At 46.6% G+C, this 72089-nt stretch overlaps 1 protein-coding gene across 1 annotated transcript; it reads left to right on the forward strand.

The window, feature by feature from the left end:
- Positions 1-9537: 9537 nt before the first annotated feature.
- LOC120963433 (uncharacterized) lies at positions 9538-25694 on the forward strand. The gene is made up of 4 exons (XM_073497717.1): positions 9538-9694; positions 11122-11234; positions 14135-14971; positions 25257-25694. The coding sequence occupies exons 1-4, from the start codon at positions 9538-9540 to the stop codon at positions 25692-25694; spliced, it is 1545 nt and encodes a 514-aa protein (XP_073353818.1).
- The last annotated feature ends 46395 nt before the right edge of the window (positions 25695-72089 follow it).

The following is a 72089-nucleotide window of genomic DNA, read 5'->3' on the forward strand; positions in this document are numbered from 1 at the left end:
TCTCTCAAATACCTGTGTCAAAATAGGACCAAGAAAAGACCACGTTTACTTGCCCTTTCGATACTTTTTCCTATAGAAGTATGCCTTTTGGTTTATGCAATGCACCTGCTACCTTTCAAATATGTGTGACTGCTATATTCTCTGAATTTTGTGATTCATGGATGATTTCTCCGTTTACGGAACTTCTTTTGATGATTTCTTAAGCAACCTTGATCGAGTTTTAGAGAGATGTGAAGAAACTAATCTTGCTTGAATTGGGAAAAGTGCCACTTTATGGTTAATGAAGGTATTGTCTTGGGGCATAAAATTTCTGAAAGAGGTATTGAAGTTGATAAAGCTAAAGTAGATGCTATTGAAAAGATGACGTGCCCTAAAGATATCAAAGGTATAAGAAGTTTCCTTGGTCATGTTGGTTTCCATAAGAGGTTTATTAAGGACTTCTCTAAAATTTCTAGGCCTCTCACTAATCTCTTGCAAAAAGATGTTCCTTTTGTTTTTGATGATGATTGTGTAGAAGCATTTGAAATACTTAAGAAAGCCTTGATTTCTGCACCTATTGTTCAACCGCCTGATTGGACTTTACCCTTTGAAATTATGTGTGATGCTAGTGATTATGATGTTGGTGTTGTTCTTGGGCAAAGAGTTGATAAGAAATTAAATGTTATTCATTATGCTAGTAAAACTCTAGATAGTGCCCAGAGAAATTATGCTACTACTGAAAAGGAATTTTGAGCAGTTGTTTTTGCTTGTGATAAGTTCAGATCTTGTATTGTTGACTCCAAAGTAACTGTTCACACTGATCATGCTGCTATTAAATATCTTATGGAAAATAAAGATGCTAAACCTAGACTTATTAGATGGGTTCTCTTGTTACAAGAATTTGATTTGCATATTATTGATAGAAAGGGAGCTGAGAACCCCATTGCAGACAACTTGTCTAGGTTGGAGAATGTTCTTTATGACCCACTGCCTATTGATGATAGCTTTCCTAATGAATAATTAGCTGTCGTAAATGCTTCCCGTAATACTCCATGGTATGCTGATTATGCTAATTACATTGTTGCTAATTTATACCACCTAGTTTCACATACCAGCAAAAGAAAAAGTTTTTTATGATTTGAGACATTACTTTTGGGATGATGCACACCTTTATAAAGGAGTAGATGGTGTTATTAGACGTTGTGTACCTGAGCATGAATAGGAACAGATCCTACGCAAGTGCCACCCCGAGGCCTACAGAGGACACCACGCTGGACATAGAACTGCACATAAGGTATTGCAATCTGGTTTTTATTAGCCTACTCTCTTCAAGGATGCTCGTAAGTTTGTCTTGTCTTGTGATGAATGCCAGAGAATTGGCAATATTAGTATACGTCAGGAAATGCCTATGAATTATTCACTTGTTATTGAACCATTTGATGTTTGGGGCTTTGATTATATGGGACCTTTTCCTTCCTCTAATGGGTATACACATATTTTAGTTGCTATTAATTACGTTACTAAGTGGGTAGAAGCTATTCCAACTAGTAGTGCTAATCATAACACTTCTATTAAGATGCTTAAAGAAGTTGTTTTTCCGAGGTTTGGAGTCCCTAGATATTTAATGACTAATGGTGGTTCACATTTTATTCATGGTGCTTTCTGTAAAATGCTTGCTAAATATGATGTTAACCATAGAGTTGCATCTCCATATCACCCTCAGTCCAGTGGTCAAGTAGAATTGAGCAATAGAGAGATTAAATTGATTTTGCAAAAGACTATTAATAGATCTAGAAAGAATTGGTCTAAGAAACTTGATGATGCACTATGGGCTTACAGAACTTCTTATAAGAACCCTATGGGTATGTCTCCGTATAAAATGGTTTATGGAAAGGCATGTCACTTACCTCTCTAACTAGAACATAAAGCTTATTGGGCTATTAAAGAGCTCAATTATGATTTCAAACTTGCCGGTGAGAAGAGGTTTTTGACATAAGCTCGCTTGATGAATGGAGAACCCAAGCCTATGAAAATGCCAAGTTGTTTAAATAAAAGGTTAAAAGATGGCATGATAAAAGGATACAAAAGTGTGAGTTTAATGTAGGTGATCATGTTTTGCTATACAACTATCATTTAAGATTTTTTGCAGGAAAGCTTCTCTCTAAATGGGAAGGTCCTTACATTATCGAGGAGGTCTATCATTCTGGTGCCATCAAAATCAACAATGTCCAAGGATCATCAAAATCAACGGGGGCTAAGTTCATAACTTTCCCACATTTCACACAAGTGCGTCCCAAAGTTTGAGATCCCCCCTCCCCCTCCATTTCCTTATTCATACACCATCGGTGCCACAACAACCCCCCACTCCGGCCAGCCTCCTCCGTCCGCCACCCCAACCTCCACCTTGCCAGAACTGCTACCCCTACCCCGTCGTCCACTGCAAGAGATGGACGTCTCTCATCCACGGCGCCGGACCAGGATCCTTTCATCGCGTCCTCACGCTTCATCGGCGCCATCGTCCACCTTGTCGTTGCCGCTCCTACTACTGCCTCGTCCACGACAGCAGGACTTATCCCCCAACCCGCGTCTGCCGTCTAAAGTCTTCGTCCGCGCCGCCAACAGCCATTGCACCCACAGCACCCTCAGCGTATCAGCAGGGGCCTACACGGCATCGCAAGAGAGGTGGTACTCTTTCATATTTGCTTAAGTTATCGATCTCAACCAGAAAATAGATCATAACTTGTTTACTGTACTTTTCTTCTCCATACCAAATTGTAGTGGCTAGTTGAAAGCAAACATTGGTTGAGAAGTAGCCTTTATCCGGTTTGCACCTTCAGATCAGCCATGGCACAGTCAATATACTCGCAAAAATTATGGTTTTCCCCCTTTATATTCACTACCATCATCGTAGGTGCTTCGTGTCGTGCTAGCACTAAGACCTCAACCCATCAAGCGGAACAACATGCCACTCATAATTCCAAAGCTTAGTTGAAATACGAATCTGATATGATGCTCATATTACTAAAACAGAGAATGTTTAATTTGTCAGCTAATGTTCCTATATTCGTTTCGAAATCATGTGCACCACATATAGAGAGACAACAGGGATTTGCATTTCTCTGTGCGCTCTGGTTCATCATGGGTGGGCAAACACACATTGTATTATCTAATTAGCAAGATGCCATGCGTTGCCCGGAACATCAAGATGCATTAGTATGAGTAGTTTATCTTGTGGGAGAAAAGGATGAACATGGGAAGACCTTATTTGCAAATTACAGGATGGCAGGCACACCATCATCACCAACTCTGTCTTTTATAAGAGTGCTAGCAAGATGCCCATGTGTTGCACGTAACATCAAGATGCATTTGTATGAGTAGTTTATCTTATGAGAGAAAAGGATGAATGAGTGAAGGCCTTATTTGCAAATGTGTGGAGAGGGGTGTGGGTATCTTTTTGCAAAATTGCCATAGTTTCCTTCCTATCCGTCAAATATAAATTAGACGGCCTATATTGTAGGATGGCAGGCACACCATCATCACCAACTCTGTTTTTTATAAGATTAGAGATAGATATAATATGTATATATAATGTATATAAAAGATAAGAGTAGAGAAAAAAGTAGAGAAATATGCTTTCTCTTTGTTATCATGTTCCTCTTCTGTTCTTCTTAATAAGCATATTACTTCCTCCGTTCCTAAACTGCCTTGGGTGCGTGCGTGTGTTGTGGTGGCGTGCATTTGTACCGGGTGTTTTTCATCGTTGCTTTATTCATAAAGCGGGGTGAAATCCTTTTTGGTAAAACATAAGTCTTTTTAGATATTCCAGTAAGAACTACATATGGATGTATATAGACATATTTTAGAGTGTACATTCACTCATTTTGCTCCGTATGTAGTCTGCATTCGAATCCCTAAGAGATTTATATTTAAGAATGGAGGGAGTAGTACAGTATGTTCCTTGTCGGGAAGTGGAGCAGGGACATTTGCAGTCAACAGGTCTATTGGGTTGCTTCAGATGGATGCTTCCAATGATTCTAGATGGTCTGCCATAATATCCGGCAAATGCTGGGAGCTATGTCGTCTTTGATAGTCTAGACTGATAGTAACAGTATTGTGCCTTCAGTTGAATGGAGATGCCCCTTTTGGGGCCGAAGCCTTTCCGAACCCTTTCTTGTCGTACCGGCAATACAAGCCCATATGGTCCACCTAGTTCCACTTTCCTGATTTTACTCTTGATGCTTAGGGTTTTCCCCTTTTATCTACCCTACTATGATCTGCGTAGGTGCTTTCTGTCGTACTAGCAATACTCCACCCTTCAAGCTAAACAACACCGCACTCATAATTCCAAAGCTTAGTTTTCAAATATGATTGTGATATGATAGTGATATTAGTTAACAGACACATTTAGTTGGTTAGCTAAAGGTCCCACTTGAGTTTCCAAATGCATGTCGCAACATATAGAGAGACAGCAAAATTGCATTTCTTTGTCACTTGTTGACTGTACTTTCTTGTATATACCAAATCTTAGTTGTTATTTCAAAGCAAACATCGGTTGCTAACTACCCTTTGCGTGGTTTGCAGCTTCAGATCTGTCATCCCACTGCCCCGGTCAACACTATACTCACCATGCTTACGGTTTTCCCATTTTATGATGACCACGATCAGCCTACATGGTTTGTGTCGTAATAGCACTGCTCCACCCATCAAGTAAACAAGCTTAGTTGTACAAATTCGAATATGATATTATGTTGATATTAGTAAAACTGAGACATGTTTAATTGGTCAGCTAAATGTTCCTACTTTATTTTTGAAATGCATGTGAGCCACATATGAAGAGACTGGAAGGAATAGTATTTCTCTGTGCGCTCTGGTTCATCATGGGTGGGCAACAAACATTGTATAGAAAGACTTGTAATATCTTCAATCTGCTTGCTCTTCTGCTCTTCTTTAACATGATCCTCTTCTCTTCTTTAATAAGTATGTTCCTTGTTGGTAAGAGTAGCAGAGACATTAGCGGTCAACTGGTCAGGTCGAGTTGTTCTCCCTTAGTATATTTTGAATTTGTCAGGTCAGGTCGACTTGTTCTTCTTTACTATATGTTGACGATGTCATCTGTGAAGTATCATCACTTCTGGAACTCTCATATTTTGAGTAGTAGGCCACATTATATTAATGCACACACACCAAATTACATCATGCATGGCATCTCTTAGAAGAATTGCAGAGATAGCACAAAGGGGTTTACAGAGAGCCAGTATTGGATTAGAATCACTTCTGCATTACAAAGATAATCTCACTTGTTTTTATGTTTTCATGCATGTCGGGTATTGAACATGATCAAAATGAATATGAGAATGGGCGCACGAGAGGAATATTGCGGAACAATCCACTGGCTAACAAACTTGGCATGGTGGAGGATGGCCTATCTTATTCACCCATCAAGGTGCTTGCTCTAACTTGGCAAGGCTATATTGGTCGCACATATTTTGCATATGACCTCTTGAATTACTTCTACTTTGTTACACCACCATCTGCTTAGTTTAAGCATCATATATGAGTCTATGCCATACCTATCCATTTTCTGTACCTATTTCATGTGTCATCATACTATGTTTTTCCAGTCAAATGTTGTTCTTTCGTAATAGATGTCCAAAAGGAAGAGGGTGAGTGTAGATCCTCAAGGAGTACAAACTAGGTATTTGGAAAAGGTAGTGATACCTGTTAAATCAGATAGATCAGCAGCCATAGAAAACACAGGCCCAACTGTACCACACTTTACCCCTACTCCACTGGCAAAACCCCTATTAGAACTGCAGAGAGCCCAGCATCAGGTATTGTCTATGATATCAATTCAAAATTTGAACTCCTAAATTTCTGCATGTGCCTTACCTTCTCTCGTGTATGAAAACTAATTTCAGATGAATCTCCTTTCTCAAAGGATCATAGGATCTCACAACAATACTGGGCACTGCATTGCTCTTGTCAGTACCTCTTGCCCTTTGTCAGCATACTTGCACTCATTGCTGTTTAATTATGTAGCATCACTATAAATGTTCGCTTCTTTATCCTCCCTTTGCTCGAAATTATAAGATCTATATTTACTCTTAGATACATGTAGAATTAACACAACGGTTATGAAGTTCTGGATTGCTCATGTAAGTACATGTTGTCATGTACTCCCTTTGTATTGAATTAATTGTTGCTCAATTGGATGTATTTAGAACTTAATAGTGCTAGATACATCCATTTGAGCGACAAGTAATAACGAGCGATGGTAGTATTACTGTACTTGCATTACGAGATAGTTGGTTGTCTAGCATTACTCTGCATCTTATCTGCCCTGCCCTCCACTTTCTCCAAATTATCGGATCTACATTTACTCTTACCAAAATGTTGAATAAAGCCAATGCCACTGCACACGTTGATGTCTGCATTCCTCTTGTCAGTACATTTTGCCTTGTAACGATGTACTTAATTACTTGCTATTTGATTATGTATCATCACTCTACACCTGAGATTCATTATCCTCTATTTTATCCAATATTATTTGATATATATGTATTTTTTACAAATGTTGAATAAAGGCACCGCTTATAAAGAAGTTTCTTTGGAGAATTTATTGAATGATCCTTCCATCGACATGGAGAAGGGCTTTGTCCAGCCCGTGTTAACATGTAATGTAAGTTCATCCTTCTCAAGCCTTCAAATTTTGTTCTAGTATAGATTTGGATAGGCATCATTTCCTCCACTGTTGTTTACTTTGGTGTTTACATCTGATTCGATGTTTGCAACAACTACCAGTTTTAAATTGTAGTTGTAAAAACATGTTCCTTATGCAGAACAGATCCATTTATTTGCTTATATAATTGTGAAACCTGTTATGTGCCTCCTTGTTTCTCTTTCAGAGTCGTGTCTCTTATGCCAGGCAGAACTTTAGGGAAGATAGTGAGCCAAACCATCTTGAAGAGAGCGAGATGACCCCAAGGTCATGTCTTGATAAAGACAGTGAGTTGAAGCTACTCAGCAGCAGCTGTGAGACAACCTCTGTGTAGTTGCTGCCTCAATCAGTTCGACTTGTCCAGTCTCAACTTAAAGTGGAAAGGCTAGCTTCAGCTCAGCTCCAACTTGATGTCAATGATGTAACCGCAGAGGACACCCATGCGTGCTTTCTTGCTACGCAGCTACGGTTAGAGCATCTATCGTTGACACAACTCAGGTCTCATCAGCTTGTTCTGCTGCTTTTGGTGTACCGCCAGGGCATGCCTAATACCTTCTGAAGTGCTCTCAGTTTTGTATATTCTTTTGTCGGCGCATTTATATGCACTGGTGGCGACCTTTGATGCCCAGTGTATGTAATCTATGGTCACGTTGCACTTTATTATCACCGGTGGCGAACTTTGATGCCTAGTGGATGTAATATGTTGTAATTTCTTTATTGTATAGTCTAGGTTTATTCTTGGTCGGCATGCTGTAATTTAGGTTGGAAGATTCAATGGATCTCAATGTTGTCGGTCTTCAGGCCGGCCCGTAACTCGCTGTATATGGGCCAAAATGTGGGCCTATAATCATCTTGGGCCATTAGCAGGTCTAAACATATAGTAGTTTTCTGCCTTTAACAGGCCGAATAAAGTTCTGGACGGCTGGGCCAGAGAATACCATTGGCTTTTAACAGGATACAAACTAGATTGGGCTAGCATTGAGCCAAAAAATTGACGGGCCAATACAGGATGAAACTGCCTTAGGCCCATGTTTGGCCCAAATAGAATGAGCCTATAACAGGCCAAAATATATCTCGGGCCCTGTTTGGCCTAATAAAATTATGGGTCTTTTACATCTGTATACCTAACTTGAACCCACTACTCACATTTGCCTCTAATTCGAAAGCCAGCTCAGAAATGCCCCTCCGCCGTCATGTTCCCTTATAGAATTGTCGTTCCGTGCCGTTTTCATCCAGTCAAGGTTGTTTGACTGGTAAGTGGCCGTTTCTTTGACATTTTTGCCCCTTCGTCCTTACACGTGGGCCCGGGTCACCAGTTCACTCTCTCTCCCTCTCATTCTCTCGCCCGAGCTGCACGCTCTCTCTTTCTCCCCCAAATCACCTCTGGCCGTAACCCTAACCCTAGCTCACTCGATCCCAACTCCTATGGCTCGATCTACTGATGGCAGCCATGATGGAGCTTCGGATTTGACTCTGTTTCGCACTCTGCTACGGCGTGAAGGAGACGCAGGCGATGGGATGGATGGGGACAGCGGTTGCGGCGGCGGCGAACGAGGGAGCACACTGCAGCCACAGAAGAATGCTTCGGCCGGGTAAGTTTCTCTTCTAATCTGGTGCAGTCTCATGTCGTTTGTAGTTTGATTTGTTCTTGTAGTTCAATTTGTTTACCTAGTTCATAGTGCTCATGGCGTTGGGATCTGTCTCTGTTTTCCATGGTCATCGTAGGATGGACCTCGATAGAGCAGTTGGGATGGAATGTAGAATGGAAACCACACTTCTAGCTAGTGCTGGCACAAAAGCATCCAATACAGGATTCTCTTTTCCTTTTGTTGCTGACAATCAATGGACTTTTAATCAGTTTAGATCTACCATGTGTGCTCAATATCCATGGGGTCCATATGATGTAGTGGAATTCAGGTACTGGGACATTGACAAATCAGCATGGGTCCCTGTCCAGTGTGATGATGAGCTTGGTATCATGTTTGCAATACATGATTCTTTCCCTGCTAAACTAGAAATCAGTGTCATACAAAGGCAGAGGGGAGAGATGGAGAGCAGAGGAACAAGATCTCAGTCTAGGTCTAGAGGTAAAGGTAGAACTAGCCAATCAAGGGGCAGAAAAACAACAGCTCATAGTAGAGGCAGCAGTTCCATGCAGGCACCAGGAACACCTAGTGTAGAAGTTCCTAGGCATGCAGGTCCCTCTCATAGTAGAGATTCAGGTGACCCCTACACTGAAGAGGGACCACCAGATGATTGGCCAAGTGATGATGAGGATGAAAGGTTGTTTCCACAGTTTGTAACAAGGAAGAAGGGCAAGGATAAAGATGATGAGGGGGAAGATTATGTTCCACCCCCTGAAGGCATGTTTGGTGAGGCAGGTGAAGATGAGAAGGAGGAGGACAGGGACATGGGATACTCTGAAACATCTGATGAGGAAAGACTAGATGTGCAATACAATAGAGATGATCCTTCTTTGAAAGAGGGAACAATATTTTCCAGTGCTTTAGACTGTAGAAATGCTCTTGCAACCTTCTCAATAAAGACTCAAAGTGAATTTGTGATAGACAAGAGTGACATACTAGGTTGACAGTACATTGTGCTTATAAGAGGTTTCAATGGAGGATGCATGCCTCCTTAATGAGACATAGCACACTGTTTCAAGTACTAAATATAGCAAGTAACAGTGCATTTGTAGTTAGCAGCATTGATACTGTAGTTTGTTTGTTGCAGCACATAGGTTCTGACATGTGTCTGAACTATCATGAATGCAAGTTAAAGTGAACAAAACTGCTCATACATGTCCCAGTGTGGACAGGAGGAAAAGATTGAGGTCAGCTATGAGTAGATGGGTTGCTGATGCTGTGAAGGCCTGGATTTTAGAGGATTCAGAAGTGGGACCAACAAAACTGCAGAAAAATTTGAAGAAGTATGGCCTGGCAGTTCCATATATGAGAGTATTCTATGGGAAGCAAATGGCACTTGACAATATCTATGGTAAGTGGGTTGACTCTTTCCAGTTATTGTATACCTTCAAGGCATAAGTGGAGAAAGCATCTCCTGGTAGTGTAGTTAGCATTGATAAACACATTGTATAGTACAAACTGAATGAGAAGAGTAGACAGAAAGAGTGCTTTAGAAGAGTATTTGTTTCTTTCAAAGCAAGTTGGCAAGGTTTTTTGAATGGATGTAGGCCTTATCTTGCAGTAGATGCCACTTCATTAAATGGCAGATTTAGAGGGTAGCTAGTTAGTGCATGTGCTGTGGATGCTTGCAACTGGATCTTCCTAGTTGCATATGGAGTTGTAGAGGGTGAAAATATAGAGAGTTGGACTTGGTTTTTCCAGAATTTAAGAGATCTTATAGGACACCGAGCAGGTCTTGTTATCCACACTGATGCATGCAAAGGCCCGGAGACTGCAGTGGAAGCTGTGTTCCTAGGTGTGGAGCACAGAGAATGCATGAGGCATTTGGCTGCAAATTTCACAAAAAAGTTTAGAGGAAAATTCTTTGATGAAAATTTATGGCCCTGCTTATTGACATATAGCATAAAGAAGCACAACTACCATCTTAGGCAATTGCACAGTAAGGCTGGTGTGAAATAGTACTTAGAGGAGCATCACACCAAGCTATGGGCAAGGTCACTGTTCAATGAAGTGTGCAAAATAGATTTTTGTTAATAACAATCTAGCTAAGTCCTTTAATTCAAAGATTAGAAATTGGAAGGGTGTACACATTGTGGACTTGCTAGACAAAATAAGACAGTTTATAATGGAAAAGTTTGATCTTAGACAGCAGATTGCAGCTGCTACATTCCTTGGCCAAATCATAATCCCCAAAGTCATGAAAATGCTTCATGCAAAATCTAAGGACCTTGATATGGAGAGAGTGAAGAGAAGCACTACGAGGCAGAGATCACAACAGTTGACAAGGAAAAGAGAGAGTGGAGATATCCAGTAAATTCGGAAACTAGGACCTGCAGTTGTAGAAAGTGGCAGTTAACTAGACAGCCTTGCATACATGCTTTGTATTTTACTACTTCAATGAGAGGCCCAGTAAGTGAGATTGGTCGGTATGTACATGAGTACTTTTCTGTTGCTAGGTTCAATGCTACTTATGCTGAAAATTTGCCTACAATGGAGGGCAAACAACAGTGGGATGTGGTGGACCCTGGGTTTAAATTGTCTGCTCCATTGCAAAACAGGGCCCCTGGTAGACCTAGGAAGACAAGAATTAGGGAAAAATCTGAGGTAAAAGGACTTGGAGGAAGGAGAAAGAAATGTAGCAGGTGTGGAAGGCTTGGCCATCGTGGCACTCACTGCAAGGAATCCATTGAGCCAGCTTTTGGGGAAGAAGAGCACTGGGGGCTGAAAATGCAACAGATGATCATTTAGATGCTGAAACTGATGCTAAAAATGCTACAGAGGTTGAAACTGATGCTGAAAATGCTACAGAGGTTGAACCTGATGCTAAAAATGCTACAGAGGTTGAACCTGATGCTGCAATTGCTACAGATGCACAAACAGTGTCATCGATTGTAAGGTGCAATTGCTACAGATGTTCTCATTTCAATTTTTGCATCATTTAATGTTCTCATTTCCTTTTTTGCTTCAGGTGGCAGCCCGAAGAGCGGCCCGCTCCCAAGAAGAAGGGTGGCAGGCCGGCTTGGCAGCCGGCTTTCTCTTACGAGCAGACTCTTGACGCCCCCTGCAAGTTCCACAGCGGCGCGAAGCCGTCCAACCACACGACCCGAAAATGCCACTGGCTCACGCGGATCTCTAAGGGCGAAGGGCTGGTGCCGCCTCCGCCTCCCGGCCCGCCGCCTCCAGCCCCTCAGCAGCCGACGGCTCGGCCGGCAGTCGAAGCCATTCAAGATGAATTCCCTGAAGAGCACGCCGCCTATGTCGTCTTCACCAGCCAAGCCGATGACAAGCGTAGCCGGCGCCGACAGCATCAAGAGGTCAATGCAGTCGCCTCTAGCGCTCCCGAGTTCATGCACTGGTCAGAGAAGCCAATCAGCTGGAGCCAGGCTGACCACCCAGAGGTGATGCCATCCCCTGGCTCCTATGCACTGGTCTTGGATGTTACCCTCGCGACGGAGACACGAGCTGCCCGATTCTCCCGCGTCCTGATAGATGGCGGAAGCAGTATCAATATACTGTACCGCGATACCATGGAGAAGCTGAACATCAAGGCGAAGCAGCTTATGCCAAGCCGTACCGTGTTCCATGGTACCGTCCCTGGCTTGTCTTGCTCCCCAATCGGCAAGATTAAAATGGATGTTCTCTTCGGAGACAAAGATCATTTTCGCCGAGAAGCGATCTGGTTCGAGGTAGTGGATCTGGAGAGCCCCTATCATGCCTTGCTTGGCCGACCTGCTCTGGCCAAGTTCATGGCCGTGCCCCACTACGCCTAGCTGAAGATGAAGATGTCGAGCTCGAAGGGGATCATCACAGTAGCCGGCGATTACAAGATGTCCATCGAGTGTGCCATGGCCAGTAGCCGGCTGGCCGAGTCCCTCGTGGTGGCAGAAGAGAAGAAGATGCTGGAGCGGGTTGTGGCCATGGCCGGCAAGCAGCCGGCCCTGTCCCCCAACCCAAAAGACTATGATGCGCAGGGCTCCTTCTAGCCTGCCAAAGAGACGAAGAAGATACCTCTGGACCCGGAGAATCCGGAGAGGTTCGCTGTCATTGGGGCGAACTTGGACAGTAAATAGGAAGGCGAGCTCGTCGACTTCCTCCGTGAGAATCGAGACATCTTTGCGTGGTCCCCAAAGGACATGCTGGGTGTCCCGAAGGATTTCGCCGAGCACAAACTACATGTCCGAGCCGACGCGAAGCCGGTCAAGCAACCCCTCCGCCGACTGTCAGAAGAGAAGCGAAGAATCGTGGGAGAAGAGATAGCCCGGCTCCTTGCCGCTGGCTTTATCATGGAAGTGTTCTTTCCAGAATGGCTTGCCAACCCAGTTCTGGTCCTGAAGAAGAATAACAAGTGGCGCATGTGCATAGACTACACTAGCCTCAACAAGGCCTGCCCAAAGGATCCATTTGCTTTGCCACGGATTGATCAAGTGATAGACTCCACAGCCGGATGCGAGTTGTTGAGTTTTTTGGATGCCTACTCTAGGTACCATCAGATCAAGTTGGACCTAGCAGACCGCCTGAAAACTGCCTTCATCACACCATTGGGAGCTTTCTGCTACCTGACTATGACATTCGGCTTGAGGAATGCCGGTGCCACCTTTCAGCGTTGCATGCAGAAATGCCTCTTGAAACAACTCGGCAGAAATGCCCACGTCTATGTAGACGACATTGTGGTGAAGACAGAGAAGCGCGGCACCCTGCTGGAAGACCTGAAAGAAACATTTGCCAACTTGCACCGATTCCAAATCAAGCTCAACCCTGAGAAGTGCGTGTTCAGAGTACCAGTCGGCCAGCTATTAGGCTTCCTGGTCTCCGAACGCGGCATCGAGTGCAACCCTGTAAAAATCAAGGCCATGGAGAGGATGGAGATTCCCACAAAACTGCGGGATGTGCAGAAGTTCACTGGGTGCTTGGCCTCCCTAAATCGCTTCATCAGCCGGCTAGGAGAGAAGGCTCTCCCCCTGTACCGACTGATGAAAAAGTCCACTCACTTCGAGTGGAATGACCAAGCCGACCAAGCATTCCATGAGCTGAAGAAAATGTTGACCACCCCACCTGTCCTGGCGGCGCCGACTGAGAAGGAGCCCATGCTCATCTACATTGCCGCGACCAGCCGAGTGGTCGTACAGTTGTTGTGGTCCAGCGCCAAGAAGAAGGCCGAGCCCAGCTAGTCCAGAGGCCGGTGTACTATCTCAGCGAAGTGCTATCCAGCTCAAAGCAAAACTACCCGCACTACCAGAAGATGTGCTATGGGGTGTACTTCGCTGCCAAGAAACTGAAGCCCTACTTCCAAGAGCACCCCATCACGGTCGTGTGCACCGCCCCGCTCGCCGAGATCATAGGCAGCCGGGATGCATCCGGCCGGGTGGCTAAATGGGCCATTGCATTGGCGCCCTACATGATCTTCTACCAACCCCGCACCGCCATCAAGTCCCAAGCATTGGCCGACTTCCTCGTCGACTGGGCCGAGACCCAGTACCTACCGCCGGCTCCCGACTCTACCCATTGGCGGATGCACTTTGACGGGTCCAAGATGCGCACCGGCTTGGGAGCCGGCATCGTCCTCACCTCTCCCAAAGGCGACAAGCTCAAGTACACGCTGCAGATCCACTTCGCCGCCTCCAACAACGTGGCCGAGTACGAGGCGCTCGTACATGGGCTCCGGCTGGCCAAAGAACTCGGCATACGCCGGATCCTGTGTTACGGCGACTCAGACTTGGTGGTCCAGCAGTCGTCTGGCGACTGGGACACCAAGGACGCGAACATGGCGAGCTATCGATTCCTCATCCAGCAGATCAGCGGGTACTTCGAAGGGTGCGAGTTCCTTCACGTGCCAAGGGCCGACAACGACCAAGCAGATGCCCTAGCACAGATCGGCTCCACCCGACAAGCCATACCAACTGGCGTCTCCCTCCAGCGCCTCCTCAAGCCGTCCATCAAGCCGTCTCCAGAGTCGGACTCCATCTTCGTACCGCCTACGCCAGATGCAGCCGGGTCCGACTGGAGGAACCCCGCAGGCGGCACGGGGACTTCGACAACTGGCCCGGGGACTGCCGTAGTCGCACCCGGCCCGGGGACTTTAGAACCCGGCCCGGGGACTGCAGCAGTCGGTCCGGGGACTGCAACGACACAAGAAGCGGTGGCCGACTCCAATTCCACGCCACCCAACCCACCCACCCGAGTCATGGTGGCTATACTAACAGAAGAAGAAGTCACAGCTCCATCATGGGCACAGCCCATTCTCAAGTTCCTAGTCAGCAGAGAGCTGCCGGCTGATGAGATCTCAGCAAGACTAGTGCAACGACGAGCCGGAGCATATGCAATAATCAACAGAGAGCTTGTGAAGCGCAGCGTCACTGGAGTCTTCCAGCGCTGTGTCGAGCCAGAAAAAGGAGTGGCAATCCTCAAGGATATCCACCAAGGCGAATGCGGCCACCACGCAGCCTCAAGATCCCTTGTGGCCAAGGCTTTCCGCCATGGTTTCTTTTGGCCGACTGCCTTGGAAGATGCCAAAGAAATAGTCAAGAGCTGCAGAGGATGCCAAATCTTCGGTTCCAAGCAACACCTGCCGGCTTCTGCACTCAAAACCATTCCCCTCACCTGGCCCTTTGCCGTCTGGGGACTGGACATGGTGGGCCCTTTCAAGACAGCCCGCGGCGGCTTGACACATCTGCTTGTCGCCGTGGACAAGTTCACCAAGTGGATCGAAGCGAAGTCGATCAAGAAGCTGAACAGGCCGACTGCCGTGACATTCATCACCGACATCACCACTCGGTACGGCGTGCCGCACAGCATCATCACCGACAACGGCACAAACTTTGCCAAAGGAGCACTGGCACGTTTCTGCGCGACGCAGGGCATCCGACTGGACTTAGCGTCCGTTGCCCACCCGCAGTCAAACGGCCAGGTCGAGCGAGCAAATGGACTCATCCTCTCCGGCATCAAGCCCCGACTGGTTGTGCCACTCGAGCGTTCGGCCGGCTGCTGGCTCGATGAGCTGCCGGCTGTCCTTTGGAGTCTGCGCACTACCCCCAACAAGTCAACCGGCTTCACTCCGTTCTTCCTTGTATATGGTGCCGAGGCGGTCATCCCAACCGACATCGAGTTCGACTCGCCTCGGGTCACCATGTACACGGAGGCGGAGGCCAAGGAAGCAAGAGAAGACGGCGTCGGCCTACTAGAAGAAGGCCGGCTGTTAGCACTCAGCCGGTCTGCCATCTACCAGCAAGGGTTGCGTTGATACCACAACCGCAAGGTCAAGCCAAGATCCTTCCAAGAGGGCGACCTTGTGCTTCGGCTGATCCAGCGAACAGCCGGCCAGCACAAGCTCTCGGCCCCTTGGGAAGGCCCCTTCGTCATCAGCAAGGCACTCGGTAACGACTCCTACTACTTGATCGACGCGCAAAAACCAAGAGCACGCAAGAGAGATGACTCCGGCAAGGAGTCGGAGCGACCATGGAACGTGAACCTCCTGAGAAGATTTTACAGTTAAAAAGCAGTATGTATCATGCTCCCCTTTTGTATTAAGTACGAACCAACAGGCTCCCCGAGGAGCACTCGGGGACTGCCTTTTATTATGAATGACAAGTGTCATATCCATGAATGTATTATTACATTTGATTTCTTGTCTGGCACCGGGTTCGACTAGTCGGCCCGGGGACTGGCCGCCTTAAGCTATATTAAAAGTTCTACCTGAAGTCAGACAAGTAGTGTGCCGGCTCCCGAGTCCTCTCTTGTTGAAAGTCGCAGCTCAAAGAACCGACTGTCCGACTAGCAAGAGAGAAGGCAGAAAGGACGCCCACATGAAAAACGGCTAAGGACTAATGAATGCATATAGCGAAAAGACGGCCTCCAACCATGCTTTCCGGCTGTCAGAACAGCCGGCTGGCCGGCTTCCTAAACACTTAGCTATAATCCAACAAAGCTAGAGTACTTGCCCTCCCAATTGGCCAAGTACTTCTCCAGCCACAGATTGCCGAGCAACTGTCCGACTGGGGAGGCGGCAACCAAGGGAGGGCGGCAAAGGAAACAGCAGAAGGATGAAAAGCAAAGAACGAGGAAAAGCCAAACGCATGCATAGTCATATATACATATAAAGCCCCCAGCAGGCTGGCAATCGACATAGTTCGAATACACCCCCAGTGGGTGGAATTATGCAGACTTAACAGAATATTGTTCCAAGAGTGACAAGACAGGAAAACAAGAGACAGCAGACTAGACTAAGGCGCGGCGCGGGAGCCAGGCTGGTCGGTGGAGATGGCGTCGCCGGTCGAAGGAGTGGCCGGCTGGCGGGTCTCGGCCTGGTCAACACCGGTGGCAGGCGACGCACCCGCGCGTGACGTGGTGCTGGAGGCGCGGTCAGGCTGAGGCCGGTCGGCCGCTCCACCATCCGGCTCGGCGTCTTCACCCTCCTCCTCCTCGCCCTCGTCGCTGGAGTCGATCTCCTCCGCCGAGTCTTCACCGTCTGCCGGGTTCAGCCCGAACCACTCCTCCGGCTGGGCGATACCGTTGTCATCTACCTCAGGGGCGAAGACGCTGGTGTCGGTGTAGTCGGCGATCGCCGAAGCCCACCGGATGATAGCCGGCCGCGTCGGCTCCAGCTCCGTGTCGGCTTGCTGCCGCCAGGTAGCCAGCTGATCCAGGCTCAGGCCGGGATACCAGGCCTTGACGAACTCCAACGCCCGCCTGGCGCCGGACCGAGCCGCCGAGGCCTTCCAGGCTTCGAAGCGGCCGACTGCCACCTCCAGCCAGTCGACAGTCCGACTGGGGGTGCGAGGAACCACTTGGCCGGGCCAGAGGGCGGCCAATACTTGCGCCCCGGCGCGCTGAAGACGGCGGAGCAGTCGGTGAGCTGGCTGGAGACGGGCCTGGATCGCCAAGAGCTGCTCCTCCAGCGAGCGGCCAGCGGTTGGCGAAATCTCGAAGCCAGCCTGCCTTCGCGCTTGGCGGCGGGCCTCGATGATCTGGTTGGCGGCGGTAGAATAGCCAGGGAAGTACTCTGTGCAAGAAAGAAAGAGAAAGAAGAGAAAACACCAAGTCAGAAAACGAGCCAAAAGCGGCAGACGGCAAGAAAGGACGAAGAAGTAGGCGGCTTACCGTCAACCAGATCTTCGATCTGACCATAGCCAGTGATCAGAGTTTGCCTTGCTTCAGCCCAGCCAGCCGCCTCCGTCTCGTACTCGGCCTGGAGGGCGGCTTCGCGATCCTGCACCGCCTTCAGAGTCGCCTTGTGGCCCTCCTCCTGGTCGGCCAACTTCTTGGCCAGGCGGTCACACTCCTGCACCAAGGCGGCGAACTCGGCCTCCTTGGCACGAAGGGCAGTCTGAGAACTTCCTAGCTGCACCCTCAGGTTGGCGTTGGCCGCTGCAAGGACAGCAGAAAAAGAAGAAGCAATAAGGTGAACTCGTCAAGAAAGATCCGACCCGACTGCTCAGCAGTCGGCCCGGATCTCGGGGACTACACCCAGTGGGTGCGCTGACGCGCCCCCACATGAGAATAAAGGACGAAACACTTACCCCGGCTCTCAATCAGGTCGGCGATCTTCTGGGTCAGCTCCTGAGCCTGGGAGTTGAAGGCAGCTGCACGAAGATTGTGGTAGTCCTGCAAGACAGGCAGAAGATCGAAGTAAGGACAAGAATAGCAAAGCCAAATCCACTAAGAAGTTCCAAGCCGCCTGCTCAGCAGCCGACTCGGAACTCGGGGACTACACCCAGTGGGTGCGCTGACGTGCCGCCACAGAAAAAACCAAGATCAAGAAGAAGCAATATAAGAAGACTAACCCGGATGGCCGCCCGCGTCGCAAGGAATTCGTCGGTGTACCGCCTCAGCGCCGTCGCCTGGGCCTGGAGCCGGGTCCGGACGTCCTGCGTGGCCACGTTCATCACCGCCGTCCCTCCACCCGGCATCCACCCCGAGGTGGCGCTGGCCGCCTCCATATCCTGGGCCGACGAGCTGGAGCCCGCGGCCAGCTGCGGCTCCGACGCAGCCTTTTGTGGCTCTGACGCAGCCCTCCCCGCGCGCCGCCTCGGCGGCATCCGGACCGCCAGCTCAGTCCTCGCGGCCGGCTCGCCCCCTGCCGACTGCGCAGGCGGCAGATCAGGCCGGCTGCCTTGAGCCGTCCCAGCCGGCGGGGTCGGCACCGGTGCCCTCTCCAAGATGACGACGTCGTCGTCCCTCTCCAGCCCCGGATGATCGCCGCCGGCTTCTTCAGGCGGAGGCTCCGGGGCCCCAGGCGCTGCGACGCGCAGTGGGGTGACCAGCAAGGCCCCCTCCGCCATCGTCGCAGCTACAGCCTCCGCTTGGGCCTTGGCTGCGGCGTCGGCGCGCGCCTTCGCCGCCTCCTCCTCCTGCGCCGCCTGAGCGGCCGCCGCCTTCTGTGCCTCCGCCTCCCGCTCCTCCCGCACCTCCCGCGCGTTCCGTTACGTCGCCGCCTGAAGGTCGGCACGGGGGTCCACGCGGCGAGTGGCGCTCCCAGATCCCCTCGGCGACTCAACGATGGAGGCGGCAGCAACCCGCTCGAGCGACAATGGAGCTCTGGTTGTTTGGAGAAAAAGACAAGGATTCAGGAACCACCAGAGAAAAGAAAGAAAAAAGAGTACATGAATGAGTTTGAACTTACGCCGACACCGTCTGCGGTTGCTTCACCGTCCTACGGAAGCGAGCCGCCTTCGCGGCCGCCTCCTCCCGCCTGGTCGCCGCCGCCCCGCCCCTGGGCTTCTTCGTCTGACTGCCGAACAAACCCTGCGTGGCACGACGCTTTTGCCCACCGCCCCGAGCAGGCGGTGCGGCGGAGGAACCCGCGCCGCGGCCAGATGCCGGCTGACGGCGCGGGACGACTTCGGCCTCGTCGTCGTCCGGCCAGTCGTCGAAGGTGACTCCATGCCCGGAGCCGCCTGCTTCGCCGCCGGCTTGGCCACCACCCGGCTCGGTGTTGTCGTCCATAGCGGCCGCCCCCAAGTCGGGGTCCTCCAGATCGTGCTCCGTCCGGTCGGGGATGAATCGGCGCTCCGCGTCCGACCCGCCGGCAGGCCGAAGAAGGGGGCTCTGTCGAAAACAAGCCGACTAAGTTAGAGTTGGCCAAAAGGAACTCGGCGACAAAACTGAGAAAAGAGAAAGAGACAAGGAGAACATACCGTGGGCAGCGGATTGGCTCGGCTATATGGCTCCTTGCCGAACTGCCACTCTCCGGTGAGTTTGCAGTTCGCGAGGTTGTTCACCATATAGGCCACCTCGTCATGCGGCATGTCCTTGGTACACATCCGGCTCGGATCGAGCTGGCCGCTCATCTGACAGATCAGATGAGGGCGGCTCTGAAGCGGGAGTACTCGGCGCGTGACGAAGGCGGCCAGCAGGTCGGGCCCCGACAAGCCCTCCGACTGGATCATCACCCGCACTCGGGCGATGGCTGCGTTTCCAGCCGGCGTCAGGGTCACGGCCCGGTATGACCACTGGGGCCGTCTGCCCACCGGTGGGCCGGCTACATAAGCCGGCAGGTTGACGTAGTCGCCCTACGACTTTTGCCACATCTTCACCGACTGGATCAGCGAGATGACGGGGAAAGGGTTGTCGGCAGCCACCCTCCGCATCGCGATGAAGGCGCCAGTCTGAGCCGGCACGCCCTGCATACGCGTGCCCAGCTTGGACTGGAAGAACTCCCCCCAGAGCTCGAGGGTAGGGAGGACGCCAAGATAGCCTTCGCACAAGGTGACGAAGGCAGATAACAGCACCACCGCGTTCGGGGTGAGGTGGTGCGGCTGGAGCTGGTAGAACTCGAGCCAAGAGCGGAAGAAGGCGCTCATGGGCAGGCCGATGCCGCGCAAGAAATGCGCACGGAAGACCACCCGCTCGCCCTCCCGCGGCTCCGGCGTAATCTCCTTCGCCGGAGCGAGACGGACCTCCACCTTGTCCGCTCCGGGTAGCCGCCGCGTCTTGCGGTGGAATTCGACGTGATCCTCGTGGACGTTGGAGCCGTCCCAATCCCCGCCATACTGCTCCGTGGCGGGAGGCATGGCGAAAACGAGCGCCGCAACGGAGGAACGAGTGGTGGAAGAGCGTGGCGGCGAGGCGCTGTTGCAAGAAACGGCAGGAGGAAGAGGATGGTAGAAAGAGGAGGAGCGTGCGAGAGCCTGCCGCTCTCCCCCTTCCCCCTACTTATAGCTTCGCGAGGTGAAGCCAGGGAGGCCGGACGTGGGGTGAGACGTGGGATTAACTGCACCCGCTCCCCCCACGCCTCGCGATTATTACGCCCTAAAGGCGTGCCGAAACTGTCGCGGGGAAACGTGCGGGCGGTTTCAGGCTGCAGAGAATCCATGCCTGGGCCCGGGCGTGGACGTGGCGGGCCCCCACCCTGCGGCGACGTCCCGTCGCGCGCGTGGGCTGGCAGGCTTTTTGGCCGAGAGAGGCCACGTGGTCCGCAGGCGGGAAGTGGCCGGCCCGCGGCCTGGTGCGCGCGCTGGCGAGCTCCCGCCCTCCGACTCCAGAACTTTCGGCCAAGATGGCGCGCCTAACCAAGGCCGGCTTGTCAAGATAGGAAGCTGATCGGGCTTCTCAACTCCTACCCAACCTCGAAGCCCAATCAGCTTCGGGGACTACTGTCGGAGGAAATAGCCACGGGTACCCTAACCGACTGCCCCTGGCTCTTCAGAAAATTATCAGGCCTTTGGGCCTTCAAGCATTTCAAGCACTGGGCCGCCTTCCCTGGCCGGCTACCTTTGAAGCCGGCTCTCGGAAGACGACCCAGCATCAGCAACCTCCCCTCCAAGGTAACCACGGGATGGCTGACTCCAGGGAGCCGACCATAGCGGATGCCGACTCCCCAGAGCCGGCCATGAAGAACGCTGACTTCTCAGAGCCGGCCACGAAGAGCGCCGACTCCAAGAAGCCGGCCAAGACCGCAACCACCAAAACTACACCCACATAACGGTGACAAGACGGGGTGTGGCCACAGTGCGGCCCACTACCCCTGAAGCCCGAGGCAGGCATGGCCACAGGACGCCGTACGGGGCGGCCATCTCCCGTCCGGCTCGGCACTGTAGCCATGCTGGCCTCAACGTCACCCACGACAGACGCCAGTACGGCCGACGGGCGGCGGGCCCCTTTAGCCAGAGAGAGATGCGAAGGCGGCCCGGCCTCCCCCAGTCGGCCAAGGGCGTAGCCGGCCCCCAGAAGCCGGCTACCCCCTCCCTCGAAGCATGTGCCGCATTAAGGAGACAAGACGAGGTAAGGCTACAGTGAGAGCCCCCGAGGCGGCACACTGTAGCCACGCTTACCTCGACGGAGCCCTCGTCATCAGGGGCGAGGCTACAGTAAGCAGCCGCCGACAAGACCCTAGGCGGTGGGGTCTGCCTGTCGACCAAGAGGCCGGCAGCCGGCGGGACCCACCAGTCGGCGGGCCCCAACGGCCGGCGGAGAAGCCGGCGAGCATAGACACTGACGGCTAGGACCAGCGCCCAGCCGGATTACAATTGTACCCCCGGGGGGTAGGCCTATATAAACCCCCCGGGGCACCCATGCAAAGGGTTGGCTTCTTAGCATTACACGCACACCATAGAGAAAGGGAAGCAAGAGCTAGCCTTGCTCTTCTTCTCCCTTGAACCGAACAGGTCTAGGAGCATTTGTAGCTACTCCTTCCGGTCTAGTGATCATGCGGAGACCCCGCAGAGCAGGACTAGGGGTGTTATCTCCACGGAGAACCCCGAACCTGGGTAAGATTCGCCGGCGTGCATGTCTTCGCCTCATCCCGTTTCCAGGCACCGGCGACGTCTTACTGGCACCCACCACGATAAGCCATCCGTTGGCATATGTCGCACCTACCACCCGACAGTAATAGTAGTAGATGCGGGCAGGAGTCGATCTACTAATCTTGGACGTGATGCCTATATAATGATCATTGCCTGGATATCGTCATGATTATTCGAAGTTCTATCAATTGCCCAACAGTAACTGTTTTCCCACCGTTTGCTATTTTTCGCGAGAGAAGCCACTAGTGAAACCTATGGCCCCCGGGTCTCTTTTCATCATATTTGCCTTTGCGATCTATTTTCCTTTGCATTTATTTTCAGATCTATTAAACCAAAAATACAAAAATAGCTTGCTGCAATTTATTTGTTCCGCGATCTATTTATCCTATCTACCACTTTTACCTCGCGTTATTTTCCTATCTTGAGGCGCCGTACCCGAAAGGGATTGACAACCCCTTTAACACGCCGGGTTGCGAGTATTTGTTATTTGTGTGCAGGTGCTATTTACGTGGTGTGAGGAGGTTCTCCTACTGGTTCGATAACCTTGGTCTCATCACTGAGGGAAATACCTATCATCGCTATACTGCATCATGCCTTCCTCTTTGGGGAAATACCGACGTAGTTCTAGCAGACATCAAAAGGAATTTCGTGCGCCGTTGCCGGGGAGGATCTTCAACATCAACCAGGTTCCTAATCACGAATCTCATCTCCTCGCAATTTACATTATTTTTCCATTTGCCTCTCGTTTTCCTCTCCTCCACTTCACAAAAATTTGTCGTTTTATTCGCCCTCTTTTTCATTCGCCATTTTATCATCAGATCTGTTTTTGAGTGCAACCTTGTTGTGGCACCTCGGCTCAGAAAAACTGGAACGCCCCGTATTCCAGCCCAGAGATCGAGGAGAAGTCTTCTGGAATACGGCACTGCTTAGCATAGAACAAACCAGCTTTCCATTATTACACGAATATGAATACAAGGTCTCTGATATTACAATGAATAACATCGGCACGGCGACACTACGCCATCCTCAGTTGCTCTATGCAAGCAGCAGAACAACTCGAAGCGGCGGAATAACTCTAGCAGCGGAACAACGACGACAGTGATGAACTCCACTCCGCAGGGACTCTGGCTGGAACGCTTATCCTAGCTCGCACGAACGGAAACCACGACAAGCAAGCAACCAAATCCGACATGACCTGCAAACTGGCATGACACGCCAGGTCAGTACATTGAATGTACTTGCAAGCTCACAATAACCAGAAGCATTCAAGGCAAACAACAGCATGGCAATTACAGGTTAAGCAGAGATTATCATGATATCATCAGAACAATATAACATGAACATGATACAGCTAACACAACATGAACATATTAATCCAACAATACTAGCATGTAACATGATGACACTATATGCACCACTTATTCCGCTCGCGTTACTTGGTAACCATCACATGCATCACTTACCAACCTCGTACATCACACGATCATCTCAGGATCAAATCAAGCTTGGTATAAACAATACCGTAGCGAGGAGCTTGATCTTTACCCACGACTCTCGCACAACATCACGAGTATACAACAACTCGGTATCCTCGATACCACGATGATCTTTACGGCGATCACAACCACGACCAACACTTGGCCCATGATCCTTACGGTGATCACAACCACGACCAATACTTGGCCCGTGATCCTTACGGCGATCACAACCACGACCAATACTTGGCCCGTGATCCTTACGGCGATCACCACCACGACCAATACTTGGCCCGTGATCCTTACGGCGATCACAACCACGACCAATACTTGGCCCGTGATCCTTACGGCGATCACAACCACGACCAATACTTGGCCCGTGATCCTTACGGTGATCAAAACCACGACCAATACTTGGCCCGTGATCCTTATGGTGATCAGAACCACGGGTTGTCATTAATCAAGTTATTCTTATTACTGTTGACTCACGATGTGACCTACTTTCGAACTAGGCCCTTAACCACGGGCGCGGCTATCGATAGATTTAATACACACTCTGCAGAGGTTAGTACACTGTACCCACACTTCGGAACCCATGGCCTCGCACTCCCATTCGGGTGGACCAACGGCGTTCCGACAAAACCGTCCTATTGCCATGACACTCTCCCGGCCACTCCGACCAACTCCCCTTTGGGCTAAGTCATGGGTGGCCCCGTGTCTACCACAAGACACAACGACCACCGTCGTGGCCACGATCCACTCTGGGACCCGGATCCATAAACTCATCAACGGGCACACAAGGTTATGTCCGCCTACCTGATCAGGGTAGCGCGCGCCCATAACCTTCCCTCGTTGGAGGCGCCGGCGAGAGGCACAACAATAGACCCAGTTAGGGCCGTCCCATACCGGCAAGCATGGTTGCACTGGTCAGCTCGATTCAGCGGCACCATGACTCAGCCAACAGTTGTTAAAGTTCAATTTAATCCGGTTAAACTTGAATGCAAATATGCTGAGCCATGATAAAATAACATGATGCCAATTACAATGCATGAACATGATATCAACATAATCATGACGGTATCACATAACTATCCACCATATCAATAATGAACCATATCCACCGAGCATGGCATACTGACTAGCATGAACATCACCAACATCAACATGTACTACTAGCAAGTATAAACATATGAAAGGAAATACTAGCAGGTAGAACATGATAACAGAGTACACGACAACATAGCACAAAAGTGAGCATGCAAATCTAACATCACCGGAACAACGATAACCATCTTTCCAAGAAGCAACCATTTAATAAAGATTCAAGTTGAAAACCATGGCTACTGCATGACTATCATGCAAGTGGGTATTGTGGCTTGCCTGGGGTGGAAGAAGTCACCGGGAGAAAGTGCGAGAAACTCGCGGAACGAATCGCCGGAAAACGTACTCTCTCGGAGGGGGCAAGGGCATAATGGTCATTTTACAGTGTCAAACCATAGTGAAAATCGAACTAACAGAACGGGCTCGACGAAACGAAGAAGTAGGCTTTGGAATCACCTCATTTGGAGCTACGGTTAAAAAGTTATGGAGTGTTTTCTGCTAGGGACCTATCTGCAAGAAAAACATTTTCAAACAGGGGCCTGGACAGAAAAACTGAAAGCGTAATCAGGGAAATACGCTTTCACGTTATCCACTCGAACAGTGGCGAGGCCGGCCTGGGCCGCTGACGTGCGGGTCCCACGGGCTGGGGCCCGTCACTTATCCAGATGGACCGGGCGGCGTCAACGCCGCAGCCATTGACTGGCGGGGCCCGCGGCCAGCTGGCAGGCTCGAGGGGGCGGGCTTCGTCTTCCTCGTCTCCTTCACGACGCCGCCCGACGGAGGCAGAGGGAGGAGCGTGGCGCCGGCGCCGGCGCCCGTCCGGCTGGCTCCGGCGTTCGGAGCGCTCGGACCACCCACGCGTAGAGGAGATCGAGGCGAACCCGGCCCCGTAGGGCACGGACATCGAGGAGGTTGGAGGCGAGCAGGGCGTGAGCTCCGGCGGAGATGGCTTCGGGTGGGGTTGGGCATCGCGGCCAGGGGCTACCAGAGGAGGAGGGAACCGGCGGGGAGGCTTGCGGGGGCACGGGGAAGCCACTAGCGAGGTCAGGAAGGAGGGGAAGGGCTCAGCTCGCTCCAATTTAGGAGGAGGAGGCCGGCGGCCATGGCGGCAATGGGACTCGAGAAGAGCGGCTCGAGCTCAATGGAGGGGCTGGGCAGGAGTAGTGGAGCGAGGCAAAGAGCTTGGGGCGATCAGGAGGCCACGGGGCTGCTTAAATAGCCAAGGGGGAGAGGGAGCCGCGCTGGCGTCGCCGCGGACGTGTGGCCGGCGCCGCGGACGCGTGTGCTCGTGCATGAGCTCGGGGAAGGCGACGGTGGAGGCACCGGGCTGAAGCTCACGGGGTAGAAGAGGTCGAGGGACGCAGAGGAAGAGGCCGGGTGCCATTAATGAGCTGTCGGCCACAGAGCTCCCGTGGGCGAGCGGCGACGAGCGCCGACGAGGAGGCTTCGGGAGAGGTAGATGAGTCCAGGGGGATGGCGACGACACGGGCCAGCTGTTGGACACGCTCACGAGCGCGAAGACGACGAGAGGAGGAGGGGGTCCAGCACAAACAGCCACTGGACGCGGCCACTGCACACACAGAGCGCGTGCACAGGCACGCCATTGTCGTGGTCACCGCGTGCACTGGCAGCAAGAAGGGCCAAACTGCTGGCAAAGGTTATCTAGTGGTAAGTCCTTCGAAGGGTGGTTTCAACTTCGGTGGTAACTTGGTGAAAAAGGCTCGGGTCAAATAGAAATCGCCCTCTGAAGTTTACTAGAGTAAACTTGGGTGAGCACTGGCGATCAACAGGAAGGGTTTTGGAAGCAATGGAGTTGTCTGCGAGGTCGAGGTAAAGGAGGACTTCATCCTGGTAAGTTTGAGGAGAAATGGATCAAGATTTACTGCAGTTGCTTCACAACTGACCAAAATGGTCCAAAAACTAGATCATGATGGTGCACTCACATGGAGTGTCAACTTGGGCTAATATTGGGCAAAGCTTGATCATTTGGACATATGAAGATGATGTAAAAAGATCATGCCAAATGGACAAGCCAAAATGGCACTTGCTTCACAAACATCATTTTTGTCCAGAAACTTGGAATAATTTTGGTGGTCAAATGGATCAATGAAATGATGCAAAATTGGGTGGAGAGATGTTTTATGGGTATAAGAATGATATGGTAATTTATCAAGATTTTTGAAGCAATATAAAATACACTTTCTTCACAACCTGAAAATGTTGCCAGAATCAAAGATTTGTTGCTGTGCTCACATAGTTAATTGTATGGGGCTTCAAATGGGGGGAGGGGGTTAATATGAGCACATTAAGGAGTGTGAAAAAGTTCAACTCATTTTGATACTCCTAGCTAGTACTTCCTTCACAAAGCCTTCTGTTTGACAGAAACTTTGAAAATTCACTGAGGAAGATTGGCTAGGCAACTAAAGTTGAACTTGTGCATGAGGCAATTATCTGGACATATAAACATGCCCAAAAAGGTTGGGAGCCACTAGGAAAAATATATATGACACTTCCTTCACAAAGTGCCATTTAGGGTAGAAAGGAAGAATAATTATTGGGGAATTATTGTTGAACTGGCCAAGGTAATGTTTGGGCATATTTGAGCTATATATGACCCAAAGGAATTATGAGAATTATTTGGGGATTTTTTGGATGGAGAGAAATATAGGTTGCTTCACAACCTAGGGCAGATAGGGTTGTTCCTTTAATGAAAAAGGAATATTCCCTGGAAAAAGAGTTTAGGGTTTGGTCAAGGAGTGAAGTGACATGATCTTGGCAAGGTTTTGAGAATGATGAGCCACTTGGGAGGGGGGAATTAGGATTATTTCCCAGGTGGCAAGGCCACAGTACCACTCCAAAAAGAAAAATAGAGCAAAAACCAAATAAATCAAAGGAAAAAGAAAGGGGCCAAAACCCAGGCTGTTACAACTCTTACCCCCTTAAAGAAATCTCGTCCTCGAGATTCGATTGCTCAGGGAACAAGTATGACTTGAGGACACCGTTTCCAACTCGGGTATCCTTGTTCCTTTGTTTATTGTTCCCCCAAGAATTCATAACATCCACTTATCTTGTTGTGGGGTGGTCTTGCTTCACCTTTCCCCAAATTCTGACGGGTTTTTGCTCACATTCCAAATCCTTTTACTGACGTGAATTTTCTCATGTCTGCGGTGATGTCTACTGGATCTGAGCATAAATTTTCTTTTGATCATGAAAACCTTTTTACTTCTGTCATGTGGTTGCTCCAAATAAATGCAGGCCTTCTGGTTTCAATAAATGCTGAGAATTATCATGGCCATCCTGACAGGATCTGACGGCTCATAGGTGGCACTAATTTATCTTGATTTATTTATTTGGCTTGAGCATGTGGCATATACGAGAGATTTGACTGCCTTTTGTCGTGAGCAATATAACAGAGTGTCATACCTCAATTATTTACACCTTGAGACTAGCCCGACAGGGGGCTGACGGACAATTGCTTTTCCTGACAGACTGACCATGTACTTGATTCCGTCGGTGAGGATACCGGGTCTGAGCTGATTGTTCGGCTTTTGACTTCTCTCATTTTGTTGGCATACCCATCTATGGTAATAGGCTGTGATATACTTTAACACTGCCGTTGAGGTTAGACTACTGAGTTTGCAAAGAATTCTTGGATCTGACAGAACAGACTTGGATATTCCACACTAACCATGTCAAGCGGGTCAGCGGGATATGAAAATCCTTGTATAAAGAGTAGGTCGCTGAGAGTATGCCTTTGTCGATCCATATGGAGTTATGGCCTCCAACTGATTTGGGTATCCGGACCCTGGTGGTCATGCAAAAATCATCATACCGTTGCTGTCAGTCTTATCCTTTTGACGGTCATGATTTTCTTTGTTAGGATACCTTACTGAAATAACTTGGCCACACATGTCCTTGATTCTTCGTATGACCATGGACGTGATTAGTGCAATATTTTTGACATTAGTGCTTCTTATTTTCTGACCTGGGTCCGCACACATATGACATATACCCGGGGTTTGTAGCGGTACGGAGCTCATTGCTGAGGCCAATCATAAGAAGGTGACAAGGTTTTATAATATCTCCTTCTCAGTTGCGGGAATAATGACCTTGATGACCATTGTCAAGACTGTGGATTCTGTGATGTCATCTCCAGATCTTGTCGATCCTTGCAATTCAGGAGATGTATCTCTACTTATTTTCCTTTGCCTGACTGGGGAGGTTGTTGAATCCTTACTTTCCTTAGGTATATCTGCTGGATCACTCTGACAAAATTATTGCAAGTCTGGTCCTTGAGTAGTACTGCCATACATCGGCAACTCATCATATAATCTCTGAGGATGGTGCAATATTGTGGTAATGACGCAGACTGGGTAGCTTACGAGAGAAGCCATCCGAGTAGCTTGCTGAGGAAGACTTGTTAACTTCTGCTCAAAGCTTTTGTCTGGGTATCGTGTAGAAGAAGGCTCTATGGCTTACACACGAAGCTTGCTCTGATTATTGTGCTGGAGAAGCCTGAGTTCTGGACTTGAGAAGCTTCTCCTCGGGTTTGCTTGTTTAGAAATTTTCATTTCTGTTTGTCAAAAGCCTTTACTGAGATATCTTGCTGAGAAAGACTGGGTATCATGGGCCGGAAATGGTTCACATATCATGTTGAGGAAAAATTTAGGAGCCTTGCATCATAAATTTCTTCCGATAGCGTGTGGAAGAAGACTGAGTTTCTTATATCTAGAACTTCATACTGATATGCAGACTGAAATCCATACACATGCCCATAATATTCTGAGGCTGATTATTTGCATGGGAAAAATGGTTTGACTGTCTTTCTGAGCATACCACATTCTGACTTAATTTCGGATGATAACATATTTCAAGCATCATGCATTGCTGAGCCAAATTTTTGTACATGATCCATACCTCTATCTAAAAATATACCGTTGGTCTTGTACCTGACTTGTCTTTCTGCTGGCTGGATCATAACTGCTGTGAGGATTTTGCACTGAGGTAGACTCGATGCTGATAATCAATTCAATACACCATTGGTATTCTGAGCAGATTTTAATCCCATAATGCAGTTGACTGGGTAGCCAATAATGTCTAGCTGAGCTTCTTTCAAATATTTCAAATCCTTATTGCTTCTTTGAGTCCGGTGTCGGTGGATGAGCAACTCTTTATAGGGGGGAAATAATGTAACACCGGGGCCCAAAAAGAAAGAGGCAAAAGAAAACCCAACTAAACAAAAACACACAACAACAATCAATTCACACACAATCAATGTCACATATTACTGCTAGTCACACAATATGCATGCCTACTTAAGCACACAAATTTCGCGGAATCTCCGGTACTACGATCTAACATGCTGTGACGATGTGCACGAGGACGAATAAATGTGTGGAAGAGTTGGTGTGAACAGCGCTACACCAAGTGCTAGCTTAGCCAGATAGCAACCTGGACTAGCTTGGAGGTGAGGACGTACTCGGTAATCATGCAGTGGGACACGAAGGTCGCAACCACATTATTATCAAGCGGACGGAAAAAGATCCGTACTCGTCCAAGAAATAGGTTTGTGGGGAAAAACTGAGGCTGCTGACATTTCCCTTTCTTGATAACTAAGATCATTAAGGGTTGCCAAAACGACACAATAAAAGAACAATCCGGGATAGAAGCAGGTCCATCACCGAAATGATAGACAGGGCTGAAAGGAAGTCATCGGCGTGATACCTGAGCACCATTTTTGCAAACAGTGTCGGGATCACTTGGCATCACTCTGGTGGGACAGAATTGACACCAAACACCGAAGGAAAAAGGAACTAGAAAAATGCAAAGGTTGAGCTGTAGTGGATCCGAACCGATGCCAGCTACACTCACCAGATAAACTATTATTACATATACTAAGGCTATATGCATGCTATGCATAAACAAATGCAGCAACCAAATGCAATCATCAAGTTAGACTCTATACTACCGATTTCTACCGGTTTCTACCGCTCGCGCTAACTAGGGCGTCCTACAACCAGACCTGCTCTGATACCAAGCATGTGGCACCCCGGCTCAGAGAAACCGGAACGCCCCATATTCCAGCCCAGAGATCGAGGAGAAGTCTTCTGGAATACGGCACTGCTTAGCATAGAAAAACCAACTTTCTATTATTACATGAATATGAATACAAGGTCTCCGATATTACAATGAATAACATCAGCACGGCGACACTATGTCATCCTCAGTTGCTCTATGCAAGCAGCAGAACAACTCGAAGCAGCGGAATAACTCTAGCAGCGGAACAACGACGACGGTGGTGAACTCCACTCCGCAGGGACTCTGGCTGGAACGCTTATCCTAGCTCGCATGAACGAAAACCACGACAAGCAAGCAATCAAATCCGGCATGACCTGCAAACTGGCATGACACGCCAGGTCAGTACATTGAATGTACTTGCAAGCTCACAATAACCAGAAGCATTCAAGGCAAACAACAGCATGGCAATTACAGGTTAAGCAGGGATTATCATGATATCATCAGAACAATATAACATGAACATGATACAGCTAACACAACATGAACATATTAATCCAACAATACTAGCATGTAACATGATGACACTATATGCACCGCTTATTCCGCTCGGGTTACTTGGTGACCGTCACATGCATCACTTACCAACCTCGGACATCACACGATCATCTCAGGATCAAATCAAGCTTGGTATAAACAATACCGTAGCGATCATTAAATGACCGCAAGGAGCTTGATCTTTACCCACGACTCTCGCACAACATCACGAGTATACAACAACTCAGTATCCTCGATACCACGGTGATCTTTACGGTGATCACAACCACGACCAACACTTGGCCCATGATCCTTACGGCGATCACAACCACGACCAATACTTGGCCCGTGATCCTTACGGAGATCACAACCACGACCAATACTTGGCCCGTGATCCTTACGGCGATCACAACCATGACCAATACTTGGCCCGTGATCCTTACGGCGATCACAACCACGACCAATACTTGGCCCGTGATCCTTACGGCGATCACAACCACGGGTTGTCATTAATCAAGTTATTCTTATTACTGTTGACTCACGGTGTGACCTACTTTCGAACTGGGCCCTTAACCGCGGGCGCGGCTATCGATAGATTTAATACACACTCTGCAGAGGTTAGTACACTGTACCCACACTACGGAACCCATGGCCTCGCACTCCCATTCGGGTGGACCAATGGCGTTTCAACAAAACCGTCCTACTACCATGACACTCTCCCGGCCACTCCGACCAACTCCCCTTTGGGCTAAGTCATGGGTGGCCCCGTGTCTACCAAAAGACACAACGACCACCGTCGTGGCCACGATCCACTCTGGGACCCGGATCCATAAACTCATCAACGGGCACACAAGGTTATGTCAGCCTACCTGATCTGGGTAGCGCGTGCCCATAACCTTCCCTCGTTGGAGGCAACGGCGAGAGGCACAACAATAGACCCAGTTAGGGCCGTCCCATACCGGCAAGCGTGGTTGCACTGGTCAGCTCGATTCAGCGGCACCATGACTCAACCAACAGTTGTTCAAGTTCAATTTAATCCGGTTAAACTTGAATGCAAATATGCTGAGCCATGATAAAATAACATGATGCCAATTACAATGCATGAACGTGATATCAACATAATCATGACGGTATCACATAACTATCCACCATACCAACAATGAACCATATCCACCGAGCATGGCATACTGACTAGCATGAACATCACCAACATCAACATGTACTACTAGCAAGTATAAACATATGAAAGGAAATACTAGCAGGTAGAACATGATAACAGAGTACACGACAACATAGCACAAAAGTGAGCATGCAAATCTAACATCACCGGAACAACGATAACCATCTTTCCAAGAAGCAAACATTTAATAAAGATTCAAGTTGAAAACCATGGCTACTGCATGACTATCATGCAAGTGGGTATTGTGGTTTTCCTGGGGTGGAGGAAGTCACCGGGAGAAAGTGCGAGAAACTCGCGGAACGAATAGCCGGAAAACGTACTCTCTCGGAGGGCGCTGAATAAGGGCAAGGGCATAATGGTCATTTTCACAGTGTCAAACCATAGTGAAAATGGAACCAACAGAACGGGCTCGACGAAACAAAGAAGTAGGCCTTGGAACCACCTCATTTGGAGCTACGGTTAAAAAGTTATGGAGTGTTTTCTGCCTTGGACCTATCTGCAAGAAAAACATTTTCAAACAGGGGCCTGGACAAAAAAACTGAAAGCATAATCAGGGAAATACGCTTTCACCTTATCCACTCGAACAGTGGCGAGGCCGGCCTGGGCCGCTGACATGCGGGTCCCACGGGCTGGGGCCCGTCACTTATCCAGCTGGACCGGGCGGGGTCAACGCCGCAGCCATTGACTGGTGGGGCCCGCGGCCAGCTGGCAGGCTCGAGGGGGCGGGCTTCGTCTTCCTCGCCTCCTTCACGACGCTGCCCGACGAAGGCAGAGGGAGGAGCGTGGTGCCGACGCCCGTCCAGCTGGCTCCGGCGTTCGGAGCGCTCGGACCACCCACGCGTAGAGGAGATCGAGGCAAACCCGGCCCCGTAGGGCACGGACATCGAGGAGGTTGGAGGCGAGCAAGGCGTGAGCTCCGGCGGAGATGGCTTCGGGTGGGGTTGGGCATCGCGGCCAGGGCTACCAGAGGAGGAGGGAACCGGCGGGGAGGCTTGCGGGGGCACGGGGAAGCCACTAGTTAGGTCAGGAAGGAGGGGGAGGGCTCGGCTCGCTCCAATTTAGGAGGAGGAGGCCGGCGGCCACGGAGGCAATGGGAGTCGAGGAGAGCGGCTCGAGCTCAATGGAGGGGCTGGGCAGGAGTAGTGGAGCGAGGCGAAGAGCTTGGGGCGATCAGGAGGCCTCGGGGCTGCTTAAATAGCCAAGGGGGAGAGGGAGCCGCGCTGGCGTCGCCGCGGACGCATGTGCTCGTGCATGAGCTCGGGGAAGGCGACGGGGCAGGCACCGGGCTGAAGCTCACGGGGTAGAACAGGTCGAGGGACGCAGAGGAAGAGGCCGGGTGCCACTAATGCGCTGTCGGCCACAGAGCTCCCGTGGGCGAGCGGCGACGAGCGCCGACGAGGAGGCTTCGGGAGAGGGAGATGAGTCCAGGGGGACGGCGACGACACGGGCCAGCTGGTGGACACGCTCACGAGCGCGAAGACGACGAGAGGAGGAGGGGGTCCAGCACAAACAGCCACTGGATGCAACCACTGCACACAGAGCGCGTGCACAGGCACGCCATTGTCGTGGTCACCGCGTGCACTGACATCAAGAAGGGCCAAACTGCTGGCAAAGGTTATCTAGTGGTAAGTCCTTCGAAGGGTAGTTTCAACTGCGGTGGTAACTTGGTGAAAAAGGCTCGGGTCAAATAGAAATCGCCCTCTGAAGTTTACTGCAGTAAACTTGGGTGAGCACTGGCGATCAACAGGAAGCGTTTTGGGAGAAATGGAGTTGTCTGAGAGGTCGAGGTAAAGGAGGACTTTCATCCTGGTAAGTTTGAGGAGAAATGGATCAAGATTTACTGCAGTTGCTTCACAACTGACCAAAATGGTCCAGAAACTAGATCATGATGGTGCACTCACATGGAGTGTCAATTTGGGCTAATATTGGGCGAATCTTGATCATTTGGACATATGAAGATGATGTAAAAAGCTCATGCCAAATGGACAAGCCAAAATGGCACTTGCTTCACAAACATCATTTCTATCCATAAACTTGGAGTAATTTTGGTGGTCAAATGGATCAATTAAATGATGCCAAATTGGGTGGAGAGATGTTTTATGGGTATAAGAATAATCTGGTAATTTATCAGGATTTTTGAAGCAATATAAAATACACTTGCTTCACAACCTGAAAATGTTGCCAGAATCAAAGATTTGCTCCTGTGCTCACATAGTTAATTGGATGGGGCTGCAAATGGGGGGAGGGGGTTAATATGAGCACATTAAGGAGTGTGATAAAGTTCAACTCATTTTGATACTCCTAGCTAGTACTTCCTTCACAAAGCCTTCTGTTTGACAGAAACTTTGAAAATTCACTAAGGAAGATTGGCTAGGCAAATAAAGTTGAACTTGTGCATGAGGCAATTATTTGGACATATAAACATGCCCAAAAAGGTTGGGGGCCACTAGGAAAAATATATATGACACTTCCTTCACAAAGTGCCATTTAGGGCAGAAAGGAAGAATAATTATTGGGGAATTATTTTTGAACTGGCCAAGGCAATGTTTGGGCATATTTGAGCTATATATGACCCAAAGGAATTATGAGAATTATTTGGAGATTTTTTGGATGGACAGAAATATAGGTTGCTTCACAACCTAGGGCAGATAGGGTTGTTCCTTTAATGATAAAGGAATATTCCCTGGAAAAAGAGCTTAGGGTTTGGTCAAGGAGTGAAGTGACATGATCTTGGCAAGGTTTTGAGAATGATGAGCCACTTGGGAGGGGGGAATTAGGATGATTTTCCAGGTGGCAAGGCCACAGTACCACTCCAAAAAGAAAAACAGAGCAAAAACCAAATAAATCAAAGGAACAAGAAAGGGGCCAAAATCCAGGCTGTTACACTTGTTGTGAAGTCATCATGACTCAACATAACACCAAGTTGTGTGATTTCTCAAATACCAACAACAATGATTTTATTAGCACTTTGATTGCTCCTCCCCCCACTAGTGCGGAGTCTTGTGATATTAATACTGCTTTGCTGAATCTTGTCATGAAAGATCAATTTGCTGGTACTCCTAATGAGGATGTCGCGTCCCATCTTAACACATTCGTGGAATTATGCGATATGCAAAAGAAAAAAGATGTGGACAATGATGTTGTGAAGTTGACATTATTTCCGTTTTCTTTGCGATATCGTGCAAAAATTCGGTTTTCTTCTTTGCCTCGCAATAGTATCGATTCTTGGAACAAGTGCAAGGATGCTTTTATTACTAAGTATTTTCTGCCCGCAAAAATTATTTCCCTTAGAACCCAGATCATGAATTTCAAGCAACTTGAACATGAGAATGTTGCACAATCTCAGGAAAGGATGAAATTGATGCTAAGGAATTGCCCAACTCATGGGTTAAATCTTTGGATGATCATACAAAAAATTTATGCGGGATTGAATTATTTCTCGTAATCTTTTAGATTCCGCCGCGGGGGTACTTTTATGGAAATTACTTTGGGTGAAGCTACTAAATTGCTAGATAATATTATGGCAAATTACTCACTAGTAAAAAAGTCAATTCGGTAGAAGAAATAAATTCTTTGAGTGAAAAAGTCAATGCTCTTATGAAGTTGGTTGCTAATAGAAGTGCTCGTATTGATTTTAATGATGTGCCTTTGTCTACTTTGATTGAGCAAAATAGTCATGCCATAGATGTGAATTTTGTCTCGCGAAACAATTTCAATAACAATGCTTATAGAGGTAATTTCAATCCTAGGCCTTTTCCTAGTAATTCCTCTAGTAATTATGGTAATTCCTATGGTAATCCTACTTATAATAATAATAGAAACACCTCCGATCTTGAGAAAAATATTAAAGAATTTATCAATACTCAAAAAGCTTTCAATACTTCGATAGAAGAAAAGTTGAATAAAATTGATGATTTCTCTAGAAGTATTGATAGAATTTCTCATGATGTAGAAACTCTCAAGATGAAAAATTTTGTGCCTAAAGTTGAAGAATTAATTAAAGCTCTTTACGTTTCTATGGATGGAAGTAAGAAAAGAACCGCTATGCTTAGAGCTAAAAGAGAATTTTTAGAAAGAGCATTTTCTAGTGATTACTTTCATAAAAGTGATGAAGATATTAAAATGATTGGTGTTTCTTCTATTGATTCTTTGTTTAGTAAAATTAAGATTGATGAAAAAGGGACTGGAGAAGAGTCAACTTTAGTTAGAAGGCGTCCCTATGATTCGGAGGGTGAAAATCTTGTGGAAAAAATTGATAAAAGTGGGTTTGAAGAGGTCAAGACTTTAACTAGTGATGTGCCCACTATTTTGGATTACAAAGACTTTAATTATGATAGTTGCTCTTTGGTTGATTGTATTTCTTTGTTGCAATCCATGATAAATTCATCCCATGCTTATGAACAAAATAAAGCTTTTACTAAACATATTGTTGATGCCATGATGAAAGCTTTTGAAGAAAAGTTGGAATTAGAAGTTTAAATTCCTAGAAAATTGCATGATGAGTGGGAACCTACTATCAAAGTCAAGATTAAAAATTATGATTTTTTGCTTTGTGTGACTTGGGTGCTGGTGTTTCTACAATTTCGAAATCTTTATGTGATGTGCTTGGTCTTACCAATATTGAAGAATGCTCTTTAAATTTGCACTTAGCGGATTCTACTATTAAAAAGCCTATGGGAAGAATTAATGATGTTCTTATTCTGGCAAATAGGAATTATGTGCCCATAGATTTTATTGTTCTTGATATTGATTGCAATCCGTCTTGTCCAATTATTCTTGGTAGGCTGTTTTTACGTACTATTGGTGTCGTGATTGATATGAAAGAAGGCAATATTAAATTTCAATTTCCACTAAGGAAGGGTATGGAACACTTCCCTAGAACAAGAATTAGGCCACCATATGAATCAATCATGAGGGCATCTTATGGATCTAGAACCAAAGATGACAACACTTAGATCCTACGCGTTATGCCTAGCTAGGGGCGTAAAACGATAGCGTTTGTTCGGAGGCAACCCAATGAATAAAATTTATGTTTGCTTTTTGATTTATGTTCTTGTGTGTTAGCACAATTATGCTACTGTTATGATTGTGTTTTTGTGGTTTAAATTAGTTTTTGTGCCAAGCAAGGCCTTTGGGATGATTTGGGTAAAAGTTGATTTGATCTTGCTGAAAAACAGAAACTTTTGCGCTCACGAGATTATTTGTCATTTTTAACAGAAGAGCGATTTTGAGTTGTTCTTTTTTAAGAAGATTAATAGACAAATTTCTCACGTCAATACAATTTTTTAAGAATTTTTGGGGTTGCAGAAGTATTCGAAATATTCAGATTGCTACAGACTGTTCTGTTTTTGACAGATTCTGTTTTCTTTGCGTTGTGTGCTTGTTTTGATGATTCTATGGTTTTCTTTGATGAGTTTTTGCCATAGAAAAGTTGGAATACAGTAGATATAATGCAAAAACAAAATATGAATAGGTTTGCAACAGTACTTATAGTAGTGGTTTGCTTTCTTATACTAACGGATCTCACGAAGGTTTTGTTGAGTTTTGTGTGATTGAAGTTTTCAAGTTTTGGGTGATCTTACGATGGATGAAGGAATAAGGATTAGCAAAAGGCTAAGCTTGGGGATGCCCGAGGTAACCCAAGATAATATTCAAGAAGTAGCAAGCAACTAAGCTTGGGGATGCCCCCGAGTGGCATCCCCGCTTTCTTCTAACAACCATCGGTATTTTACTTGAAACTACATTTCTATTAATCACATATTATGGGTTTTGCATGGAGCGTCTTGTATGATATGAGTCTTGCGTTTTAAGTGTTTAATCCTTGCTGAACACACCTTTTTGAGAAAGCCAAAAATTATGCTATGCTTGCTCCTATGCTTCACTTAAATTTTTAGAGCCATGGATTTGCTCTAGTGCTTCACTTATATCTTTTTGAGCACGGTGTGCTTTGTTATTTTTGATAAAATGCTCTCATGCTTCACTTAGATTTATTTGAGAGTTAGTAAAATTTTCAGAAATTCTCTCTTGCTTCACTTAAATTATTTTTAGAGAAAGAAAAATTATGCTCGTGTTCTTCACTTATATTTGTTTGAGCTTATCAAAAGCAACATATGAAAATAGTCCCAAAGTGATAGATATCCAAGGAGGATATACTAAAAACTTTCATGACGATCATTGGACAAAATAAACTTGATTCTTAGTAATGGTTTTAAGATATGCCGATATGATATGTGAGTCATGTTGATGAGTAATTGTGCTTTAGTAAGAATATTGATGTTAAGGTTTGTGATTCCCTATGCAAGCACGAAAGTCAATAGTTATGCAATGAAATTTATATCCTACTTATGGTGCATTATTCGGTGTTACTTATGCTTAATGCTTGGGTACGAGATTTTTCGCCTTTTGGTCGTTCGCTTCTCAATCTTTTTGCTAGCCTTCATTTTGCACTAAGTATGATCACTACTTGTGCATCCAAAACTCTTTAAACCAGTTTTGCCATATGAGTCCACTATACCTACCTATATGCGGTATTTCCATGCCGTTCTAAGCAGATTTGCATGTGCCATCTCTAATTTTCAAAATGAAACTCTCTTTTGTGTGCTCTACCGCTCGCGAGGCGGTGAAGGGTGGCCAATATTTTCCATGCTAGATGTGTTATTCTCATGATGAGTGTTTATTCACTTGTCATTGCACGAGAGTACGACAAAGGTATTAGGGATGCCCAGTCCCGAAATGAAAAATGAATTTACTTTATGTTGTCAAATAATAAATTCCTTGGAAAGTGTTGGTATGGAGGGCAACCGTGGATTCGGCTAGCCATGGAAAGTGAAAGTAATGGTGGAAAAAGGAACAAACTTTATGTTGGGAGCTCTAAGTCGTTTTCGTTGATGGGAAAAGTATGCCTCTCAAAAAATGTTTTTATCTCTCAGTTCAAGCTTTGAGCTCTGGCACCTCTACAAATCCCTACTTCCCTCCGTGAAGGGCCTTTCTTTTACTTATGCAATTTTTATTTTGAATTTAAGTCTCCATATTCTCTTATAAAGCACCAACTAAGGGGCACCATGATCGTATTTGAGCATTGGGTGTAGCTAATATTCGAGTGAGTTTAATGAATGGATCAATGGTTGAGCATAATGGGCTAGGGATAACTTGCTTTAGTGTTGATATTTTGGAAGACATGGTTGCTTGTTGGTATGCTTGAGTATTAAAGTCTTCATGTCAAAACTAGACTATTGCTTTGAATCATATAATAGTCCAAATGTCCATGCTATAAAGAAAAGAAATGTGATGAACATGTTAGGCAGCATTCCACATCAAAAAATTTGTTTTTATCATTTACCTACTCGAGGACGAGCAGGAATTAAGCTTGGGGATGCTGATACGTCTCCAACGTATCTATAATTTTTGATTGTTCCATGCTGTTATATTATCATTCTTGGATGTTTTACAATCATTTTATAGTCATTTTATATCATTTTTCGGTACTAACCTATTGACATAGTGCCCAATGCCAGTTGTTGTTTTCTACATGTATTTTACATCGCAGGAAATCAATACCAAACGGAGTCCAAACGCAGCAAAACTTCTTGGGGATTTTTTTTGGGCCAGAAGACATCCAGTGGGCCAGGAAAGCGCCTGGGGGTGCTCCGAGGAGAGCACAACCCACTAGGGCGCGCCTGGAGGCCTAGGCTCGCCCTGCTGGGTTGTGCCCACCTCGGGTGCCCCCTGAACCGCCTCTTTGCTCTATAAATACCCCAATATTCCAAAAACCCTAGGAGAGTCGACAAAAATCCATTCCAGCCGCCGCAGAGCCCAGAACCACCAGATCCAATCTAGACACCATCACAGAGGGGTTCACCACTTCCATTGGTGCCTCTCCGATGATGCGTGAGTAGTTCTTTATAGACCTACGGGTCCATAGTTAGTAGCTAGATGGCTTCCTCTCTCTCTTGATTATCAATACAATGGTCTCTTGCAGATCCATATGATGTAAGTCTTTTTGCGGTATGTTTGTTGGGATCCGATGAACTTTGAGTTGTTGATCAGATCTATGTTTTTATCCGTGAAAGTTATTTGAGTCTTCTTTGATCTCTTATATGCGTGATTAATTATAGCCTCGTATTTCTTCTCCGATATTTGGTTTTTGTTTGGCCAACTTGATCTATTTATCTTGCAATGGGAAGAGGTGCTTTCTGATGGGTTCGATCTTACGGTGCTTGATCCAAGTGACAGAAAGGGAAACGACATGTATGTATTGTTGCTATTAAGGATAACAAGATGGGGTCTATTTATACATAAATAGATCTTGTCTACATCATGTCATCGTTCTTATTGCATTACTCCATTTCTCCATGAACTTAATACACTAGATGCATGCTGGATAGCGGTCGATGTGTGGAGTAATAGTAGTAGATGCAAGCAGGAGTCGGTCTACTAATCTTGGACGTGATGCCTATATAATGATCATTGCCTGGATATCGTCATGATTATTCGAAGTCCTATCAATTGCCCAACAATAATTGTTTTCCCTCCGTTTGCTATTTTTCTTGAGAGAAGCCACTAGTGAAACCTACGGCCCTCGGGTCTCTTTTCATCATATTTGCCTTTGCGATCTATTTTCCTTTGCTTTTATTTTCAGATCTTATAACCAAAAATACAAAAATACCTTGCTGCAATTTATTTGTTCCGCGATCTATTTATCCTATCTACCACTTTTACCTCATGTTATTTGCCTATCTTGAGGCGTCGTACCCGAAAGGGATTGACAACCCCTTTAACACGTCGGGTTGCGAGTATTTGTTATTTGTGTGCAGGTGTTGTTTACGTGGTGTGAGGAGGTTCTCCTACTGGTTCGATAACCTTGGTCTCATCATTGAGGGAAATACCTATCGTCGCTATACTGCATCATCCCTTCCTCTTTGGGGAAATACCGACGTAGTTCTAGCAGACATCAGCCATTTCCATATAGCAACATCACAGCATTCCCAAATCACAGCATTGTTCTGGGATAATACATTCCCGAACTAAGCTCCATCAAAGCATACACTACAAACAGAAATCCATTTAGTATGGATTATTAGACCACCCAGAAAAAAATGTGGCCAACATGCTAATACCAAGAACTATGATAAATCCCCATGCTTGCATAAGATCGTTCCTCTTCTTCATCTTCAGCTTCAGTTTCTTGTTCTTCTCGGTTAGATACATCACCCTCCTCTCTAAATCATGAGCTTTTAGCCAGCTCTTCTCCAATCCTGCATGAAGCTCCTCAAATGCACGAGCAACACGTTCGGTCGGTGGCGGGTCAATCCAGACTACCTAGTCACATTCATCAGGAAGCTGCAAAATCAATGATCGAATTAGAAAGAGGAAAAAGACTAGAATCGAGTCAAGGTTACAAAATCCAAACACTTACATCAAGAGGGCAGCCGAGAAACCTTCTTCCGGAGCTTGCTCCTCCCCAGGCGACGTGACGAGCAGGAATAAGCCCGTGGCCAGGGCACTGCCGCATCGACCGAACCTCAAGGCCACAGGATGTCAGATCGGGGATGTAAAACTCCGATTTATACTGAACTATCCTGACACCATCAACCTAACAGCAAAAAACCCAAATTGATGAACCCTAATTCCGCAATATCCCCCAAATCGACACTGAAACTTACATTGGCGGCCACCAACGAGCTCGTAGAAGACATGCCCGCCGTACCCGACGTACCCATCGCTCACCATGCTGTGCCCGACCTACCCCTCTCTCTCTGACCGCGGAAACGCCCGATCCAGTGCTAGCTCAAAAATTCCCCTGTCGTCGCGAGGAAGAAGAAAGAGGGGAGAGAGAGTGAACCGGTTAGGTGGGCCTAGATGTAAGGAAGGAGGGGCAAAAATGTCAAAAGAAATGACACGTTAGCGATTAAACAACCTTGACTGGATGGAAACGGCTCGGAGGGGCATTTCTATAAGGGCACATGACGGCGTAGGGGCATTTTTGAGCAGGCTTTGGAATTAGGGGTATATCTGATTAAGTGGTTCGAGTTAGGGACAGAAATGGAAATGGCCCTAAAATTATGGGCTTTAAGCAGGCTGTATCAATGCGGGCCGTAGGCCTAACAGTGTCACGGGCCATTAATAGATGGGCTGTAAGCAAGCCGGATTCGGCTGTAATTAGGCCCAACTGTTACACGGGCCATTAACAGGCTGATAGGCCAGTTGGGCTGAAATTTATCCACGAAGACTATGGGCCGTTAAGATGCCTAAAGTTACTTCAGACAAGAAATAGCCCAGTTTCTGCATGGGCCGTTAAATGGCCTAAAGTGAAACCGGGCCGACAACGGCCCAGATGCACCACGGGCCGTTAACAGGCCAAAACTATTACCGGGACGAACTAGTCAACGGGCATTTAACAGGCTGAAATACAAGCCCGGCTTAGAATGGGCCAAAAAGAACAGTGGGTTGTGAACGAGCCTGATCTGATATGGGCCGTAATTTAGCCCAAAACACGACAGGCTGTGAACGGGCATGATTTGATATGGGCCTTAATTGGACCCAAAACATGGCAGGCGGTTAAGAGCCAACCCACTAGTGTCTGAAAAAATATGGTGGGCCTTTAGCTGGGTCGGCCTTTTTACCTTAAATGGGCCATTGTTGGGTTGTGCCATGTGTCGACATATCATAGGCGTCTTCCGTCCTTTGTAGGGATGAGATCTGTCCCAACGATGAGCTGACACGTGGATCATCTTGCGAATGAGAATTTTACACGTGGAAAATCCCCATTGGCCGGGGATGTTAACGGGTTATCAAACCAGAACCCGATAGCTTAACGGCAACCCGTTATGGTGGATGCAATGTGTCGGTTACCCTTGACGAAAACACTTCCATGACGCGCCATTTGTTGGGGAACGTAGTAATAATTCAAAAACTTTCCTACGTGTCACCAAGATCAATCTAGGAGATGCTAGCAACGAGAGAGAGGGAGTGCATCTTCATATCCTTGAAGATCGCTAAGCGGAAGTGTAAGAAGAACGTGGTTGATGGAGTCGTACTCACGGCGATTCAAATCACGGAAGATTCGATCTAGCGCCAGACGAATGGCGCCTCCGCGTTCAACACATGTACAGCCTGGGGACGTCTCCTCCTTCTTGATCCAGCAAGGGGGAAGCAGTAGTTGAGGGAGAACTCCAGCAGCATGACGGCGTGGTGGCGATGGAGCTTGTGGTTCTCCGGCAGAGCTTTGCTAAGCACTACGGAGGAGGAAGAGGTGTAGGAAGGAGAGGAAGGGCAGCACTAGGGTGTGTCAGGGTGTGGCTGCCCTCTCTCTCCCTTACTATATATAGGGGGAAAGGGGAGGAGGAGGCTCCCTAGGGTTTCCCCTAGGGGGGCGGCGGCTAGGGCAGATTGGATCTCCCTAGGGAAACCCTTGGGAGACTTGCCCCCCAAGCCAAGCAGGTGGAGGCTTGCTCCCAAGCCAGGTGGAGGCGCCCCACCTCCCCAAGAAACTTGGGAAAGGGTGGGTGCACAGCCCCTTAGTGGGCTGGTTTGCCCCCTCCCCTTGGCCCATGAGGCCCTGCAAGACTTGTCGGGGCCCCCGAAACACCTTTCGGTCATGCTGGCTATAGCCCGGTACCTCTGGAACACTTCCGGACTCCAATACCCTTCATCCAATACATCGATCTTCACCTTTGGACCATTCTGGAGTTCCTCGTCACGTCCGGGATCCCATACGGGACTCCGAACAACCTTCGGTAACCACATACTATTCCCATTACAACTCTAGCGTCACCGAACCTTAAGTGTGTAGACCCTACGGGTTCGGGAACCATGCAGACATGACCGAGATACCTCTCCGGCCAATAACCAACAGCGGGATCTGGATACCCATATTGGCCCCCACATGTTCCACGATGATCTCATCGGATGAACCACGATGTCGGGGATTCAATCAATCCCGCATACAATTCCCTTTGCCCATCGGTATTTTACTTGCCCGAGATTCGATCGTCGGTATCCCAATACCTAGTTCAATCTCGTTACCGGCAAGTCTCTTTACTCGTTCCATAACGCATGATCCCGTGGCTAACTCATTAGTCACATTGAGCTCATTATGATGATGCATTGCCGAGTGGGCCCAGAGATACCTCTCCGTCTTACAGAGTGACAAATCCCAGTCTCGATTCGTGCCAACCCAACAGACACTTTCGGAGATACCTGTAGTGCACCTTTATAGTCACCCAGTTACGTTGTGACGTTTGATACACCCAAAGCTTTCCTACGGTATCCGCAAGTTGCACAATCTCATGGTATAAGGAAATGATACTTGACATTGGAAAAGCTCTAGCAAATGAACTACACGATCTTGTGCTATGCTTAGGATTGGGTCTTGTCCATCACATCATTCTCCTAATGATGTGATCCCGTTATCAACAACATCCAATGTCCATGGTCAGCAAACCACAACCATCTATTGATCAACGAGCTAGTCAACTGGAGGCTCACTAGGGACATATTGTGGTCTATGTATTCACACATGTATTACGGTTTCCAGTTAATACAATTATAGCATGAACAATAGACAATTATCATGAACAAGGAAATATAATAATAACAAATTTATTATTGCCTCTAGGGCATATTTCCAATAGTCTCCCACTTGCACTAGAGTCAATAATCTAGTTCACATCACTATGTGATTGTAATGAATCCAACACCCATGGGGTTTGATCATATCTTGCTTGTGAGAGAGGTTATTAGTCAACGGGTCTGAACCTTTCAGATCCATGTGTGCTTTACAAATCTCTATGTCATCTTGTAGATGCAGCTACCATGCGCCATTTGGAACTATTCCAAATAATTGCTCTACTATACGAATCCGGTTTACTACTCAGAGTCATCCGGATTGGCGTCAAAGTTTGCATCGACGTATCCCTTTACGACGAACTCTTTTACCACCTCCATAATCGAGAAAAACTCCTTAGTCCACTAGTTACTAAGGATAACTTTGACCGCTGTCCTGTGATCCATTCCTGGATCACTCTTGTACCCTTTGAGTGACTCATGGCAAGGCACACTTCAGGTGCGGTATATAGCACATCATACTGTAGAGCCTATGTCTAAAGCATAGGGGACGACCTTCGTCCTTTCTCTCTCTTCTGTCGTGGTCAGGTCTTGAGTCTTACTCAATACTCACACCTTATAACACTGCCAAGAACTCCTTCTTTGCTGATCTATTTTGAACTCCTTCAAAATCTTGTCACGGTATGTATTCATTTGAAAGTACTATCAAGCGTTTTTTATCTATCCTTATAGATCTTGATGCTCAATGTTCAAGTAGCTTAATCCAGGTTTTCCATTGAAAAACACTTTTCAAACAACCCTATATGCTTTCCAGAAATTCTACATCATTTCCGATCAACAATATGTCAACAACATATACTCATCAGAAATTCTATAGTGCTCCCACCCACTTCTTTGGAAATACAAGTTTCTCATAAACTTTGTATAAACCCAAAATCTTTGATCATCTCATCAAAGCGTATATTCCAACTCCGAGGTGCTTACTCCGGTCCTTAGAAGGATTGCTGGAGCTTTGCATACTTGTTAGCATCTTTTAGGATTGACAAAACATTCTGGTTGTATCACATACAACCTTTCCTCAAGAAAATCGTCGAGGAAACATTGTTTTGACATCCTATCTACAAGATTTCATAAATAATGCAGTAACTGCTAATATAATTCCAACAGACTCTTAGCATCGCTATGAGTGAGAAAGTCTCATCGTAGTCAACTCCTTGAACTTGTCGGAAAACATCTTAGTGACAAGTCGAGCTTCCTTAATGGTGACATTACCATCAGCATCTGTCTTCTTCTTAAAGATCCATTTATTCTCAATGGCTTGCCGATCATCGGGCAAGTCCACCAAAGTCCATACTTTGTTCTCATACATGCATCCTATCTCGGATTTCATGGCTCCTAGCCATTTGTTGGAATCCGGGCCCACCATCGATTCTCCATAGCTCGTAGGTTCACCGTTGTCCAACAACATGAATTTTAAGACAGGGTTACCACTCAGAAGTTGTATGCATCCTTGTCGACCTACGAGGTTTGGTAGTGACTTGGTCCGAAGTTTCATGATCACTATCATCAGCTTCCACTTCAATTGGTGTAGGTGCCACAGGAACGACTTCCTGCGCCCTGCTACACACTGGTTGAAGTGATGGTTCAATAACCTCATCAAGTCTCCACCATCCTCCCACTCAATTCTTTCAAGAGAAACTTTTCCTCGAGAAAGGACTCGTTTCTAGAAACAATCACTTTTGCTTCCGGATCTGAGATAGGATGTATACCCAACTGTTTTGGGTGTCCTATGAAGATGCATTTATCCGCTTTGGGTCCGAGCTTATCAGGCCGAAACCTTTTCGCATAAGCGTCGCAGCCCCAAACTTTTAAGAAATGACAACTTAGGTTTCTCTAAACCATAGTTCATACGGTGTCATCTCAACGGAATTACGTGGTGCCCTATTTTAAGTGAATGCGGTTGTCTCTAATTCCTAACCCATAAATGATAGTGGTAATTCGATAAGAGACATCATGGTATGCACCACATCCAATAGGGTGCAGCTATGATGTTCGGACACACCATCACACTATGGTGTTCCAAGCGGCATTAGTTGTGAACAAATTTCCACAATGTCTTAATTGTGTACCAAACTCGCAACTCAGATATTCATCTCTATGATCATATCATAGACATTTTATCCTCTTGTCACGACGATCTTCAACTTCACTCTAAAATTACTTGAACCTTTCAATAATGCAGACTTGTGTTTCATCAAGTAAATATACTTAGCATCTACTCAAATCATCTGTGAAGTAAGAGCATAACGATGTCCACTGCATGCCTCAGCACTCATTGGACTGCACACATCAAAATGTATTACTTCCAACAAGTTGCTTTCTTGTTCCATCTCACTGAAAACGAGGCCTTTCAGTCATCTTGCCCATGTGGTATGATTTGCATGTCTCAAGTGATTCAAAATCAAGTGAGTCCAAACGATCCATCTACATGGAGTTTCTTCATGCATATATACCAATAGACATGGTTCGCATGTCTCAAACTTTTCAAAAACAAGTGAGTCCAAAGATCCATCAACATGGAGCTTCTTCATGTGTTTATACCAATAGACATGGTTCGCATGTCTAAAACTTTTAAAAAACGAGTGAGTCCAAAGATCCATCAACATGGAGCTTCTTCATGCGTTTTATACCAATATGACTCAAATGGTAGTGCCACAAGTAGGTGGTACTATCATTACTATCTTATATCTTTTGGCATGAACAAGTGTATCACTACGATCGAGATTCAATAAACCATTCATTTTAGGTGCAAGACCATTGAAGGTATTATTCAAATAAACAAAGTAACCATTATTCTCCTTAAATGAATAACCATATTGCTATAAACATAATCCAATCATGTCTATGCTCAACGCAAACACCAAATAATTATTTAGGTTTAACACCAATCCCGATAGTAGAGGGAGCGTGCGATGTTTGATCACATCAACCTTGGAAACACTTCCAACACATATAGTCACCTCGCCTTTAGCTAGTCTCCGTTTATTCCGTATATTTCGAGTTACTAACAATTAGCAACCGAACCAGTATCTAATACCCTGGTGCCACTAGGAGTACTAGTAAAGTACACATTAATATAATGTATATTCAATATACTTCTGTCGACCTTGCCAGCCTTCTCATCTAAGTATCTAGGGTAGTTCTGCTTCAGTGACCGTTCCCCTCATTATAGAAGCACTTAGTCTCGGGTTTGGGTTCAACCTTGGGTTTCTTCACTAGAGCAGCAACTGATTTGCCGTTTCATGAAGTATTCCTTCTTGCCCTTGCCCTTCTTGAAACTAGTGGTTTTACTAACCATCAACAATTGATGCTCCTACTTGATTTCTACTTTTGCGGTGTCAAACATCGCGAATAGTTCAAGGATCATCATATCTATCCCTGATATATTATAGTTCATCACGAAGCTCTAGTAGCTTGGTGGCAGTGACTTTGGAGAACCATCACTATCTCATCTGGAAGATTAACTCCCACTCGATTCAAGCGATCTTAGTACTTATATAATCTGAGCACATGCTCAATGATTGAGCTTTTCTCCCTTAGTTTGCAGGCTAAGAAACTTGTCGGAGGTCTCATACCTCTTGACGTGGGCACGAGCCTGAAATCCCAATTTCAGCCCTTGGAACATCTCATATGTTCCACGACGTTTCAAAAACGTCTTCGGTGCCCCAATTCTAAACCGTTTAGCAATACGCACTGAACTATCACGTAGTCATCAAAATGTGTATGTCAGATGTTCGCAATATCCATAGACGACGCTCGAGGTTCAGCACACCGAGCGGTGCATTAAGGACATAATGTTTCTGCGCAGCAATGAGGACAATCCTCAGTTTACGGACCCAGTATGCATAATTGCTACTGTCAACTTTCAACTAAATTTTCTCTAGGAACATATCTAAAACAGTAGAACTAAATCGCAAGCTACGACATAATTTGCAAAGACCTTTTGACTATGTTCATGATAATGAGTTCAACTAATCAAATTATTTAATGAACTCCCTCTAGTCATCTAAGTTATACACGACCCGAATCGACTAGGCCGTGTCCGATCATCACGTGAGACGGACTAGTCATCAACGGTGAACATCTCCATGTTGATCGCATCTACCATACGACTCATGTTCAACCTTTTGGTCTCTCGTGTTCCGAGGCCATGTATGTACATGCTAGGCTCATCAAGTCAACCTAAGTGTTTCATGTGTGTAAATCTGGCTTACAGCCGTTGTATGCGAATGTTAGAATCTATCACACCCGATCATCACGTGGTGCTTCAAAATGACGAACTTTCGCAATGGTGCACAGTTAGGGGGAACACATTTCTTGAAAATTTAGTGAGGGATCATCTTATTTATGCTACCGTCGTTCTAAGCAAATAAGATGTAAACATGACAAACATCACATGCAAATCATAAAGTGACATGATATGGCCAATATCATCTTGCGCCTTTGATCTCCATCTTCGAGGCGCTGCATGATCACCATCATCACCGGCATGACACCATGATCTCCATCATCGTGTCTTCATGAAGTTGTCTCGCCAATTATTACTTCTACTACTATGGCTAACGGTTAGCAATAAAGTAAAGTAATTACATGGCGCTTATATTGACTCGCAGGTCATACAATAAATTAAGACAACTCCTATGGCTCCTGCGCGTTGTCATACTCATCGACATGCAAGTCATGATTCCTATTACAAGAACATGATCAATCTCATACATCACATATATAATTCATCACATCCTTTTGGCCATATCACATCACATAGCATACCCTGCAAAAACAAGTTAGACGTCCTATAATTGTGGTTGCATGTTTTACGTGGCTGCTATGGGTTTCTAGCAAGAACGTTTCTTACCTACGCAAAAACCACAACGGTGATGTGCCAATTGCTATTTACCCTTCATAAGGACCCTCTTCATCGAATCCGACCCGACTAAAGTGGGAGAGACAGACACCCGCTAGCCACCTTATGCAACAAGTGCATGTCAGTCGGTGGAACCTGTCTCACGTAAGCGTACGTGTAAGGTCATTCCGGTCCGCTTCAACCCACAATGCCGCCGAATCAAGATAGTACTAGTAACGGTAAGCAAATTTAACAAATCATCGCCCACAACTACTTGTGTTCTACTCGTGCATAGAATCTACGCATAGACCTGGCTCTAATACCACTATTGGGGAACGTCGTAATAATTCAAAAAAATCCTACGTGTCACCAAGATCAATCTAGGAGATGCTAGCAACGAGAGAGAGGGAGTGCATCTTAATAACCTTGAAGATCGCTAAGTGGAAGCGTTACAAGAACGCGGTTGATGGAGTCGTACTCGCGGTGATTCAAATCGCGGAAGATCCGATCTAGCGCCGAACGGACGACGCCTCCGCATTCAACACACGTACAGCCCGGGGACATCTCCTCCTTCTTGATCTAGCAAGGGGGAAGGAGAAGTTGAGGGAGAACTCCAGCAGCACGACGGCGTGGATGCGATGGAGCTTGTGGTTCTCCGGCAGAGCTTCGCTAAGCACTACGAAGGAGGAAGAGGTGTAGGAAGGAGAGGAAGGGCAGCACCAGGGCGTGTCAGGGTGTGGCTGCCCTCTCTCTCCCTTAATATATATAGGGGGAAGGGGGAGGAGGAGGCGCCCTAGGGTTTCCCTAGGGGGCGGCGGCTAGGGCAGATTGGATCTCCCTAGGGAAACCCTAGGGAGACTTGCCCCCCAAGCCAAGCAGGTGGAGGCTTGCCTCCCAAGCCAGGTGGAGGCGCCCCACCTCACCAAGCAACGTGGGAAAGGCTGTGGGGGCGCTCAGCCCCTTAGTGGGCTGGTTTGCCCCCTCCCCTTGGCCCATGAGGCACTGCAACGCTTGCCAAGGCCCCCGAAACACCTTTCGGTCATGTTGGCCATAGCCCGGTACCTCTAGGACACTTCCGGACTCCAATACCCTTCATCCAATATATCGATCTTCACCTCCGGACCATTCCGTAGTTCCTTGTCATGTCCGGGATCTCATCCGGGACTCCAAACAACCTTCGGTAACCACATACTGTTCCCATTACAACTCTAGCGTCACCGAACCTTAAGTGTGTAGACCCTACGGGTTCGGGAACCATGCAGACATGACCAAGATACCTCTCCGGCCAATAACCAATAGCGGGATCTGGATACCCATATTAGCTCCCACATGTTCCACGATGATCTCATCGGATGAACCACGATATCTGGGATTCAATCAATCCCGTATACAATTCCCTTTGTCCATCAGTATGTTACTTGCCCGAGATTCGATCGTCAGTATCCCTATACCTTGTTCAATCTCGTTACCGGGAAGTCTCTTTACTCGTTCCATAACGCATGATCCCATGGCTAACTCATTAGTCACATTGAGCTCATTATGATGATGCATTACCGAGTGGGCCCAGAGATACCTCTCTGTCATACGGAGTGACAAATCTCGATTCGTGCCAACCCAACAGACACTTTCGGAGATACCTGTAGTGCACCTTTATAGTCACCCAGTTACGTTGTGACGTTTGATACACCCAGAGCATTCCTACGGTCTCCGGGAGTTGCACAATCTCATGGTCTAAGGAAACGATACTTGACATTAGAAAAGCTCTAGCAAACGAACTACGCGATCTTGTGCTATGCTTAGGATTGGGTCTTGTCCATCACATCATTCTCCTAATGATGTGATCCCGTTATCAACCACATCCAATGTCCATGGTCAGGAAACCACAACCATCTATTGATCAACGAGCTAGTCAACTAGAGGCTCACTAGGGACATATTGTGGTCTATGTATTCACACATGTATTACGGTTTCTGGTTAATACAATTATAGCATGAACAATAGACAATTATCATGAACAAGGAAATATAATAATAACCAATTTATTATTGCCTCTAGGGCATATTTCCAACACCATTTATCATCATGGAAGTGGACACTTCCGTGATGATAATTTTGGTATTGTCATGGAACACTTCTACGACAGCACATGTGTGACTATCTTGATTCTGTCATAAAATCGTCATGGATGTACATGCTTGACAGAAAACGTGACCTACTGTGACAAACACGTATCATCACGGAAGTGTATTTTTTCTAGTGAGTGGTGACGGAGGAATCATCCTCGATGACCATGACCGAATAGCTACACTACAGAGTTATCATCAGGAGTGCGTTACGAGGTATCACCATCAGCACTTGATAGTAGCTCTACAGTGTCGAGCAACAAAGGGGGTGTTATGTGATGTGTCGGGCTCTGGACGTCAATCATGTCGATCGAGTCATCGATGATGAAGCAGGGGCAACTGGGACAAGGTGAGGGGTCACTGGTGATTCACTAACCAATATATACTAGGCAGTTTAGGATAAGCAGGTAAGGTACAATAACAGCTTACAAAAACAGTCTATGCATCAGAATAGGAGCAATCAATTACTGTAGCAAAATCTAATGCAAGCATGAGAAAGACTGGAATGGTCAATATCGAAATGATCAAGGGGGGTTTGCTTGCCTGGAAGCTCTGCACAAAAGGAAGAAGCGTCGTCAGTGACGTAGTCGATCACAGTGGCATCAGCAACGGTCCCTAGGTCTACCGGAGAGAAGAGGAGAAGAAACAGTAAATATAAGGCACATGATGCATGACATCACAACAGGCAGAGCTATGGGTGTTCTAACGCGGTGTTACACGATACCGGCAGAGAGGTAAATCATCCGGGAATGTTTTCCTGAAGTTTGATATTTTCAAATAGATGAAACGGAGGGGGAGGTTCCATGTTCGCTATGCTAGGGACGTGTGACAGACGAACGGAGTGCATATTCGGAATCGTCATATTTTTCCGAGCAAATTTCATGTAGAAAACTTTTTCATCCGAGTTATGGATTAATTTATATGTTTTTCCAAAGTTTTATTAAATTTCTGGTTTTATTTTATTTCGAAATAAAAACAAAATACTTTTTTACCTAGCTCTAAGCTACCCAATGTGTATGACAGTGGGCCAGGGGGTGCTCATTCAGCAGGCATAGTCAGCGGTTGACCAGTCAACGTTGACTAGTCAACAAGGTCAAAGGGGCCCGCATGTCATAGACACGTTAGTTTAAATATCTAATTAATTAACTAACTATTTAATTAATTCATTAACTAATTAATTAATTCACTAATTATATCTTTTATTCTTATTATTATTTTTGTTTCATTTTTTTGTTTTCGTTTATCCAGGAGCGGGCCCAACTCGTCATAGGCCCGGGCCATCCCCTGGTTGTGCACGCGCGCACATAGGGGCCAGCCATGGCCATGGTGTGGCCAAGGGAGGCACAACGTAGGGGGGCGGCGCATGGGCAACGGCGGGCGGAGCCGGCAGCAGTTGCCGGCGGCGGCGGGCGGCAGGAGCTATAGCGCGGGGCGGCGGACGGCGGGGCGGCGCACAGTGCAAGGGGGCTACTGGGCGCGCCCGAGGGGGAAGGCAGAGGCCAGCGACGGGACTAGTGCCTGCCGACGAGCGCGGGGGCGAGTGGCTGCCGACGAGCGCGGGGCCGGTGGCTGGAGGCGGACGTGAGGAGCGGCGGCAGGGGGAGCGCAGGGCGGCAACGCCGGGTGGCGTAGCAGCAGCGGGTGCGGGATGGCAGCGAGTGGGTGAGGCAAGCCGCGGGGCGGCGCTGGAGTGCGCGGAACAGGGCACAGACGGTGCGTGTGGGGTGGGAGCTAGGCGCGCACAGACGTGGACGACGCGACCGTGCGCCGGCGGGGCGCAGCGGGCGGCGGTGATCGTGGGGGGAGAGAGAGGGGGTGGCTCGCAGTGTTGATGGGGAGCGGGGCAGTGAGGCCTGGTGTAGGCCGGTGGGAGAGAGGCGGTGGAGCAGTGTGATGACCCACAAGTATAGGGGATCTATCATAGTCCTTTCGATAAGTAAGAGTGTCGAACCCAACGAGGAGCAGAAGGAAATGACAAGCGGTTTTCAGTAAGGTATTCTCTGCAAGCACTGAAATTGTAGGTAACAGATAGTTTTGTGATAAGATGATTTGTAACGGGTAACAAGCAATGAAAGTAAATAAAGTGCAGCAAGGTGGACCAATCCTTTTTGTAGCAAAGGACAAGCCTGGACAATTTCTTATAATGAGAAAAGCGCTCCCGAGGACACATGGGAATTACCGTCAAGCTAGTTTCATCACGCTCATATGATTCGCGTTCGGTACTTTGATAATTTGATATGTGGGTGGACCGGTGCTTGGGTACTAACCTTTCTTGGACAAGCATCCCACTTATGATTAACCCCTATTGCAAGCATCCGCCACTACAAAAGAAGTATTAAGGTAAACCTAACCATAGCATGAAACTAGTTGATCCAAATCAGCCCCTTACGAAGCAACGCATAAACTAGGGTTTAAGCTTCTGTCACTCTAGCAACCCATCATCTACTTATTACTTCCCAATGCCTTCCTCTAGGCCCAAATAATAGTGAAGTGTCATGTAGTCGACGTTCACATAACACCACTAGAGGAGAGACAACATACATCTCATCAAAATATCGAACGAATACCAAATTCACATGACTACTAATAGCAAGACTTCACCCATGTCCTCAGGAACAAACATAACTACTCACAAAGCATATTCATGTTCATAATCATAGGAGTATTAATATGCATTAAGGATCTGAACATATGATCTTCCACCAAGTAAACCAATTAGCATCAACTACAAGGAGTAATCAACACTACTAGCAACCCACAGGTACCAATTTGTGGTTTTCATACAAGATTGGATACAAGAGATGAACTAGGGTTTTGAGAGGAGATGGTGCTGGTGAAGATGTTGATGGAGATTGACCCCCTCCCGATGAGAGGATCGTTGATGATGACGATGGTGATGATTTCCCCCTCCCGGAGGGAAGTTTCCCCGGCAGAACAGCTCCGCCGGAGCCCTAGATTAGTTCCGCCAAGGTTCTGCCTCGTGGCGGTGGAGTTTCGTCCCGTAAGCTTGCTTATGATTTTTTCCAGGGTAAAAGCCTTCATATAGCATAAGATGGGCACCGGAGGGCCACTAGGGGGCCCAGGAGACAGGGGGGCGCGCCCCCACCCTCCTGGCCAGGGTGTGGGCCCCCTCTGGTATTTTCTTCGCTCAGTAATTCTTATTAATTCCAAAAGTAACTTCTGTGGAGTTTCAGGATTTTTCGAGCTGTGCAGAATAGGTTTCCAATATTTGCTCCTTTTCCTGCCAGAATTCCAGCTGTCGGCATTCTCCCTCTTCATGATAAACCTTGTAAAATAAGAGAGAATAGCCATAAGTATTGAGACATAATGTGTAATAACAGCCCATAATGCAATAAATATTGATATAAAAGCATGATGCAAAATGGACATATCACGGTGCCAGCGAGGTGGAGGAGCACGGCAATGACGGGGCGTCGTGGCGGTGGATGGCCCTATCCAGATGGAATCAGGAGAGGGAGAGAGAGACTGGGGGAGTGGGGGTAATGGGGCATTGGGCTAGGGTTCGATGGGGGTGGGTTATAGCCCCAGGGGGTTGGGCCGGCCTGGGGGCGGCCTGCTGGGCCAGAGGCCCAGTGTGGCAAGGGGCTTCTCTCCTCTCTTCCTTTTCCTTTTCTTTGTATTCCTTTTTTCCTTTTATTTACTTTTCTGTTTTCCCATTAGTTTCCTTTTATTTTAGTTTTATAAAATATACAAGTAGTCCCTAAACTAGCATTAGCATTTATGCCACAGCCACAAATAATTTGGCACCTTAATAAAATAGGTTTATATTTTTATTATTTAAAAGAATTTGATATTGTTTTAACCCCTATTTTATTCATTTAAGTGTTGGGGAACGTAGCATGCAATTTCACAAAAAATACTGCGCTCACGCAAGATCTATCTAGGAGATGCATAGCAACGAGAGGGAAGAGTGTGTCTACGTACCCTCGTAAACCGAAAAGTGGAAGCGTTTGACAATGCGGTTGATGTAGTCGAACTTCTTCTAGCTCCGACCGGTCAAGTACCGAACGTACGGCACCTCCCAGTTCTGCACACATTCAGCGAGATGACGTTCCTCGTCCTCTTCATCCAGCAAGGTGTCGAGGAAGTAGATGAGTTCCATCAGCACGACGGCGTGGTGATGGTGATGGTGAAGTGATCCGCGCAGGGCTTCGCCTACGCACTACGAGGATATGGCGTAAACTCTGGAGGGGGCACCGCACACGGCTAACGATTGTTGTTGTGTCTTCTAGGCGCCCCCTCCCCACATATATATAGGTGGGAGGGGAGGAGAGGCAGCCAAGGGGCGCCCCAAGTAGGATCCGAATCCTACTTGGGGTTTCCCAAGTGGCGCCCCCCTTACCTTGTATAAACAAGGGGGAAGGAAAGAGGGGGGGAGGAAGGGGGGTCCTACTCCACACTTTCCTTGCCCTCCCCTCTTTCCCTCACCTCCTTATAGGGCTGGCCTGTATAGGGGCGCACCAACCCCTTGTGGGCTGGTGCGTTCCCTCTCTTGGCCCATAAGGGCCATATCTTTATCGGGGGTGCCCGAAACTCCTTTCCGGTGACCCGATAAGTACCCGATACCCTCCGGAACACTTCCGGTGTCCGAATACCATCATCCTATATATCGATCTTTACCTCTCGACCATTTCAAGACTCCTTGTCATGTTCGTGATCTCATCCGGGACTCCGAACAACATTCGGTCACCAAATCATATAACTCATATAATACAATATCGTCATCGAACGTTAAGCGTGCGGACCCTACGGGTTCGAGAACTATGTAGACATGACCGAGACACCTCTCCGATCAATAACCAATAGCGGAACCTGGATGCTCATATTGGATCCCACATATTCTATGAAGATCTTTATTAGTCGAACCGTTATGACAACATACGTTATTCCCTTTGTCACCGGTATGTTACTTGCCCGAGATTCGATCGTTGGTATCTTCATACCAAGTTCAATCTCGTTACTGGCAAGTCTCTTTACTCGTTCCATAATACAACATCTTGTAACTAACTCATTAGTCACTTTGCTTGCAAGGCTTCTTATGATGTGTATTACCGAGAGGGCCCAAAGATACCCCTCCGATACTCGGAGTGACAAATCCTAATCTCGATCTATGCCAACCCAACAAACACCTTCGGAGATACCTGTAGATCATATTTATAATCCCCTGTTACGTTGTGACGTTTGATAGCACACAAGGCATTACTCCGGTATCCGGGAGTTGCATAATCTCATAGTCGGAGGAATATGTATTTGACATGAAGAAAGCAATAGGAATAAAACTGAACAATCATAATGCTAAGCTAATGAATGGGTCTTGTCCATCACATCATTCTCCTAATGATGTGATCCCGTTTATCAAATGACAACACATGTCTATGGTTAGGAAACTTAACCATCTTTGATCAACGATTTTAGGGTATTTTGTCTATCTATCCACACATGTATCAAGTTTCTAGTTAATACAATTTTAGCATGAATAATAAACATTTATCATGAAATAAGGAAATATAAAATAAAAAATTTATTATTTCCTCTAGGGCATATTTCCTTCAGTCTCCCACTTGCACTAGAGTCAATAATCTAGTTCACATCGCCATGTGATTTGACACCAATAGTTCACATCGTCATGTGATTAACACCCATAGTTCACATCATGTGACCAACACCCAGAGGGTTTACTAGAGTCAATAATCTTGTTCACATCGCCATGTGATTAACACCCAAAGAGTACTAAGGTGTGATCATGTTTTGCTTGTGAGAGATGTTTAGTCAACGGGTCTGTCACATTCAGATCCGTATGTATTTTGCAAATTTCTATGTCTACAATGCTCTGCATGGAGCTACTCTAGCTAATTTCTCCCACTTTCAATACGTATCCAGATTGAGACTCAGAGTCATCCGGATCGGTGAAAAAGCTTGCATCGACGTAACTCCTTACGACGAACTCTTTATCACCTCCATAACTGAGAAATATTTCCTTAGTCCTCTAAGTACAATTTTGACCGTTGTCTAGTGATCTACTCCTCGATCACTATTGTACCCCCTTGCCAAACTCATGGCTAGGCACATAACAGGTCTGGTACACAGCATGGCATACTTTATAGAACCTCTGGCTGAGGCATAGGGAATGACTTTTCATTCTCTCTATCTTCTACCATGGTCGGGCTTTCGAGTCTTACTCAACTTCAAACTTTACAATATAGGTTAGAACTCCTTTAACTTATCCATTTTGAAATCCTTCAAAATCTTGTCAAGGTGTGTGCTTTGTGAAAGTCCTATTAAGCATCTCGATCTATCTCTATAGATCTTGATGCCCAATACATAAGTAGCTTTACCGAGGTCTTTTATTGAAAAACTTTTATTCAAGTATCCTTTTTGTTCGGGAACGCGGTAATTTCAAAAAAATTCCTACGATCACGCAAGATCTATTTAGGAGATGTATAGCAACGAGAGGGGGAGTGTATCTTCATACCCTTGAAGATCACAAAGCGGAAGCGTTTATCAATGCGGTTGATGTAGTCGTACACCTTCACGATCCCTCCCGATCAAGTACCGAACGTACGGCACCTCCGCGTTCAGCACACGTTCAGCTCGATGACATCCTCGCCTTCTTGATCCAGCAAGACAGGCGAAGTAGTAGATGAGTTCCGGCAGCACGACAGCGTGGTGACGGTGTTGGTGAAGAACAATCTCCGCAGGGCTTCGCCTAAGCACTACGGAAACGATGACGGAGGATAAACTAGAGGGGGCGGGGTTGCCGGCACACGGCTTGGTTTTTCTTGATGTGTCTTGGGTGCTAGCCCTCCCCCTCTATTTATATGTTGAGCCTTGGGGTCTAAACTTGGAGTAAAAGCCTCAACAAAGTCGGTTTCACCCGAAAGGCAAGAGTCCTTCTCGGGCTCCAGGGCCAGACGCCAGGGTTCCCGGCCTCTAGACCCAGATGCCAGGGACCCTGGCGTCTGGCCCCTGGACTCCGCAAAACTTCCTTTTGCGCTTTCCAAAAACCTTGTGGGCTTTCCCTTTTGGCCCAAATAAAGTGTTCTCGTACCAAAACATTTCGGGAAATATCTGAAACCCCTTCCGGTGAATTCCGGAACCCTTCCGGAGACTAGACACTATTATCCCATATATCAATCTTTATCTTCGGACCATTCCGGAGTTCCTCGTCATGTCCGTGATCATATCCAGGACTCCGAACAACATTCGGTCACCAACATACATAACTCATATAATACTATATCGTCAACGAACATTAAGCGTGCGGACCCTACGGGTTCGAGAACTATGTAGACATGACCGAGACACCTCTCTGGTCAATAACCAATAGCGGAACCTGGATGCCCATATTGGCTCCTACATATTCTACGAAGATCTTTATCAGTCGAACCGCATAACAACATACGTTGTTCCCTTTGTCATCGGTATGTTACTTTGCCCGATATTCGAGGTATCATCATACCTAGTGCAATCTCGTTACCGGAAAGTCTCTTTACTCGTTCCGTAATACTTCATCCTGTAACTAACTCATTAGTCACAATGCTTGCAAGGCTTATAGTGGTGAGTATTACCGAGAGGGCCCAGAGATACCTCTCCGAAACACGGAGTGACAAATCCTAATCTCGATCTATGACAACCCAACAAACACCTTCCGAGACACCTGTAGAGCACCTTTATAATCACCCATTTACGTTGTGACGTTTGGTAGCACACAAAGTGTTCCTCCGGTATTCGGGAGTTGCATAATCTCATAGTCTGAGGAACTTGTATAAGTCATGAAGAAAGCAGTAGCAATGAAACTGAAACGATCATAATGCTAAGCTAACGGATGGGTCATGTCCATCACATCATTCTCCTAATGATGTGATCCCGTTCATCAAATGACAACACATGTCTATGGTTAGGAAACATAACCATCTTTGATCAACGAGCTAGTCAAGTAGAGGCATACAAGGGACTATATGTTTTGTCTATGTATTCACACATGTACTAAGTTTCTGGTTAATACAATTCTAGCATTAATAATAAACATTTATCATGAATTAAGGAAATAAATAATAACTTTATTATTGCCTCTAGGGAATATTTCCTTCAGTCTCCCACTTGCACTAGAGTCAATAATCTAGATTACATAGTAATGATTCTAACACCCATGGAGCTTTGGTGCTGATCATGTTTTGCTCGTGGAAGAGGCTTAGTCAACGGGTCTGCAACATTCAGATCCGTGTGTATCTTGCAAATCTCTATGTCCTCTTCTGACACTTGATGACGGATGGAATTGAAGCGTCTCTTGATGTGCTTGGTTCTCTTGTGAAATCTGGATTCCTTTGCCAAGGCAATTGCACCAGTATTGTCACAAAAGATTTTCATTGGACCCGATGCACTAGGTATGACACCTAGATCGGATATGAACTCCTTCATCCAAACTCCTTCATTTGCTGCTTCCGAAGCAGCAATGTACTCCGCTTCACACGTAGATCCTGCCACGACGCTCTGCTTGGAACTGCACCAACTGACAGCTCCTCCATTCAATAAAAATACGTATCCGGTTTGAGACTTAGAGTCATCTGGATCAGTGTCAAAGCTTGCATCGACGTAACAGTTTACGACGAGCTCTTTTTCACCTCCATAAACGAGAAACATATCCTTAGTCCTTTTCAGGTATTTCAGGATGTTCTTGACCGCTGTCCAATGCTCCACTCCGGGATTACTTTGGTACCTCCCTGCTATGCTTATAGCAAGACATACATCAGGTCTGGTACACAACATTGCATACATGATAGAACCTATGGCTGAAGCATAGGGAATGACTTTAATTTTGTCTCTATCTTCTGCAGTGGTCGGGCATTGAGTCTGACTCAACTTCACACCTTGTAACATAGGCAAGAACTCTTTCTTTAACTAATCCATTTTGAACTTCTTCAAAACTTTATCAAGGTATGTGCTTTGTGAAAGTCCAATTAAGCGTCTTGATCTATCTCTATAGATCTTGATGCCCAATATGTAAGCAGCTTCTCCGAGGTCTTTCATAGAAAAACTCTTATTCAGGTATCCCTTTATGATATCCAGAAATTCTATATCATTTCCAATCAAAAATATTTCATCTACATATAAGATTAGAAATGCTACAGAGCTCCCACTCACTTTCTTGTAAATACAGGCTTCTCCAAAAGTCTGTATAAAACCATATGCTTTGATCACACTATCAAAACGTTTATTCCAACTCCGAGAGGCTTGCACCAGTCCATTGGATCGCTGGAGCTTGCACACTTTGTTAGCACCCTTTGGATCGACAAAACCAACTCTTCTTCCAGAAATCCATTCAGGAATGCACTTTTGACATCCATTTGCCAAATTTCATAATCATAATATGCAGCAATTGCTAACATGATTCGGACAGACTTAAGCATCGCTATGGGTGAGAAAGTCTCATCGTAGTCAACTCCTTGAACTTGTCGAAAACCTTTTGCAACAAATCGAGCTTTGTAAATAGTAACATTACCGTCTGCATCGGTCTTCTTCTTAAAGATCCATTTATTTTCTATGGCTTGCCGATCATCGGGCAAGTCCACCAAAGTCCACACTTTGTTCTCATACATGGATCCCATCTCAGATTTCATGGCTTCAACCATTTCGCGGAATCTGGGCTCATCATCGCTTCCTCATAGTTAGTAGGTTCATCATGGTCTAGTAACATGACTTCCAGAACAGGATTACCGTACCACTCTGGTGCGGATCTTACTCTGGAAGACCTACAAGGTTCGGTAGTAACTTGGTCTGAAGTTTCATGATCATCATCATTAACTTCCTCACTAATTGGTGTAGGAATCAGTGGAACTGATTTATGTGATGAACTACTTTCCAATAAGGGACAAGGTACAATTACCTCATCAAGTTCTACTTTCCTCCCACTCACTTCTTTTGAGAGAAACTCCTTCTCTAGAAAGGATCCATTCTTAGAAACAAAGATTTTGCCTTCGGATCTGTGATAGAAGGTGTACCCAACAGTTTCCTTTGGGTATAATATGAAGACGCACTTCTCCGATTTGGGTTCGAGCTTATTAGGTTGAAGCTTTTTCACATAAGCATCGCAGCCCCAAACTTTAAGAAACGACAACTTTGGTTTCTTGCCAAACCACAGTTCATAAGGCGTCTTCTCAACGGATTTTGATGGTGCCCTATTGTAACGCCCACGATGCGGCTATATCTCCCACGTATCGAGGCACGACTTAGAGGCATAACCGCATTGTGGTTTTGTCGCAAGAAGGGTCATCTTCACACAATCCCATGTAATGAAGAAGAAAGGGATAAATAGAGTTGGCTTACAATCGCCACTTCACACAAAGATCATATAATTCATACATCATTCAGAGTACACACATAGTCCGACTACGGACAAATCCAAATGAAAAGAAGATAACCCCAAATGCTAGATCCCCGATCGTCCCAACTGGGCTCCACTACTAATCATCAGGAAACGAAACATAGTAACGACCAAGGTCCTCGTCGAACTCCCACTTGAGCTCGGTAGCATCGCCTGCACTGGTATCATCGGCACCTGCAACTGTTTTGGTAGTATATGTGAGTCACGAGAACTCAACAATCTCAAAACCCGTGAGATAAAGACTATTTAAGCTTATGGGTAGGATAAGGTAATGAGGTGGAGTTGCAGCAAGCGCTAAGCAAATATGGTGGCTAACATATGCAAAGAAGAGCAAGATGAGAAGCTACGCAACGGTCGTGAAGCTAGAAGTGATCAAGAAGTGATCCTGAAACTAGTTATGTTCAAACATAACCCAAACCGTGTTCATTTCCCGGACTCCGCCGAAAAGAGACCATCACGTCTGCACACACGGTTGATGCATTTTAATTAAGTTATAAGTGTCAAGTTCTCTACAACCGGATATTAACAAATTCCCATCTGCCACATAATCGCGGGCACGGCTCTTGAAAGTTTATACCCTGCAGGGGTGTCCCAACTTAGCCCATCACAAGCTCTCATGATCAACGAAGGATATTCCTTCTCCCGGAAAGACCCGCTCAGTCTCGGAATCCCAGTTACAAGACATTTCGACAATGGTAAAACAAGACCAGCAAGACCGCCCGACTGTGCCGACAAATCCCGATAGGAGCTGCACATGTCTCGTTCTCAGGGCACACCAGATGAGACATCCTACGAGTAAAACCAACCCTCAAGTTTCCCCGAGGTGGCCTTGCAGTCTACTCGGTTCGGACCAACACTCAGAGGAGCACTGGCCCGGGGGGTTAAATAAAGATGACCCTCGGGTTTGCAACCCCAAGGGAAAGTTATAGATTGTTAGGCAAATGTAAAACCAAGGTTGGGGCTTGCTGGAGGAGTTTTATTCAAAGCAAACTGTCAAGGGGGTCCCATAACCCCAACTGCTTAAGGAACGCAAAATCAAGAAACATAACACCGGTATGACAGAAACTAAGGCGGCAAGAGTTGAACAAAACACCAGGCATAAGGCCGAGCCTTCCACCCTTTACCAAGTGTATAGATGCATTAATTAAAATAAGAGATATTGTGATATCCCAACATAAACATGTTCCAACATGGAGCAATCTTCAACTTCACCTGCAACTAACAACGCTATAAGAGGGGCTGAGCCAAAGCGGTAACTTAGCCAAACAACGGTTTACTAGGAAGGTGGGTTAGAGGCTTGACATAGCAAGTGGTAGGTAGCGCGACATAACGATAGAACGAACAACTAGCAAGCAAAGATAGAAGAGATATCGAGGGTAATGGTCATCTTGCCTGAGATCCCGCAAGGAAGAAGAACGAGTCGAAGAAGTAGACGAACCAACATAGTCGAACGAATCCTCACAATCACAACGTAACCGGGACTATCAAGGAAAAGCGCAACCAGAAAGAAGCAAACATCATGGTAAACAACCATCACATAAACATGACATGATGCACAATCAAGTATGATGCATGTCCGGTTTAATGAGGCATGGCATGGCAAAGTGCACAAACAATACTTCAAGTTAAGTGGAGCTCAATATGCAACAAGTTGCATATTGACGAAACACCACATTCGAGTTATTTAGTTCGCTCTCGTTTAGGTACACAACAATATTAAATGTTGGTTAACATGGCAAGAGGTGAAACATAATTAAACTAACTATTTAGGCAAGTTTAAATGAGACCGGAAACACAAACAACAATTTCGGAAAATCCTCATATGTTATTTGGCAATTTAGTGCAACAATTAAACATTTTAAATGTTGTTATCATGATGCGGATGACATATGCAAGTTTTATGCAATTTTATGAAAATGTTGACATTAGCATGTTATGAAGCATTTGGTTACCAGGCGGAACGAAAGGGGTGCCACGGCAACGACAACGGAAATGATGCCACGACAACATTCCGATGATCCGACAACTCATCGAGATGTCGGTGCAAAAGAAACTGTGGATGTGCAAACATGCAAAAGATGATGGGGTGATCCCGATTACCGGGTTCCCACGTGTCGACAGCAAGGCATATGAGGGTCATGCATGAAACATGTCGGGCACGGAGCAAACGCGAGCATCTCATACAACTCATATGCATTCGTCAACGGGTCATCATCTTGGCGGTTATACCTTTAAAGCGTGCATTTGGGACGGAACGCGTTCATCGAAGGAAGTAGTGGTACACGTGGGTTGTAGTGGAAGTAGTCGTTCATGGGGCGTCATGGGAAGTAGTCGTTCACGGGGCGGTAGTCGTACTCATCTTATCGTGGAAGTATTGGTACACATTCTTTTCAGAGAGGTACTTAATGATTCCAGGCCCTTCGCGGTCGGCGGTAGAGGAACTTGGCGTTCTTGCTATACGGGTCTTCGGCGACGATAGTTGTACACAGTCGAAGAGGAACTTGATGAATCCGAAGGGGTACTTGACGAAATCCACATCGGATGTAGTCGTACATTTTTGAAGAGTAACTTGGCGCGTCCAAAACATAGCAGAACAAAAGGGCCTCGGGTCTTGGTGGTGAACGCAAAGAGGCGGCCCTGGAAGGAGTTGCGAGCAGAGGACGAACAGGGACTCGGCGCCTATTGCAACCAGCGATCGACGAGGAGGCGGAGATGAAGCAGGTCCGGCAAGGGGAAGGCGCAGGGCGGCTGAGCAGGGGACTTGGCGACGCTCGACGGTAGGAGGGAGCAGGGCGCAGAGGCAAGAAGGCACGGCGGCGGCGTGTTGCAAGGCCGGGGACGCGAGCGTCCACGGCCTTGGCGAGGGGGTCGGGCGCGGGGCCCATGTGGTGGCCATGGCTGCACGAGCTCGCGGACGGAGCTGCAGGTGCGAGCAGCCGAAGGAGGGCGACGACGCGGGAGGAGAAGCAAGGCACGGCGTTGCCGAGGCCGGGGGGCGTCGGGAGCAGAGGAGCAGCCGGAGGAGGAGCTTGAGGGCGCGGCACCACGGCGGAAGCAGCAGCGAGCTCGGCGTGGCCTGGGCACCGACGAGGAGTCGCGGGAGGCGGCGGGGTCCAGCGGGTCGCTCCAGCCACCGGCCCGCGGGGTCGGGTCCGAGCGGCGGCGAGGGGCGAAGTGGCCAGCGTAGGCCTTGGCGTGATGGATCCGGAGCAAAGGAGGGGATCGGGCGCTGCGCGTGCACGCGTTGGGGGATCGAGAGGGGGGAGATGGGGATCGAGGCTCCTGGCGGTGCTGGAAGGAAGGGATCGATGTTAGGGGAGAGATATCAAGGAAGGAGTCGGGCTAGGTCAACCAGAGGGTTAAGCGGGCCTTGGGCCAATTTGGTGGGGAGGGGAAAAGGCCTGGTTCTCTCTCTCTCCCTACTTCTCTTCTATTACAAAAAAAGGAAGGAGAAAAAGAGAGAAGAGCAAAGGTTAGGGAAAGAATTGGGCATAGGGTTTAGAGAAGGTTGAAAAGGAAATTATGAAAGGCATATAATTTAAACTGCAAGTGTGTTTGAGGGTGGTTCCAAACTAATGGAATATTTCAATATAATATCTCCCTAATATTGGGAGGATATGTTATAAAGAGAAATCACCATTGTGAATATCCCTCAATTTAAATGGACCGAGGATCCACACGATTTATTTAGTTGAGTTTTAAAAAGGGTTGCATGATGACATGATGCAATGCAAATGATGCAATGATGAATGCATCAAACAAATAAATCACATGACGAAACTTGGAATAGCTGGAAGTCTTCTGGAGTGTCGGTCTCGGGGTGTCACAACTCTACCACACTAACAGAGGATCTCGACCCGAGATCCTAGGGATGGCACCGGAGAGAAGCGGAAAAGGAAGAGGTAAAACAAAGTTGCTTCTTTGACAAACGAGTGAAGCCACGAACCTTGAAAGGCTGCAAAGCTGAAGAAATGACACGAAGGAGATGAGCGTAATTTAAAACACTCTGTTAGACAAGAGGAACAAGAAAGAGAACGAAGAACTCAAAGGACAAGATAGTGAAACCACTACGGTTAAGACGAGATAGAGAAGAAAGAATTCGGGCGGCACTCCGGTTTAAAAGAGAGGCAAAGTCTTCATAAGATGGAAAGAACTTGAAAAGCGGACACGACACTCCGGTTAAATGGATAAGCAAGGAAAAGACATGATCTTGACAAATAAGATGATACTTGACGAGAGCAATGGCACTATGCCTCCGAAACAAATGAAAGAGTGGAATGAAAAGAACGGGGAAGAGAACAACTTCTACCACAAGTGAATTTGAAGAGCATCCATAGAAAGAAGGATTGAACGGAATTGTTGGAAAATCAACAACGAAAAGAATAAGTTTATAGTGGGCTTATGGAAACCTTCTCAAAATTGAGGCAAAATTCTGCCACTACGGAAACAAGTATATAATTGGTAACACCAACGAGATGAAAAACTTCTTCCACCAAAATGATAGAGAGATAACTTGGATCATTGATAAGCACCATAATAGCAACATTCCTTAGGGAAGGCTTTAGGTGAAATATGACACAAGATAACTCAAACAAAGAGATTAATGGATTTAGAATACCTCATTCTTAACAACATGTGAATCGCGAAACATGAATGAAAATTGTCAAGAATGATATAACGCCATCTCGAAGATAAGGTAGGAGGAATTGCACTTTGGAATGCAAGATGAGGAATACTTGAGCTTTTCCAAGAACAATCTTGAAGAACACTTCGAGAATGAGCTAAATCTTTAGCAAACCACCATGTAGAGCCTCCATGAAGAACTTCGGTAATAAAAGGATGATCAAACGAAAGGAAAGTTAAAAACACAAGGAGAAGCCTTGAGATGATTTAGATGGAGCTTTGCGACGAGATAATGCGGAAAACTTGGAACTCTGGAAAGAGGAAACTAGATCACTTGGATGAAACAATAATAAGAATTATGTTATGCGTATCCTTCACCAATTTAAATTGATGACAAGCAACAGGGCATACTACTTATTCTCATAGAAAGGATTAAGAGAGATATAGCGCAAACTTGGGAAAAACTTGAACAAACCACCAGTAGGATTTGGAAAGAACGAATGAATTGGTATGATAACAATGGAAGAGGAATGTTGGGCGAACCACCGCAAGAATTGAAAATGAAAGTAGCAAAGGCACAATTCACCGGGAAGAATTGGGAAACGAATGAAGATACTTGAGGGGATTTAGATACAACTGAACGAAGAGATCATGAGCTTATTAGAGATTACTTGAATGATGCACCGGTAAGATTTTGAGAACGATAGCTACATGCTGAGAATGGAACATTATGACATGATGGCCTTCGGAGGAAAGAAATGGAAACAACTCATGAAATGCTCCGGATGGTAAGAAAAGAATTGTCACAATCAAAAACAATTATGAGGATGGCATGAAGCTAGAACCATGAATCTTCAAGAGAATGGACCGAGATTTTAGGAGAAATCTCTTCCTCAGTCTTCAAAATTCGAGAATGACGACGAGAAACACCACCATGAATTGTTGAGGCACTCCGAAATGAAGAATAGAAAGTTTGAACCAACGATCAAAAGAATTTGAAAGCGATCTTGAAGAAGACATCTGACTGATGAAAATTCATTCTTACGTCAAACTTGGAAATGAATTTGAGAATCGCTCCTGATAATTAGAAGAGTCAGGTAAGATCCTGGGAAAAGACCTGTGGGTTAGGGCCCACTCAAGAGAAACACCGTTGAAATGATTTTAAAGAGAGATTGCACTGGTTGAATTAAATGACTTGAATGAGATAATAATCACTTGAATGAGATAATAATCTCGAAATAGCTTGAACGGATTGATAATGGAGAAACAAATCTTCTGAGATATCCTCGGCACTTCGGATATGAATAGAGAGAGGTGAGCAATTAAGAGGTGCACCGGCATGGGAAAACATTTGAAACAAGGAAAGGATATGATCGACAAAGCTTGAATTGAATCCACTAGAGAAGAAAAGAGAACGAAGAATAATAAACTCGAAGCTCCGTTAGTATCTTCCTGAGAATCACCAGATAAGAACATTGACGGAAAAGAATGGAGAGACTTCCCATCAATAAAAGGATACTTGATTAATAAATCTGAGTCCTTGAAGAAAAAGGGTGGGAGGGCGGGAAAAACAAAGGCAACTTGGGACGGATGGAAGAAACACCGTTGAGAAAACTTAGAAATGATCTTGCGGATGGGGAGAATGATGGGATCATCTCGAAGAGAAGCGCACCGGTCGGAAATAGAATTGGGATGACAATCTCGATAAATAAGAAGGATTAGTATTCACATAGGAATATGAGAACACCGCTTAGGAAAGGTATGGAATCAACAATTGACATTGAAGCAACTCGAATACCACCACTCAAAACAAAACAAAGATTTGGCTTGCAGGATAAGCCGGAACAAATACATATGATAGAGATTTACCCAATCCCATATCATGCATCTGTCGGAAAGATATTCTAGGAGCTACTTGAATTCCCACCTATAAAACTCCCGAAACCTTCTGGTTATGCAATCTCGTGCTGGGGATACAGGGGAAGCAATATATCTCACCCAAACTAACAATCCCTACATCCAGTTGTATCCATCCGTCAACACATAACCAAGAAAACTCCGGAAATCGTGTACCTCAACCTTTGAAAAGCATCAGTTATACAAGCTATGGAAATACTCCCGAACTCCCACCCCAGTACTAGGTGGCGTCGAGGTTATCTCACCAACAACTGCATAAAAGAGATTTTTGATGTCGGTGAACTCAGGTATTCTAGAACTACAACGGTAAAATTGTGACGACAACACCTCGGAGCTCAACTCCCCGGGACGCTGCCACAACACCTAAATGTCAGGAGGCACCAAGAACAATGTTCTCGTCACAAAAAATCGGAACAATCCCAAGATACCCGCGTGATCCTAAAAAAATTCGTGAAATTTGAGGAGAGGAAAGTCAAAACATCTACGTCAGGAGTCCTCACCAGAGCGACGAAGGGACTGAGGAGTAAAAAGAATCCTACTCTCTGATATGTATAATCCTAAGACTCAAAACATTTTTGTTCTAGACTCAACAACATCAACGATTCGATCAAGCAGGGGGCTCCTAAGTCGGGGATGGCTGTGATTACCAACTTGTAACGCCCACGATGCGAATATATCTCCCACGTGTCAAGGCACGACTTAGAGGCATAACCGCATTGTGGTTTTGTCGCAAGAAGGGTCATCTTCACACAATCCCATGTAATGAACAAGAAAGGGATAAATAGAGTTGGCTTACAATCGCCACTTCACACAAAGATCATATAATTCATACATCATTCAGAGTACACACATAGTCCGACTACGGACAAATCCAAATGAAAAGAAGATAACCCCAAATGCTAGATCCCTGATCGTCCCAACTGGGCTCCACTACTGATCATGAGGAAACGAAATATAGTAACGACCAAGGTCCTCGTCAAACTCCCACTTGAGTTTGGTAGCATCGCCTGCACTGGTATCATCGGCACCTGCAACTATTTTGGTAATATCTATGAGTCACGAGGACTCAGGAATCCCAAAACCTGCGAGATCAAGACTATTTAAGCTTATGGGTAGGATAAGGTAACGAGGTGGAGTTGCAGCAAGCGCTAAGCAAATATGGTGGCTAACATACGCAAATAAGAGCAAGAAGAGAAGCTACGCAACGGTCGTGAAGCTAGAAGTGATCAAGAAGTGATCCTGAAACTACTTACGTTCAAACATAACCCAAACCGTGTTCACTTCCCGGACTCCGCCGAAAAGAGACCGTCACGGCTACACACACGGTTGATGCATTTTAATTAAGTCAAGTGTCAAGTTCTCTACAACCGGATATTAACAAATTCCCATCTGCCACATAACCGCGGGCACGACTCTCGAAAGTTTATACCCTGCAGGGGTGTCCCAACTTAGCCTATCACTAGCTCTCACGATCAATGAAGGATATCCCTTCTCCCGGAAAGACCCGACCAATCTCGGAATCCCGGTTACAAGACATTTCGACAATAGTAAAACAAGACCAGCAAGACCGCTCGACTGTGCCAACAAATCCCGATAGGAGCTGCACATATCTCGTTCTCAGGGCACACCGGATGAGACATCCTACGAGTAAAACCAACCCTCAAGTTTCCCCGAGGAGGCCTCGCAGTCTACTCGGTTCGGACCAACACTCAGAGGAGCACTGGTCCGGGGGGGTTAAATAAAGATGACCCTCGGGTTTGCAACCCCAAGGGAAAGTTATAGGTTGTTAGGCAAATGTAAAACCAAGGTTGGGGCTTGCTGGAGGAGTTTTATTCAAAGCAAACTGTCAAGGGGGTCCCATAACCCCAACTGCGTAAGGAACGCAAAATCAAGGAACATAACACCGGTATGACGGAAATTAAGGCAGCAAGAGTGGAACAAAACACCAGGCATAAGGCCGAGCCTTCCACCCTTTACCAAGTGTATAGATGCATTAATTAAAATAAGAGATATTGTGATATTCCAACATAAACATGTTCCAACATGGAGCAATCTTCAACTTCACCTGCAACTAACAACGCTATAAGAGGGGCTGAGCAAAAGCGGCAACTTAGCCAAACAACGGTTTGCTAGGAAGGTGGGTTAGAGGCTTGACATGGCAATATGGGAGGCATGATATAACAAGTGGTAGGTAGCGCGACATAGCGATAGAACGAACAACTAGCAAGCAAAGATAGAAGAGATATCGAGGGTAATGGTCATCTTGCCTGAGATCCCGCAAGGAAGAAGAACGAGTCGAAGAAGTAGACGAACCAACATAGTCGAACGAATCCTCACAATCACAACGTAACCGGGACTATCAAGGAAAAGCGCAACCGGAAAGAAGCAAACATCATGGTAAACAACCATCACATAAACATGACATGATGCACAATCAAGTATGATGCATGTCCGGTTCAATGAGGCATGGCATGGCAAAGTGCACAAACAATACTTCAAGTTAAGTGGAGCTCAATATGCAACAAGTTGCATATTGACGAAACACCACATTCGAGTTATTTAGTTCGCTCTCGTTTAGGTACACAACAATATTAAATGTTGGTTAACATGGCAAGAGGTGAAACATAATTAAACTAAGTATTTAGGCAAGTTTAAATAAGACCGGAAGCACAAACAACAATTCCGGAAAAATCCTCATATGTTATTTAGGAATTTTGTGCAACAACAATTTTAAACATTTTATATGTTGTTATCATGATGCGGACGACATATGCAAGTTTTATGCAATTTTATGAAAATGTTGACATAAGCATGTTATGAAGCAATTGGTTACCACGCGGAACGAAAGGGATGCCGCGGCAACGACAACAGAAATGGTGCCACGACAACATTCCGATGATCCGACAACTCATCAAGATGTCGGTGCAAAAGAAAGTGTGGATGTGCAAACATGCAAAAGATGGTGGGGTGATCCCAGTTACCAGGTTCCCACGTGTCGACGGCAAGGCATACGAGGGTCATGCACGAAACAAGTCGAGCACGGAGCAAACGCGAGCATCTCATACAACTCATATGCATTCGTCCATGGGTCATCGTCTCGGCGGTTATACCTTCAAAGCATGCATTCGGGGTCGAACGCGTTCGTCGAAGGAAGTAGTGGTACACGTGGT

The sequence above is a fragment of the Aegilops tauschii genome, chromosome 4 (genome assembly GCF_002575655.3).
Source record: "Aegilops tauschii subsp. strangulata cultivar AL8/78 chromosome 4, Aet v6.0, whole genome shotgun sequence".
Classification (NCBI taxonomy): domain Eukaryota; kingdom Viridiplantae; phylum Streptophyta; class Magnoliopsida; order Poales; family Poaceae; genus Aegilops; species Aegilops tauschii.

What these genes read in the sequence shown, in the direction of transcription:
- LOC120963433 (XM_073497717.1), top strand. Translation starts at nt 9,538, where the DNA reads ATGAGTAGATGGGTTGCTGATGCTGTGAAGGCCTGGATTTTAGAGGAT. An exon ending in GGCACTTGACAATATCTATG is followed by an intron (nt 9,695 to 11,121) that starts GTAAGTGGGTTG and finishes AAAATGCTACAG; the next exon opens with AGGTTGAAACTGATGCTGAA. An exon ending in CCGTCTGGGGACTGGACATG is followed by an intron (nt 14,972 to 25,256) that starts GTGGGCCCTTTC and finishes CCACTCGAACAG; the next exon opens with TGGCGAGGCCGGCCTGGGCC.